The sequence below is a fragment of the Phragmites australis genome, chromosome 16 (assembly GCF_958298935.1).
Source record: "Phragmites australis chromosome 16, lpPhrAust1.1, whole genome shotgun sequence".
In the NCBI taxonomy this organism is placed as follows: Eukaryota; Viridiplantae; Streptophyta; class Magnoliopsida; order Poales; family Poaceae; genus Phragmites; species Phragmites australis.
The window spans coordinates 23523776-23595864 of NC_084936.1; the positions used below are offsets into that span (position 1 = coordinate 23523776).

Genomic DNA, 72089 nt, shown 5'->3' on the forward strand with positions numbered 1-72089 from the left:
CCACATTTCATGTAAACCTGCATAATGATCCTCAAATACTCCAAATTACAGCAACAAAAGTACCATAGTTCATATACAATGATCAGAGCATAGCATTGTCTAAAATAACAGTAGCGCTCCAAAATGCACACTCCATTGCTAAAACAAATCTTCAGTATAAAGCTCGTCAGTAATTGGTCCCTGTAAAGTTAAAAGCACAAGTTAGACCTCTTAGTAAAATTGTCGTAATAAAATCTATGCACTTAGAATATTAACAATTGTACCGTCAATAATTGAGTAAAGCTATTGATGGCCCCATATGCTACAAACTTTTTCTCTTTGTCTCTACAAGCATTATCCTTTGCCACTTGTGCTTATAGACCATCATTTGCATTGTCTTGTGGCTAACAAAAGAAGGAAATCAAAAGATTTAGAGAAATCTCTAGTCAGCCTTAAATTATTAGTAATGAAATTGTGATTGCTCTTTAACAACACACCATTGATTTTTTCCATCTAAAATTATTTTACTTGGACCTTTTTTTGTCGCCTTGCATGTCTTATCATGCCAGCTTCTTTTTCACTTTGAATTTCTTGTGGGAACCTCCTTTTTCTTTAGATGTGTATCACTTAGCAAATTATTTTGTGGGTGAACTTGAACTCTACATAGATCTGCATGATTACATCTACATGCATTCATTTGGTCTTCAACTTGCTTAGCAAGGAGGTTGAGTGTGTTGTCCACTAATAAGCAGCATTCAAGGGAGCTAGCTGCTTCATGTGCCAAACTAAGAAATTTATATGAGAGAAATTTGTAGCGAAGCATAGCATCCAACTTTGGGTTTTCAATTTATGTTCCTTCCATGGCGGTCTTGTATCGTTCGACGCCGTGCTTCTCGTGTCCACCGCTTCAATACATAATTTGTTGGCAGTGACTTAATGTTCATCACGTCAAGGATTTTCAGAGCATGACCACATAATATTCTAATCCTATTGAATTGCCAACAACTTCATACAATTGTTTGCTCCAAAAGATTACCAATAACATTGCACTCCTCCTCTAAGATTAAATATCCATCTCCATCCAAACTTCCAATTGTGATAGCATATTCATTGCTTTTGTCGAATATTCTTGTGTACGCTAACATGGATCTTTCATAATGAATTTGGAAAGCTTAAAATATAATAGGTGTGTACAACTTGCTTGCTTGATGTCATGTCCCAAATTTATAATCGTATGATTAAGTCTAATTATGCATCATTAGCATCATGATTAGTTTTGAGAAAATTTATTTTAGAACACTAGTGCAATTCGTTTAAAGTCAATCGAGAGAGAGAAAGAATTTTAGGAGAGAAAATAATGGAATTCGCAGTTAAAATGGATCCTTTTCTCTAACATGTGGGCCCTACATGTAGCCCCACCACCCATCTCTCCCTCTCTATGGGCATCAGCCCAACCACTCCCTCACTCTATCGGTGCTCTCTCTCTCTCTCTCTCTCTCTCTCTCTCTCTCTCTCTCTCTCTCTCTCTCCACACACACACACACACACACACACACACACACACACACTCCCGTGCTCCCCACCGGCCATAAGAGCTCTCCATCCCTCTCAAGCTCCCTCTCCCCTAATCCCACCTCAAAAGAAGGAATCGAGGTATGCATGTGATACTCACGCGATCATGAGCTCATGAGCTATCCATCCATCTAATTTATTTTTGTTTTTCCGAATGATTCGAGCCGGTTTTGATGTCTTTTGGTGTTCTTGGTTGAAGCACAAGGAGCACCAGCGTTGTTCCTCTTTCCGAGCTTTTCCTCCTTCAACCGACTGTTCCTAAGCTCAGCAAAGCATCTTGGGTGAGTCTCATAGACTCTCATGTCATAGATGCATGTTTTGTTTTGGTGAATCTCGAGTTTGAAGCTTCAGTTGCAAAGTTCTTGAGCTTTGAAGCTAAAATGAGGATTTGGGTGAGTTTTGCATTAGAAATCATGTTGCTAGGTTAGTGAATGAGTTCTAGACTCTATAAACTCTCTCAAACATGTTTCCCTTTGGTTTGGAGAAGCTCGCAAATCAAATCGGCCAAGATTTCCCCCTTGAAGCAGCCTCTCTGGGCAACCCGGATAATCCAGATTAACCCAGATACTCCGGGTAAACCTGAAGAAACTCCATTGAATTATCCTCAGGAATTATAGTGATTTAGGGTGTAATTTGAGTCTAGAACCCTTTGTATAGTGTATATTTATATTTTGGTGGAATAGATTTACCATGCGAGTTGAATCGACCAGGGAAAACACTTTAGAACTCAACTCAACCATAACGCAGATAGTCTGGATCAGCCCAGAGTGTCCAGCCCAATCCAGAGTATTCGGAATCGACCCGGAGGGTCTGGGTAAATAGTCAAGAGCTCCACTCGGAGCCTCACTTGGAGTGTCCGGCCCAATTCGAAGTATCTGGACTCACCCAAAGGTTTCGGGTTATTTCAAAGATGGCTAACCGAGATCCCTCATCCGGAGGTTCCAAAACCCGGATACTTCGAGTTCAACCCAGAGTCTCCGACCTACTGTTACTTTTCCCGTGTTGTTTAGATCGTAAGTTTCGTTATTCCTCCGTATGTCTTACATATTTAGCTTATTGTTATGCATATTTTAGCATACATTATGTACTTCATTCATGCTCATCAATGCACATGTTCTTCTTTAGTGAACGAAGAACCAGAGCGTGTCGCGATCGTGCTTGAAGGCGACGCCAATCTACCCGAGTTTTGTGAGTGCTGCGCGAGTAGCATAAGGCAAACACTTGAGCAGCAAGACAAGCATCTAAGCATATTTCTTTCAATATTTTGGATCATATGCGTCATATGTGATAAGTTACGCTTTATGTATGTTATGCATGAGTTCGAGTCGATGTCGGGTGTCTGAGGAGTATAACCTATGTTGATACATTAATCCTCCTATCTTGAATAATTGTTGATTTGTATCTTTTTAGCATAGATTTAATATGATGTTGTCTAACTTAATATGTTATTTGTGATGCTTAGCAAGTACTTAGGTCCTCGGTAGAAGTCGAGTGGTGAAATATTTCATCGTTCGTGAGCATATGCTTTAATTATTCGCACAATGATCATAATGATGGGTTGATGGTGATGGTTGGATGAGTGAAGTTGATGAGGTGAGATGTGGGTGGTGTCTGTCTTATCCGGATGTGGAGTCCCCTGGGTAGGTCGGGAGAGGAACTCGGACACCGTAGGCCGTTTGCGTCGTTTAAACATCGATTGTTGTTACAGTTGGCTTTAGCACTTTCCGTGCTTACTACATGTCGTATATGAGAACGATAAGCTGATTACCTTTGTAACTGTGGTTTTTTGGCGTGCGGGTCAATGGTGTCAGATATGAGGTTGGTTGGGGTATCCAATTTGCTCCAGAAGTAGTTCTGAATAACCCCCACACCTATCAGCGCATGATCGAACGATCGGGGCTTATTGAAAAAAGTTGATATGAGTATCCCTTGTATGGACCTGTGTGGTCATGCAAACCGTATAGTCCTCAAATCGTGTAGGTAAAGGAGTACCCCTACAGGATGTAAAAATATTTCAAAATGCCGCGCTCTTGATCATGAGTATACTTTTATCCATTTGCAGCAGTCGTAAAATTATGAATGTGGTTTGCTATGGTTGAGATGTTGAGATGGTTCGTTATAGATGTTACTACTGTGGTTCCTTTTACATTATGTTCAATTAATGTTTATGGGCTAGTTTATTACCTTTAGTCAAGTATAGATGCTCACACATGTTTATGCCAAATTTGCTTTCGCATATAAATTTACTTAACCATGTGGTCATATTCTTGCTAACATCCCAATGCACCATCCTTGGAGTCGGGCCATTTATAAGTACCTATTATAGATTAAGTCTTGCGAGTACCTTCATACTCAGCCACTCTATAGGTTTTGCAGGTGAGGAGAAGTTGGTTTTTGGCTACTTCACACCCGCCAATGCGAGTGGTAGGAATGAGTAGTGCATCCTACTCTTGGAGGTCGCGCGTTAGAGGTGAAATCTAAGGGTATATGGCTTCACCCATCTTTTGTTATCTTTAACTTTTGTTTCCTCTGCGTAGTTTCTTTTGTTGGTTAGGAGTTGAGCAAGTTTTAGTCTCCTTCTAACTCTCTTTTGTTGTAAACTGTATTAACTTGGTGCATGCTTAAGAATTTATAATATAATATTAATTACCCATTCTTTCTTAAGCTTTGTTATGATGTTTCATGTTGAAAAGGCATGTGCTCCGATCTTGAACATAAACACGTGCCGGGACTACTGGAGCGGTATTTTGACTAATCGTTGAAGTCGTAATTAAGAAAATGATCAACTTAAAGATTAATTAGAATACTGTTTGGATGGTTCTCCACACTTGCACTAGCATAGGTGTCCTCATTTTGATTCTAGGTTGTTTTTTTTCCTTGAATCGAATTCTGAATCCAGTTCCTTATTTCTTTTCCCTTCACTGCTCTTTGAAAATGCTTGAGAAACCGAATGATACGATTTCAAATAATTTTTTAGGTCATTGTTCATACTCTCACTTAATTGTGTACTTCTTATTCCCAATGTAAAAACACTTGTCATATAACATTCAACCCATTTTTCTTTAAACTTGTATATGCTACCTAACCAAGTTTACTTTTGCACCTTGCTCCTCATGGTTTCAAATTCTTCTTCAAAAGTTGACTTGTCCTCATACTCATACATACAAGCACTAAAATCAGAGAGAATATTTGAGTCTTCGTTCTTTTGATGGTTAGGTAAATGTTTGGTAGCATTCTGTAATATGTGAAAGGTGCACAATCCATGCCATACTTCTGAGAACACTTCCTAAACTGCTTTTCCCATTGCAAAGTCTTGATCTGTGTAGATTGTTCTAGGTTGCTTTCCATTATTTGCTTCTAGAAAGGTCTCAAAGAGCCACTTAAAGGACTTAAATGTTTCATCGTACAAAAGAGCTACACCAAAAATGATCGTTTCTCTAAAATGATTGAATCCAATAAAGACACCAAATGGCGTGTACTCCTTATTTGTTCCAAAAGTAGTATTGAAAGTGACAACATCGCCAAAATGTGCATAGTCAACAATTATTTTTGCATCAGCCCAAAATAAGTTTGCTATTTGTTCATCACAATTCACTTGCAAAGCATATTGGAATGAAGGGTTCTCGGCAATTTTTATCTTGAAAATACTTCAGCATACTTTCTGCTTCACCATATGCCATTTCTCGTTGGCGCTTGGTTCGCAAATAATTTTTGTGATCACGACGGGTGTAACTAAGATTAAGTGAACCACCAACTTGGTGAATGGCCAACTCATGTGTTGCCTTTGCTGCAATTCTAGAATCATCGACTATTTTAATTTCAAAAGCTTACAATTATGTAATTTTCCGTTGTGATACCATCAGGTGGCGGGTGTTTGGCAAGTGAAGTGCATGATTATGTACTAGAACTACATCGGACACTTCATAATTTCCTATCTTCCGATTTAGGGTGAGACCCATACGAACCTTACAACCAATTCTTGTTTCTGCTTGGGGACACCTTGTTAAATCATCTCTTTCGTCTTGTTTTCGCTGACCCTCATTTGAACAAACATATCTACAAGATGAGATCTTGCCATCCACCCTACTTTCATTTGCATATCTCTTTCTAACATAAAAGCCTATCTGACCTCCATAGAAAACCCAGAACTTCCAAGCCTCATCCAAATTTTTAAATTTTATGCTAATTTGAGGTACCCAGCTAGGTTCTACTCTTACACTGAAAAAAAAAACTAGAAGCGCAATTTAAGTGCAAAGGAAGATCATAATATCATCACAAAAAGGAAAGGGATAACAACTAGGCAATTAGGTTCTCCACTCTGAAAAATTGACATAGCATCAGGAAAGGGATAACAAGCATCGGATGTTCAAAATCTCTAGAAATGCGTATGATTTTGTAGACCAATACAAAGATTTATAGACAAAAGTTCATTGACTGCACCAAATCAAGGAAATATCAGTTTAGTATAACTTATTTGTTTGATCCATCTTGGACAACTCCGATCTCTTCGGCCATTTGGGTGTCCATCTCTACACGAGCATTAGTGCATTTGCCTCTTTGTGGTGCTGTGTCTGGCTTGTTTACCTTTGGGAAGTGCAAAGCGGAGAAAGAGATTGATCTAACTCTGTTTTGTCGCCAAAAGGTGCCGCCTATGCTGCTTTTCCCTCCAAAATGCCTCACTACGACAAGCCAAATAGGAGCCTTTGGATGAGCTGAATGGTAGATGCAAAGGCTATAGTCAAGCTGTGACTTTCCTAAGTAAAGTTAGAGGATCCCAGTCCGGTGGGGTGGGGTGCACGGCGAAATGGTTTGGAACGGGTGCGCACGGATTTTCTATGGGCAAACAGATTGTGGATATTTTTGTGTGGCTCCTTCACAATCTTATACAGGGTTAGGCAGGTTTGATCATCTTCAAATTTGGTCGATAGCTTCTAATTTCATCCACTTTAATCAGTTAATCGATGACTGTTTGAGTGGAGCATCAGATTTGAGAGCAGGTTTGTCAGTTTGGGTAGCAACAGACTAAGGTGCAGCAAGTTGTGTTAGAAAGCTATTTTGGGTTGGCCTTAATTTTTTTCATGGTGTTTGGATAAATGTGGTTTATTGTTATTTGGGGGATGGTACTGCATTGATCCTCTTGGACTTCAGCCGGCTTCAACCAACTCCAAAGATAGGAAGAGATTTGAAGGGTGGCCAAGGAGCGAGGAGCCCGAAGGTTAGACTACCAGGAGGTTAAAGAGCACTAAAGAAGTCAACCAGGCTCGAAGGTTCAGCCGATGTGGAGTGAGAAGCCCGAAGGAATGAATCATGCATCGGAGACCGAAGGAATGAAGCATGAAGAACATTCAAAGGCTCGACTGCCAAAGGCCCGAGGGTAGTGACGACCATGTGGACAAAGGCCCAGTGAACCGAAGGTCTCACTGGTCGAAGGTAGCTACAAGGACATGAGTGTAAACTCCCATGTTTCTATGGCATGTATTGGTACAATGCTGTAATACCCGTGGATATTCCAAAAATTTCCTGATAGACAGGAGGCACTCCTGTAATGTAGACCTGGGTGGTTGGAGTATGACTATAAGTTATAAACACCTAGCCCCTTTGGTTTAATAGGCCAATGAATTCCAGTTTCACTATATACTCATTTATTGTGTTGTGATCCCTATTCCCACAATCACAACAACTGTGTTACTCCCTCCAGTCCGAAATAAGTGTCGTTTTGGATATCGACACAATCCAAAAAATACAACTTTGACTACTATATTTTGTTGTAATGTATTGATAAGATATAGCAAAAATATATTATTATAAAAGTACTTTTTGAGATAAATCTACCTGTGTCATTTTTAAGTATCCAAACTTAATACATAAAAACCAATTTGTAGCTAATATTTGAAACAGTTGATTGCATGCAACCTAAAACAACACATATTTTGGATGGAGGGAGTATAAGCTAAAATTTGAAAAGGGCAAAACTCTGTGTTTTTTTACTCGCAAAAAAACCTGTCACATCTTTTTTTACTGATTTAGTTTCTTCTTATTATCTTTAGTAAGGTATTGTTATTGCTGGTACATCCATGATATCATGATGGCATGTTTTTTTGTGTTGATGTTATGTAATCCTCTATGCTCTAGGAGAGCAGGGAGGATTCATTATACTCATTTGTTCATAGCCATAGCAGAAGATTTGGGAGTTGACGCTATTTGGTTTCCTAGTCTCCTATCGTTAGTACTCATCTTAAAAAGGTTTTTTTTTTACGTAACGCAATGTGTTAGAGATCCATGCTTATTTATATTCTGTTGCATACTTGTTGGTTGAAGCTCTCTTCGTAATTTATCACAAGATGGGGAGCTAAGTTTATGCATTGTGCCGTTGACTCACACATCACCAATATCCTGGTTTGATGAGAAGCCTAAGCTGCATGGAATTCTTAATCCGGACCTTGGCGGCTGCACAGCTGCTTGAACATCAGCTACACCACGACAGTTGGTATATATGAGCATCGTCGACGCCATGGACATCGTTGCTGATAATGTTTTGTGATCCTGTGAGTGCCTCATCATGCTGACATGCTGCTGCCAGCAGTTTCATTCTCACTTCATACAACATGCTGGATGTTGGATGAGGTATCCATGAAAGCGTATGTTCAAGAACTGATATTTCTCAAAGGATTTCATTTGTACAAAGCAAACTCAAAAAACAAATTCCTCAAAGTTCCTTTATGTTCTCATCAGTTCAAGTTCCATATTTATTGTTAACACAACAGCGGAGCATTTGCAACAGAAATTGCATTCGAGGGACAATCAGATTGGCCCAAAAGGCTCTAAGTAACAGAGAACTTCCAAAAGAGTACACGCAGAATTACTTAGACGAACAGTCTGAACAGCTTAATTCCAAATGCTCAATAAATGAATGATGATCCTTAGTTCTTACAAAGCTCGTCTGCTCAAATAAGCAAAAGAATTGCGAGACAATGAAACAAGGTATTCTGCTTGTTCTCACAAAGCAAAAGAAGATGCACAACACAGCATCCCTGCTCAAGCTCACAGAGCAAAAGCACAAGCTATGGCAAAAAGAAGGGCTGCCACCAGCCTCGATGTACCCACATTGGTTGAAATGGCACCATTCTTGGCACCCATGCAGTCGTCATTGTTGCCACTGAAGCATCCCGGATGGGCGGTCTTGGGCACTTCGCCATCCACCTTAAAGCTGGTACTTGGCTTCCCATCGCTAAACAGAACACACCAGAAGTACGGCCCGCCGCCATCAGTGCCACTGACAGCTGCTCCCACTTCCGTGTGGTTCTTGCTATGCAATACCTGAAGGTCCTTCGCATCATTAATCAGGATGTCGAAGATCTCAGCTGGAGATGCGTAGTTGGACTGGCACGCCACAAGCCTCCCGGTAATCTTGGAAAGAGTTGTGGCTTGGACGCCACAGTTCGGGGCGAATGTGTCGGTGAAACTGGACTCCATAGGCTTCTTGACGCTCACCTGTTTGCATTGACCTTCATATGCTTTGATGTACTGCAGAGCAATGCATCCCAGACCTTGATTATCCGCAACAGAAGAAGCCTTGCTGGCAGTACGGTTGCTGTTGACCAATGCCACGAGCTGATCGGCAGGGTTGTCTAGAAAGGAGATAATTTGAGCATGATATAGGAGGGGAAAAAAATTCCCGGTTCCAGAGGAAGAGAAAATGTAAATGCATCCTAGATAACGAGGAAATCACAAATATATAGAAATCAGCAAATGCACTAAATGCTTGAGCTTACTTAAAACATAAAATAATCATAGCCAAGGTCTATGGAAGATTGGAGGCCTATTAATTCAACAAACCTTATGTAGCAGTCTAGCATATGGTAGGCACTGAACAAATAGGTCTCAGAGAATTGTAACATTATTGAGAAAGTTGCATGGACGAGAAGAAACTAATGCAGTAGACCACTAAAAACTAATCCTTAAGAGAAATAATTATTTTCACATGGATCAAACGAAAAAAATAGCCAACCGAAAAAACAAAGCTAACTAAAAAATGTTTATTCAAATAGGTACACGTTGGAAACTAAGGTTCTAGAGAGAAAAACACGAATAATCAGGATGAAAACATCCAGTTGTGCAGCAGGTTTGGACGTAATACTGGGTGAGGTAAAGAACCACACGGTCTGTTGCGTATGAGAGTTAAATGTAGTACAGCCAGACCCTTACATTCATTATGATAGATCAAAATTGATGGTGTCATGGTGATGTTGCCAAAAACACTTCCTGGCTATATATATTGTTCCTCGTAAAACAATAAGCAGATTATCACGAATTCTAGCTGCAATGACCCAGAATCCCAGATGTATGGAAGCTAGGAGCCTAGGACCATGACAATGCAAGTTGATTATTTTGATATCAAGCCTGTATTCTATGGCATATTCCACTTCTTGGTCATACTAGGCTATCGATTTATTTTGAGAAAGATAGCCGCAACTAATATCTTGGGCACAATATTAAACTATTTATTCTCATAAATATCCTAATGCTAAATATTCCATGCCTGCAACATAAGTAAACTATATAGATCTGTTATTGCCATCACATTAATCAAGCAGCATTTCCGCATGTCGAACTCCCCCCAAAAAAGTAACGGTTAGTCATGCGTAGATGAGTGAGAGTAGCCACCAAAGACCCCCCCCCCCCCAACACACACACTATCAATATAACCAATCAGGGTACTTCAAGATATCTCGAAACAGAAATTGGAAAAGTCACCAGCCTCTTCTGGCAGTCCTTGCAATTTGACTCATCACGACTCACCAAATACGCATATAATTTCATCTCCTGTTCCTACAACCTTACTTTTTTTTTGCGAATTTAACATATGAATTGGCCAAGGATGCCGAAGGAAGTAAACCATTTATCACGGTCTCATACAACATATGCCAAACTACACAAAATTCCCCAGGATTCAGCTCAATATTTGCTCATTCAGGGAAGCAATTAAGTCAGTTGTCCATATAAGGAAGCTATCCTCGATGACAAGACAAGAAGAGAGAACCATGGTTCGGTGAACACTATCACAGGCTCACAACGGTGATCTCCGTAACCCAATGGCGCAGAGCCCGCCGTCTCCCCCCATCAACCCACCCCGCCCCCGAGATTCCCATCCGAGCTACTCATCCGAAACACCCAGATCCAAAGATCCAAACACCAGCGCACAACACAGTGCACACCGGTCCCAAATTGGACCACAGCATACACGAGAACGAACGCACGAGGTGCAGCACGCGGCAGCGATAAGGAACGGGATAGTGAGAGCAGAAGCAGTACCCTTGCTGTCGGCGGCAGAGACGGCCGAGAGGAGGAGCGCCGGCAGCAGCAGCAGCAGGGCGGCCAGGAGCGGCCGCGCGGAGATCGCCATCCTTCCTCCGCCGCCGCGCGCGCGGGAGCAAATGCGTCGCGTTGCGCTCTTTGGGATCTGGGAGCTCGCGCGCGCGAGAGCTCGGCTTGGAGTGCCGGAGAAGGGTGGAACTGGCTATGCACAGTAGTGTGTCTCTTCTTCCGTTCAATCCGCTGCGAGCTCGCTTTCTTTAAAGGCTACTTTGCTCTCTCTCTCACACACTGCATGGGTGCCGCTGGGGTGGGTTGTCCAAAGTGCCCCTGCCGACTATTTTCGGTTAGAAGGCAGCCTTCCGTAGATTTTTTTAAAATATTAATTTATTGAAAATTGGGAAAAATATATAATTTAAAATTGAAAAATGCAAATATACGTGTCAATCGGTACTTCAATTGCCGACTAGTTCCTTATCAACAATCAAATAGCCTATTGACATTGATGTATCGACAAGTAATGCTGCAGGGATTTATTGACATAACAATCCCATAGATGATATTTAAAAAAAAAATCATAACTTTTTTATATCCTCACGGATGGGGATGATATTTATATAAAAATTATAACAATCGACGATGTCTATAATTCTACGGTTGGACACTCCTTCATTTGAATCCGTTTAAATACTCAAAAATACTAAAAAATTTTGTTCTAATTTTTAAAGATCTGCAATTTCTAGACATGACCAGGGTTGATAGCCCACAAGACAATATTTTGATTGAACAGGAGCGGCGTATCCCTACTGATTATATATAATAATAACTAAAATACAAAAAGGACGAAAGGGACAAAAAAATACAACGAATTATCTGGTAGAAGCTAGCCAGTTAATCATTTGTTATTTGTATACTTTGCTCCATGGATAACCATGACAAACTCTGCTTGTGTGTGAGAACAGGTGATTTTTTCACGATGACAACAGGTGATGTTTGATCAAATCACTATTTCGAAAGATTTGTCGGCTAAGGAAAAACTTCGGTAAATTATGCTATAGTTATGGTAGTATTTCAACTGTTTGTTCGAAAAAGGATACCGCCGCCCTTTTACTTTTTTTAATGGTGTGAAAATGTTTAAAAGACTGTAGACAAACATTACTGAAAGGATGGAGTATATCTGGAACGAAAATGCGCGAAGCAGTAAATTTCGGAGACATACAAAACAAACTGAGGTAGCCTCTAACAAAATCAAGAAATTTCAACATAGTGATTGCATGTTTTGGAGATATTAATGACTAACGTGAAATAAGTAGTACCGGTAGTAGTACTGCCAAAAAAGTTATAGTGGTACTATATCAACCTATACTAGCTCCTTCCGGTCACAAATAATTACTATTTTAAGTTGTGTAAAGCCAATTATTATAAACTTGATTATAAATTGTTTTTTATATTGAGTTTGAATATTTGAAAATGGTAAAGGTATATTTTTTTTGAAAAAATATTTTATAATAATATGTAATTTTGATTTATTTTATAAATATATTGTAATAAAAAATAATAGTTAAAGTGATGTTTTGAGATTGTGTCGGTGTGAAAACTGCCTTCCATGGCTGTCCAAACCGTGGAGGGAGTACAACAAATCTTGAACTGCCTTCCACAACTGTCGGTGCGGTCACTTATAATTACCTACAGTTTGTATTTAAATGGATAATTAAGTGCACTTTTCGGCAATCATGCCCTCACCGAACCTTCAGAGGTGGCCAGGCCAGCGATGATCTTTGACAAAACGGTCTTACTGGATCGCGCGAGCAATCAGCAAAATCTGAAGAGCATATTTCCCGACACGACGCTCCTAAAATTTGCAGATCAATTCATAGATAAAAGAAAAACTCAGTTGCAGCGATCACATACCTGCGACATATTACTACCTCAGAATAGATTATTACAGACGAATTTTAAATACTATCATAAATAATTATATGTTCCATCTCTGTAAAAGTACATGTAATATCGATCTTGTTACAGACAGTTTCAGAATCGTTTGTCATAGAGTTACACATAGATAATTTTTCTGTAAAACCGTTTGTGCGTAATAAGAATTATAGACGGGTTTTGTTTAAACCTGTCTGCGCAGCTACGAAAAAAATTAGCTTATATAGGAAAATAGTCACACAGATACATACTTCATGATTCACAAATTAAACAACACGATAATATATTATTCATAATATCGATCACACAATATTTAGAATACAATTTATTTAAATCCTGTTTACCAGAGCTCCAGCTGCGAGATACATGCAAGAGTTAGAGTTTATAGAACAAACTAAAACTAATATTTTTATTCCAAAATAAAAATAATATGACACAATCAAACACCATCAATCTACCCACAGCGTTAACTCTAAAAAAATTTAGAGCTAGAGATGATCAGCTAAAAAAAAAATAGAGCTAAAGTTTTGTCAAACAAGACCTTATATATGACAAATGTTAAGAATATTAAACAGATGTACATCACATATTGTTGAGAACATATAAATCTAGCTAGCTAAATACAAACCTAGCTATACATCATTGGTCCATCGAAGCCGTCTTTCAAAAAGATAAAATAGTTGACATCATGGTAACATTGTCTTCCAGATAGACGAAAAGTAATCGACAAACTTGGGTCAATCGGCGTCATCTTTCAAAAAGATGAGACGATAGACATCATCTCAGCCTTCTGTGTTTCAGCACAATATCAATCCAATCATCATCTTCAATGAGCAGCTCGCAATCATTCGGATTTGGCTGCACTTAATTGTCTCACACATGAGCTAAAACTAGACTATGTTGCTGCTAAACTGTCAATCATGGTTCAGCAAAAATAACCGTTCAAGCATATCTTGCAGTTGACGAAAAATATCTTCATTGTGACAAACAACAATGGAGAAATTTGCATTAAAAAAAACAGAATGGAGAACGCAGTTGACAGCATACGCAGGGTCGACTGCGAGGCCTTCACAACAGTGAAGAAGAAGTCCACTTGACCGAAGTTGATGCCAAGCATCTACGTTGTTGAAGCCGTCATAGGGACAACCCCATCATGTTATCTCCTGATTATTGTGAACTACACCATTATAGATCTACGATGGAAATAAGGCTCTACCTTCAGTTACACAGATCAAAGCAATGAAAACTTAACAAAATCTAACTAAACTGTGATGAGAATCATATGATAATCTCCTCGATACAGTGAAAAGGATTTAGCCCCCGCCGAGATTTTGCTTCTCCAATACTGATGGCGAGTGAGGATACTTCTCAGTGTAGTAGATCACTTAGATATGACGAGTGAGAAAGAAGAACACCTTATCGTCACTTTATATTGAGGGGAGATGAGAAGTTGTGTGTGGAAAGTTAAAGAGCCTGGGAAGATGAGCGAATTTTGTCAGTGTGAAGCTGAAAAAGGCAGGGAAGACGAACAATCAAATTTAAAATAGTTCACGTGTCTTTAAATAGAGATATTTTTTATAAAATCTGTCTGTATCTAATACATAGATACAGAAGGATCTAATAAGAAACCATCTATGACAATATCACAAATGGTATGTGTACGATACAAACAGATGGATTTATGAAAATCGTTAATTGAGTTCAGTCACACCGTGACCACTATCTTGTTATATATGCATTTTTTTCTTAACAACCGTCTAAGGATATTTTATCAATGATAGGTCAAAAAAAACTATCTGCGACACACCATTTGTTATCAATAATTCTATGATAGTATATTATATGCGGTAAAAATGGATCATTTGCAGAGCTAGAGGTGTTTATGGTATGCTGGACACTAAAAATCTTAGATATCACTAGTGAGTAGTTTAATATTAAATATAAATTTATATAGTATCATTCTAATTGTACATGATTAATTATGTTATTAAATTTGTGGACACCCACAGCTCGTTTTCTAGCTCCGCCGCTGAAATGGATCAACTGCTAATCGCATGTGCGGCGGGTCCCTAGCTACATAATGCAAGCACTGCAAAATGATTTCATGGACGTTCAAATATACGTTGTGATGTTTTTATTTATAAATAGAATAGAATAGAAATTAGTGTTCAAATATACGTTCTAATTTTTCGATAAAGGAAGTTTTTATTGAACTCAGACAATTAAATCAATGTGATATTATAATTACGTTCTGATGACCATGTTAATTCCAAAACGTAGTTATTTGCGACTATAGAGAGTAGTACTTAGCTTTTTTTAAGGAAAAGAGTAGTAGTTAGCTAGTAATTAGTTCTTCACACAATAAAAAAGAAGGAAACTTTTGCATTCAATCCACTCTTTTTAAGACTATCTCCGTCCCTTTGTTGGTTTGAACTTTGACATTTAAAGCCATTTACTACCCATCAATAAAAATCCATCAATTTTTTTAAGGTTAAAGAGGACTTACACTACTCACGCGCTCTATATTCACACCACATGCACATACTCTTACACGTCTATACACGTTGAAAGTGCATATATATATAGGAGTAAATCTCTGATGAGAGATCCGGATCAACAAGTGCATATATATATAGGAATAAATCTCTGATGAGAGATCCGGAACAACCCTAGAAATCGAACCCGCATAGATGAGACGAGCAATGTCGCACCTAACCACTAAACTATGTGCTCGTTCTCCAAGTCCGTCAACTGGACTGAAGAGAAATAACTGCTGGTCGGGTAAACCGAACACCCCCAGCCCATGTGACCACAAAGAGAAGAACAGCCTAGTTGCCTGCTGAGTAGCACCGCTCCTCTCTCTCCAACGATCCAGTATTGTACCAATCCCCTTCCAAAATCCTCAATTTCTGCCTGAACGTCTCTGCAAATCCCCCATCTTCCGGCATGCCAGCCAAGACTAGAACGTGAGACTTCACAGCTCTAATTACATATTAAGCTACATATACTATCCAGTTTATAAAAAACTAAACTGGTAAAAAAGACAAATAATTCATTTACATTTCAACACGAGTACTGCAATCGGCACTGCCATGGCAACTTGATGTCACCTAGGAGACCGTGCTCCTCTCAGGGTTTAACTTATCAACGATTACCGCACGAAAATTACGGTAACCGATCTTACCCCTCCATATTGATAATAGAAACCGACCAGTTTTCGAATTTGAATTTAAAAAATTCAAAAAATAAAAAAAATAAAAAAAGAATATCCTAAAAAACTAGAGATAATTCTAAGATCTTCTGCGAAAATATTTTTAAAAATAATGTCATATTTTATAGGAAGAAAGTTTAAAAAAAAGTTAAAATATGCAATTTATTTATTAACTTATATTAAAAAAATCTTAACATATAAATACATATTTTTTAAGTATCTTAAGAGGATTTTTAAAATTAGTTTCATTTCATTTAGACTTTTATTAATTTTTTCATAATTTTTACAAAGTTCACAAGTATAAAGTGAATATGTTAAGAAATAATACTGTAATTAATATTTTTATGTCTACCATTATTTTTCCTATATAAATTATAGTATAAGTAAATTAATAAAGGTGGTTTCACTAATGTTGAAGGTGTGATAGGTTAGTTATAAAATAATCTAGTATGATACTACAGTAAATAAATCGTACTACAAGTAAACTACAGTAAATTGTTACAATAAATAATTGTACGGTATTGTTTACCAAACTCATATTACTGTATGTTTTGGTGACTTTGTGAAGTAAAGACAGAGGATACGTGTCCGCGCCGCACGGCTCAACTTCCCGAGCGAGCCGCGTTACGGGGAAACACTGTTCCAACAAATACCAGACCCGGTATTTGAGGTGTGCTTGCAATCTCTCCGGTTTCCTTTAGTTTTTTTTTTATAAACCGGGAAGCATTTTATATATTCATAAACAGGATTACAAAGCTTTCCTTACAAAGACACCCCAGATGATAACAGAAATTACGAAATAAGGCTAAACTATACTCCGGCTACCAAGACCCGGTTCCCCTCCACCTCCCGGTGCCGGAGAGGATGCTAGAGAGGAGGGGAACCGAAGAAACATGGTGCCGGAGAGCTCCTTTGCCGACATCGCTGTCCGGTCGCTGCTCTGAACTGTCCGGTAGCAGGGGAAAGGAGAGGCTCTCGTCTTCTCAACGCCCCGGTTTCCTTTCGTGTTAGCCCGAACCTTTTGTACTTGTTCACTTTCATAAATGAAGCTGGGGTGATCCTCTCCGTTTCAGAAGAAGCTTCCAATAGAAATTGCGTGCATGAATTCCAAATGCAGAGGCCTAACTATATCAAAGAAGCACTACATACTGTTCGCTAATCTTACACTAAAGTTCGCACTTGCTCCTGCTAACTATATCAAAGAATCGGAACGGGACCTGCTTACAATGTTGCAGCAGGATAGGAGGTTTCAGATAGGCTTTGGATGGTTTGAGATGCTGGGATTCAGAGATCAAGCATATTTAACAAATTTCAGCAGTATTCCTGAAAGTTTCAGATTGTTGGGTTGGGCGTATGCAGAGAGTAGCAAGCAACTCGCAATTATTCTCAGTAAGTTTGAATTAAGCCTCAGCAGGTTTCTGATTCAGTTCAGAAGTTCAGAAGATACTTCAGACAACTTGCATTCGTCAGGGGGTGGAGACCATGCGACAAAGCGTCAGATACTCACATGGTGTACACGCATGCGGATCCGAAGGCAGACAGATGGTTTACCTTCAGATGTAGTATATCGTTATACAGTTTTTTCTCAGTTGCAACGTACAGCTCTCAGCAGAACAAGGTGTGATTGAGTTTGACACGCTCCAAAACCAGTGTTGGGGGAATGGGTATCACGCTAGCCCTCCTAATTGACTTTGGCCGGACTCAGCCAACCATAGATAGGAAGTAACTGATAGGGCTAACACAATAGTGAAGCTGTTTTGTAGATTTGAAACCAAAGGGGCAGTCGACACGAAGTGAGAGGCCCGAAGCATCAGAATCACCGTATATATCGGTGAGGCCTGAAGAGTAATCTAGGGTGAAGTGAATGGCCCGAAAGTCAACATCTTGACCACGAGGATGGAGACCGTAGAAGGCGTCGACTAGAAACGAAGGGCTCGAAGGGACGAGACTGGAGGGCTACTCGAGGTAGACATCCCATGTCCCGAATGACCGACCGACATGTGTACAATCCTGGAGGATAGAGATTGTAACAATGTAATGACTATAGTATCTCAGGATTATCCTTAAAATGTTTCTATGAATAGGAGTATTACTACAATGTGAATATAGATAGTTGGGGGATGACTACGAATATCTCACCTCTTTATGTGATTGGATGAACTGTTAGTATCAAGAAATACATATTCACTCAGTTTTCCAGTAAGAATGCAAATTCACATCACCTGCTACATACAGTATGTCATATGCCTCCAGAGTCCACAATATAAATACACGATTTGCAGTAGAGGTCGAATTGGCGGTTAGGTTTCGGCTTCACCATGCCCCCCGATCGCGGGCAAATGAGGCATCAAGTCGAAACCATATTGAGTTACCGACCACCCCCTATTGGCGCCCGTCGATCGTTCGTGGCTCTAGCAGCCAGCCATCGTCCAGTCGTCGTCTGGCTGCTCAGCGGCCAACGCCAGCCCGGCCCATATCCGCGGCGCGCTGCACGTAGAAGCGGGTGTGCATCCACACGCTGCGACGCCACCGCGCGTACTGCCTCACCGTCACCCTGCTGTCCCCGGCGGACATTGTGGGCACCAGGACCTCGCCGGGGCCGCCGACGAGTGGGACGTGGCCCTGCGCTTTGAGCATCCACGCCCGGTCCGCGGGCGCGTCCTGGTGCAGCGCGCAGAGGCCGCGGGGGTCGCCCGCCAGCGCGAGCTCGACGCACTGGCACCGCATGGCCGTCCGGCCGCGCGAGGGCTCGGGGGCGCGGAACTGCCGCCTCAAGACGCGCGTCGCGATCGACCTGTGCCAGGCTCGGAGCCGTCGCCGTTTCGCACCGGCATCTTGGCGCCCTCTCTTGCTCTTCGTTCTGGCTCTCTTGGCCGGAGGTGGGGGCGGCGGGGGCAACGACAACGGCTTGGCTTCCTCCTTGTCGTCATCGTCCTCTACTGAAGACGGCCCCGGTGGGGACTTCCTTTTCTTGCTGCCGTGGCTGTCGGAGCATGGTGTGCCGGAGTTCAGCGACGGCTGTGGCATTAGCGCCAGGATTTCTTCCTCGCAGAACAACGGCGCCAGGCGCTGGACGTCGTCCTCGGACAACGGCGCCTGGAGGTCGTCCAAGGAGAAAAGCGGCGCATGGATCTGTACGTTATTCTCGGAGAACAGCAGCACCTGGAGCTGGGTGCCGTCCTCGGAGAAGAGCGTCGGCTGGACATCCTCCTCGGCGAGGAGCGGCGGCGGTGGCAGCGGCATGGCACCAGCCGCTCGCGACAGGCGTGATGGGCCGTGGAGGAATGGTGGGCAACCCGGCGTCATCCGGGAGAATGCCACGTCCATGGGCCGGAAGGTGGTCGCGGCGGCAACGGTGGCGAGCGAAGGGCGATTTCACTGCGCAAGTGTCCGATGCGGTCGACCTCTGCAGCGGGTGGCCGGAAGCCCTGGGGCCTCAACACATATACCGCGGCCGATTCGAAGCCGACTCGGAATCGTTAACCCCGTCGGAGTCGTAGCTAGACGCGGCTTCGGACGGCGCTGCAATCTGACTCGACTAAGGTTGCGTCTCGGAGAATTTTTATATTTTTATATTTCTTGAATAGAAAAAATTATAGAAATATACGTTCATTTTTAAAATCACATATATATAGGCTCTTGCCGTCGGGTGACGTATTTAAAAATAAAAAATGCTATGTTCCATAACTATTTCAATTGTGTTATGAATTTTGATAGCATTGAAATATTGTATTTTTATTTTTTTAATATGTTGTTTGTCCGAAAGGCGACATGTTTATATTTTAAACTTGTCATCTGTTCCAATGGGCGGTCTAGATATGTAATTTTCAAAATGGATGTCTATTTTTTGTAAATTTTCAAAATATATATCTATTTTTGTAATTTTTTATATAAAAATATAAAAATAAAAAGTTAGTGTCTCAACGAGGCGATGAGGAGCTTATTGGGCCGGGCCACACAACCCACAAGACCAAGCCTAGAATTCCATATTGATGTGATTGCCTGTGCATTGCGATGGAGGCAATAATAAGAGGAAGCACATGAATGAATATCGACCAACATATTATCAAAACTGCCATTTCCAGAAAAGATCCTCATTGGAAATTAGAATTAGCTGAAACTTTTTTGGTGATTTTTTTATAGCATTAATACTTGTAGTAAACATTAAAAAGTGAATCCCAACACACAATCTTCCTTTTCTCAAAGCTATCAATTTTTTTTTTTACAATGCTGCTTCCTGAGAAAGAAAAGTATTTTAATGCCAATCGAGATTATTGTTCCTCCATGTCTAAGATATAGACAGGTGAAGAAAGGAATGCAAAGAGATATGTGAGAATACAATATTTAGGGTTGCCAAAATCGGAACCAGCAGATACATATTCTTGGAGCTCGGATGTTGTTGCGAATAATTCACACGTACAACTGAGCATCCACTCACGCGAGACCAAAAAGAGAGTGGGAACGATGGCAAGCAGACCCGTGTTTCACTATTTTTATTTTTTTTTAGATTTGGGTCTCTTTATCCGGTTTTTTTAAGATTCTTATCGGAGAATCGTGCAGGACGTAAGATTCAATCCTACGCCGGCTCGGCACTCACCTCAGAGCTTTGCCACCGGCTCCTACCCGTGTTTCACTATTTTGATATGATTACATTTCAAATTGCTTAACCAACTGCTTGTCGACCTCAGCAAGTCCGTGTTGAGTTCCTTTTTGTTTCTAATGGAAATAAGGATTATGCTTACCATTCGCAGATAGTCACCTAGTGATCGACAAAACTTTTGCAAAATCGCAAGCAACCCCAAAGTCAACCAGAATAACTTGCCTTGTATCCTCGTCGTATAGAAAATATTATTACTCCAGTTTGGATCACCCTGAGATTGTACCGGACCTCAAAGGGCAGTTTGCATCTGAAAGAAGTTTCAGAATTCACCATGTCCTCCAACAATGAAAAAATTGATGGAATTTTTGTGGATGCGCATTATTTTTCTAGTAAGCTCTAGCATACTTTTCAACTTAGGAATATAGCAGACAGTATGAGAAGCGATACATGAATTCATAAATCAAAAGACAAACAACTCCACTGAAACTCTCGGATGCACATAATTTATTTGGCAATTCCAGCTTTGTTATTTAGGATTTAACAGATGATATGAGGAGCACGTGCCCGCCTTGGAACATAAATAACTCCATTGCAAGCCCGAGCAGTTGGCAACCAACCAAGTTGTGGGTTTTCTAGCATAGGAACGCAATGTAACAAATGGGAAGGATTAGGAACTAGTATACACAACCAAAAGTAGACATGGTTCATGACAAAAACAAAGCAACAGAACACACAGATGATTGCCACGGCTTTATGACGATATAATAAAAGACAAAAGCATTATCAGGATTTAGTCCATGTCTTCATGAATAATGATTCATTACAGACCCATAGCAAACATAATCAAAATACAAACATAATCTAAAGGGAACAGGTGGAACCAAATATGCTTGCATCAACAATGCAATTTTGATACTACATCGTACGGTTGAAGCTAGCCAATCTACGGGATGGAACTGTTATCCAAACATAAGTTGAAGCGGCGCCGTGTGGAAATTAATTCCGGAGGATTTCAAGCCCATCCCGGCAATGTCAAATCTACTAATATTAGTAGATCTAGCAGCTACCCTTGCTCACCCATGCGACCCACATGCTGAAATCGACCCTCTTTGCGCACATGGACTTGATGCGCCTAACCAACCAAGACGATGGGTCAAGTGGGGCCGACCCTCGCCTGTCTCCAATGCGCCTTCCCCGTTCCCCTTCCCCATCTCTCCTGCGCTGCTATCGAGCTTTTTTATTTTTATATTTTGAAAATAAAATAATTGCAAATGTTATTTTTAGATGATAAAGTAAAAAAAATCAAACACTATTTTTTAAGATAAAGTAAGTTTTATTTCTAGATGAAATATTGTTTCAGCCTCTGCACCATGCTAAATGCAGATGCACCAATCAATTAAAAAAAGGAAAGGTAAAAAAAGAAAGAGAAAAAAAATACTAAAAGTATGTGTGCACAAAGCAACATTAGGTCCCAAACCCAGATCTACAGTTCAAAACCACCCCACTCAAATGCTTGCTTGATGCACTAACATCTACTACCTTACACCACGGATTGAGAGGATATCAAATAATCCTTAACAACTAAAGTAGTTCACAAGCATCCACAACCTAGCAAAGCCTCAAAGACTTGTCAGAAACTGGCTCTAAAGCTGCACACATTCAACTATCACCATCGAACAATAACAGGCAACCACTCAGCACAACCAACGACCCGACTGAGAAACCCTTGAGCTTTATTTGAGTATCTTCTCTCCAAGCGAACTCCAATGATAATGGTAGGAACTCCAAAGTGATGTCTCTAAGGAGAGCACGATATTAGGACGCCATAATCGCTCTATCCGACATGAGATATGGGTTTTCACTTAGAGAACCCACCAAGGGTGGGAGAAGCAAGGGCACCACATTGATACCTCTAAAGGAGGGGAAATACGCCCAAGAGCATCGCCGTCGCAAGGCTTTTGCCCGGAACCCCCACACTGTCCACTACACCCGTCACCACCTTAGAATTTGTGACATAGTGGCCACGAGCAACATGTAGGCGCCCATGGGATCGCCGAAGATATGGGTGGCATGAGCCACTGTACACCAACCACAAGCGTCGGGCTGCCGCCGTGCCAAACTTGGCCACAACGTGGATCAGGAAGGCGACACCTATGGAGGGAAGACCACTGTGATGGAGCTAACAACCATGGCAGAGGATCCACCACGTCACGTCAATTTGACTACCGCTGTATAGGTCCACCCGCCACTGCATAGGATTTGGTCATCTTTGGCTGTCACCACTTCGAGCTTCGTCGCAACCACCGTAAATCAGGGAGAAAGGGCGCAAAGGGAGGGGGATGTGGCCAGAACAAACGCCTTTGACACCACCACCGGCTGGCGACAGTGGTCGAGTCGGATGCAGGGTTTGAAAAATCGTCAAAAGCCGCTCAATATTCACGAAAACCGGTCAATTAGGTCCACACCGAATTCTAAATTCAATCGATTTTTAAATTTGAATTAAAAAATTATTTTTAAAAAAAATCACAAAAAATTCTAAAAATATTAGAGACAATTCTAAGACATTTGTGATTTTTTTTTTCAAAAATAGTATCATTTGCATCATATTTTATATGGAAGAAGTTTGAAAAAAAAAGAAAATATTGAAATGAGCCGTATGAATATGATAATTTGGCCCATCACGTTAAGGAAAAGTTTAACATGCAAAAACATATTTTTCCTTTTTAGAACGTATCTTAAGACTATCTTCAATTTTGTTTCACTTCATTTAGAGTTTTATTAATTTCTCCATGATTTTTACAAAGTTCAAAAGCATAAAGAAATTGCACTAAAATTATCTTTTTCATGTCTACCATTACTTTTCCTACATAAAGAATAGTATAAGTAAACTAATAAAAGTGGTTTCACTAATTTTGGAGGTGTAATGGGTTAGTTATGAATTAATCTAGTTACAACACATTTACACAATCCTGCATGTTTCAATAACTATTTCATGAGTTCATGTATATTTAAAAGACATAGGATCATGTAAGAAGACTAAAAAAATTGGTTTTATGATTTTTGGATTAGCAAAGAATTAACTATGTATTTAATTATGTTTAGTGAATATATTTTCTCACAGAAAATGTACAACCTTTTCATGAATATAAATACTTTTATCATGTAGATTATGTTACAAGAAAACCAAAAAAATATTGTTTCACTTGATTTGAAGCTCAAATGGATTAGTTATCAATTTTACAAAGTTGAGCTATATTTTGGTTTTTTCTTGAACTTCATTGAAATTCGATAAAATCGGATGGTTTTCGATAAAATTGAATAATTTTTTATGGAATTTGAGCGGTTTTCAATCACAAACAAAATATGGGAAATGCGGTAAGTTTTCGATGGAATTTAAGTGGTTACCAAATGGGCGGTTCACCCGAATTTTTCCTCCGATTGTAAATTTGAATGAGTGAATTTGTTTAAATTTTCATTGAATTTCCACCAATTTTCCGGTTTTCATGAATATCGGAAAATCACTGGGGTGGTTTTTAGGTCCCAAATGAATTTTTGAACCTTGGTCGGGTGAGGTAGCAGGGTTGTGGAGGAGGAAATTTGGTCACCCTTGGCAAGTCAACAGAGGAGATTCTAGGTTTAAATACTACAACAGGTAACAATACTAAAATTTTCTTTTACAGATATTCTGCAAAACTCCGTCCGAACTTAAAAGGGGATCAAAGTTGCAGCCGGGCTATGGCCTGTTTTTAGCGACGAATTCATTCAATCGTGTTCTAGTTTTATATAACAGGGAATAGTACTAATTTTTTTTTACAGATATTCTGCAAACTCCTTCAGAACTTAGCAAAACCTCACATTCAGGCTTTGTTTGGTCCACTATTGTAATTGCAAACATAATATAAAAGGGAACAGGCAAAACCAAACATGCTTGCTTCAACAATGTAATCTCGATACTACATCGTACGGTTGAAGCCAGTAGGGATGTAACGGTTATCCAAACATAAGCTGAAGCAGCGCCGTGTGGAAATTAATGCTGGAGGGCCCATCCTGTCAGCGTCAGATATACGAATATTAGTAGATCTAGCAGCCACCCTCCGTCACACATGCGACCCACATGCTGAAATGGACCCTCTTTGCGCACGTGGATTCGACCGGTCAATTGGGGCCGGCCCTGGCTAGAAAATAATATATGAGACTCGTCCCATGAATTTTAGTCATTACATATGATTTTTTATCTTTGTTATAAATCTTATGATAATTTTTACTATATATCACACTATAAATTAGTCTAAGTTTATAAGACCAAACCTCATAAGATTATTTCCTAATCTCACCTGTCTCTACTGCACCTTTCCGGTTCCCCTTCCCTTTCTCCCGCGCCACCATCGAGCTTTTTTATTTTTATATTTTAAAAATAATAAATTGCAAAAATAAGTGTTCATTTGAAAAAAATTACATAACTAAAAATTCCATCGTCCCGTTAATAGACTATTGTGTTCAATACGATTTATCTTTTTTATTTCTCATTATATAAGTAACTTTTTGAGTTAATTTTTTAAAGCTAGATTATAGCATCTTGAGAGTATCAAAATTTTGTATTTTCATTTTTTAACGAGTCGTCCATTGGAAAGATGATATATATATATATTAAATTTGTCGCACGGCAGTTTCTCAAACGAACATATATTTTTGCAATTATTTTCTATTTATAAAATATAAAAATAAAAAAATCCGCCACCATCATCCACCGTCCATCGCAGTCACAGCTCTGGTGCACCCACTCGCGTGATTCGCTTTCGAACCCCACCCACTCTCGATTCTTCCCTCCCTCCTATAATTGGCTTCTCGCCACCCCCTGCTTTTCCCACTCCCCCCCTCCCCCGCCCCCTCAGGATCCACCACACGGCCACCGGAATGGATCGCTCGCCGCCGCCGGACCAGAACCCGCGCCCGTCTCTCTTGTCGCCATACCAGACGCCCCGCTTCCGCCTTGCCCACCGGTGAGCGTCGCTTCCGCCCCGGCTCTCTCCGCCTCTTAATTTCTCGCCGGAGGCCCGGCCTGACGAGCCCCGCCTGCAGGGTGGTGCTGGCGCCGATGACCAGATGCAGGGCGCCCGGCGCGGTCCCGGGACCCGCGCTGGCGGAGTACTACGCGCAACGGTCCACGGAGGGCGGCCTGCTCATCTCCGAGGGCACCGTCGTCTCGCCCGCCGGCCCGGGGTAATCTCGTCACTTCGCCCTCTCCCTCTGGCTTTGCTGCTCTGCGCTTCTGTCTACTTTTCTACCATCTCCCGTGATCGATTTGTTCAACGCCTTCCGTGATCCGTGCTGGGGTCTTAGATTACTGCACACACCACACTCTATACTACTCTATAGTCTTTTATATGCTCCCGCCTTCGTGTGATCCATGTGCGATTCGTTCTGATGGCAAGATGCTCGCTAGATCTGGTGGTGCTCTTGCAAGGGGTGGTTGGGGTGGATAATCAATGGGTATTCGGTGGGAATTGTTCTAGGTTTCTAGCATTCGTCATGTGGCTTTGCTGTACTTGTATTAGTATGCTAGTGGGTGGTGGTTCAATGGCCTGCCCTGTTAGGTGTTAACTTATACTTCAACCACTGGAGATTCCTGCAAAACAGAAGGACAAACTCTGGAGCAGGGCTAGTAGAAAATTGGGGAATCGGATGCCTTCTCCCGACCCATCATTTATGTATTATTTTTTATGTCAAATGGTTTGGATATAATCTATGTGATTTTCTAGAGAAATTGAGCCTATTTTTTTTTTTCAATTTTGTCCGAAAATTTTTGCTCAACGCCGATAGAATTTCGATAAATCCAATAATCCTGTTTATCGCTAACCTTTGATAAATTTTTGTTGCCGATAAGATTTTTCTTGCCCCCAGCTGCTCAATCTAGGAAGCAAAGCAGTAACAAAAAAGAGCGGAGGGGGTCGGTATGATCCATTACCCTACACATTGTGTAACAGTAGCACTAAGCTATATGGTCATGTTATAGCTCCGTGTTATTCTGTAGAGATTCTAATGGCCACTTCAGATGAACTTTTAGCATGTTACTTTTATGTCGTGAGGTCAGAACACTAAGGGACAAAACATTGTTATATAAGGTTTCCTCGTGTCCCTGGGATATACAATCAAGAGCAGATTGATGCATGGAAAAAGGTGGTTGATGCTGTTCACGCCAAGGGAGGCATCTTTTTCTGCCAACTGTGGCATGTAGGCCGAGCTTCTCACCAAGGTATGCTTGCACTGAATCACTAGACATTTCTTGCAATAGGATTAAATAATTCTCCCACATGTTATGAATGAATTTTCAGTCCACCATTGTGAAATCATGTTACATTTGGAAAAGGTTGTCGTCTCATGTATTTGTCGTTTGCTGACAATTTGAGAATAGTCTAATTTGGGTCAGTGGGAAGAAGGGAAAGGTTTCGGACTTTCAATCTGGGTAGTAACATGATTATGAGTTTTTCATTAAGTTGTATCTCTTCTCTGAGAGAAGTCAAAGGAATGAAGGACGCATTTCTATGATCTTCAGTCTATGCACTACAGTCTACACACGCTACCTATAGTTGGATCGTAGTGTTTTCTGTAATATATGCAATTTCGGTATTTCACCTTGTTGGTCATATACTCCTTGCCCAACGGTCAACAAATACCATACATGTTCTTGGTTCACTTTATCAGGGTCATGCAGTAGCAGTACCCTATGTGACCATGAATAGTCTCGATTGTGGTCCCAACTTACTGATCCCACACATAGGAATCCAACACTTCAGACGCTGACAAATGTTTTTTCATCGATCAGTATACCAGCCAGGTGGTGCAGATCCAATATCCTCGACTGATAAGCCGATCTCATCGAGGTGGAGGATACTGATGCCTGATGGCTCCTATGGCAAGTATCCAACACCGAGGCGCCTAGCCACATTGGAGATACCTGAAATAGTTGAACAATACCGTCAAGCCGCCATAAACGCCATCGAAGCAGGTATCAGAATAAACATGCATAAATCCTCAAATTTTACTCATTGGACCCCAACCATAGACCATCAGAATATCCCCACTGTTTGCTATTTGCTCATCTGGAGATGAAATCGGTTCGCAGGTTTTGATGGCATTGAGATCCACGGTGCCCATGGCTACCTCATCGATCAGTTCCTCAAGGACGGCATCAATGACCGGACTGACGAATACGGTGGCTCACTCTCCAACCGTTGCCGGTTCCTACTGGAGGTTACCCGCGCCGTGGTCTCGGCGATCGGGGCAGACCGTGTCGCGGTCCGGGTGTCACCGGCCATCGACCACCTCGACGCCTACGACTCAGACCCCCTGCGACTGGGCCTGGCCGTGGTGGACCGTCTCAACGCCCTCCAGCAGGAGGCCGGGCGGCGGCTCGCCTACCTCCACGTCACGCAGCCGCGTTACACGGCGTACGGGCAGACGGAGTCGGGCCAGCACGGCAGCGCCGAGGAGGAGAGCCGCCTGATGCGCGCCCTGCGCGACGCGTACCGCGGCGTGTTCATGTGCAGCGGCGGGTACACGCGGGAGCTCGGGCAGGAGGCCGTGGAGAGCGGCAACGCCGACCTGGTGTCGTACGGGCGGCAGTTCATCGCGAACCCGGACCTGGTGGAGCGGTTCCGGCGCGGCGCGGCGCTGAACAGGTACGTGCGGAAGACCTTCTACACGCCGGACCCCGTCGTGGGGTACACGGACTACCCGTTCCTCGGTCAGCCAAAAGCGCGCATCTGATTGGTAAATACAAGAGACGCATGATCGGTTGTGTAATGTGACTGGAGAAAATAAGAAAACATGTCGTGGTATCGTGATTGTGACGTTGGTGTGTTGCCGATAGCCACTGAACAGATTGTCTCTTGATATCGAAAATAAGGGAAGCCGGAGCCGGTAAGCAATGGCGAATGCAGAGGAACTAGGAGAGCTCTTTCGTCTTTTTTTTTTCCTTTCTCTATTTCTTTTTTTAAAGTACAACATTAGTGATGCTGATATTATTATAAAAGTAGAAAGTTGGTCCTGTTTATTAAGAAAACTGGACATACAAACTTTAACAACTGCCAGGTTGATTTAGAACCAACCAGAAAGAAACACAACGACATGAGCACCCTGACAAATAAAACAACACACGCGGAGTTCGTCAAGGGTTCATCGTTGCCAAGCTCATCATACGTCGCGACCAAGTAGCTCTGACTTCTCGTAACAGATCTCAGCCTCTGACTTGATGACCTCGTGTCTCCGTTCATGGTCACCACGTGTCTTTGTTGCCAAGCTCGTTGGATGCCCTGACCCAGCAGCTCTGACTCCACACATTGTGGGATCTTTCAAAGCAATGCCTCTAGGGAAGACACAATGCCCCAAGCATCACCGTCGCCTATCCAGGCACAAACATGATTTTCACCTGAAAGATCCCATAGCGAAGAAGGAGGAGGAGCACTCTCGACAAATGCCTCCAAGGAGGAAGCGGTGCCCGAGGGCGTCGCCATTGTCAGCCTAGGCCAAATGCCGAGCAAGGCTTTTGTCCGGGGCACCCAACCCCTACCCAACATCAAAGTCACCACAAGCACATGTCACCCCAAAGCCACCCCATATTACGAGGCTCCCCGTGGGTCGGATCGGAGAGAATGAAGACGCAAATCTGATAGGGGGAGGAGTAGCTATGGCACTGGGGGACTAAGGGCAACATGAAATGCGGTGGGGGCAGAGGATGAACATATTAGCATGAGCTGGGTAGCAGAGCTACAACAACAACGACCTCAGGAGCATCACAGGCTAGAGCACGGCGGTGAACATGGGCAGTAGAGCAGCAGCATATTGGCGTCAAGGGCACGCAACATCACTTCAGTCGGCCAATACTAGGCGACGGAGATGACCTGCACTCAGCAGAACACAACGACGAGGGTTGGGGGCCTCAGAAACATCAACAACCACGGTGAGTGTAAGACCCCGAACCCGGGATCTTCTATATCTCTTATCTCAATCCCTAAATCAAGTAGCCGATACACATAGTATAACAGTTGTAGTATCACAGTTAATCTTCGTATATAAATACTAATGTTCAGAGTACAAAAGATTTACAAACCATACAATATATTACAAACCTGGCCGAACGGCCAACAAAACACAACGGAAAGCAAAGACCCAAGCCACAAGCAGCTAGGGTGCGAATGTGACTTCTAAGACTACTTCACCTCCAGCGAAGTCGGCATCAGCTTCCTCATCTGAATGACAGCAAGAGTGAGTAAGAAAGGTACTCAGCAAGCCCTATTGTCATGTCATGCCCCGAAATCCGTAATTGCATGTTTAGTATTAAACATGCATCATTAGCTTCATATTTGAATCTGGATCGCTTTTGATTTCCAGATTGAAATTTGCATTGCGAATTCGCGATTAGGATCTCCTAAGGATTTAAACCACGACATAAATTTTTGGAGTTTTTGGAGCTCTACCGCACCTCGATTTGGATTAATGAGATGGGAGAAAAGGAAATTGGAGAGAGAATTAAATTAGAAGCAAAATCGGACTTTTTCTTTAACTTGTGGGGCCCACATGAGGGAAATATCCCTCACTCTCTCTCTCAAATGGGTAACAGCCCCTCTCTCTCTCCCCACACGTGCTCACTCTCCCTCTCACTCACTCTCTCAAGCTCTCCCTTTCCCCCTTGGTTCCCGCCACTACAAGCGAAGCCGAGGTACGTGTGTGGTACCCACACGACCACACGCTCAAGAGCTACTTATCCATCAATTTGGTTTTCGCCGTTTCGAAAGATTCGAGACGGTATTCACCGTTTTCTTCCCCTAGGCACGCCCACCTTCCGGAAGCCGGATCCGGAGTTTGGAGCTTTCCGGTGGAGAAGTGATCCACTAGAAAGTTCGCCAATGACAAGGTGAACATCCCGATACCCTCTTTCCATATTTTCGTCGGTCGAATCGTCGGCATCTAGTTTTTCACCACGAAACCCCACTTTTCTAGTTATAGATATACTTTATGGGTTCTACATGTTTGGGCCACAGATTTCGTCCAAACGTCCGCGTGAAACGTTCATATATGTCCTAGAGTTATTTTAGTCTAGACCGTTTTCGAAGTTTTCGCAGGAATCATCGCCGGCGAGCTCGCCAAGTTTTCCTGGCTGTATGCAACGGTCTGACCGCCAGCTCAGGCCGTCAGGGGCCAAAACCCCCTGTACACAGGCGGTCTGATCACCCATATGCCTACGGTCTGACCGCTGTCAGTTGTTTCAGCACAATTTTCTGTTGGTTGAAACTTGTAAAATTCATAATAAATTCTTTATAACTCCAAAAATTATGAAACCAATTTTGTTGGTTTCATAATAAACTAATCTATCTATTAAAAGATATCCCCAGCCATTAAATGTTGAATTAAATTTCTAAGATTAATTAATTATGTTAAAGCTTCATTAATTCACCGATAATTCTTCACAAGTGGTGAATCCAATTTTGCTAGTTTTCTTATGACTTGTTATAGCTAGGAAAAATATTTTCATGCATTGTAAAACATATTTTTATGGCATTTCTTCTTGTGCATATTGAGGCATTCATTGTTGCACTTTATTCATACTCGTGGCATTGCACGCGTGTATGCCTTATATTGACCGCCGATTAGTTGATTCCGGAGGCCGAAGGTGATCCCGTCGCGCCGTATCTTTCTGATCCAGGGCAGCAAGGTAAGCATCTATCATATTGCACCGTATTAACTTGAAAGTCTAAAGTGTTATCTATGCTTATGTATGTATGCATGTGTTGGGTACCTTTGGGTAGAACCTATGCCGTTGCATTCTTCTACCTTGGTCACGAGTTCATGTATGTTTCTTGAAGCCTAGAGGTGATATTGATGTCTAAAGGTCTTCGCTATGCTTAGCAATGCTTAGGTATTTCGGTAGAAGTCGAACGACGGCGTTCTCCGTTGTTCGCGAGGATATGATCTACTACTGTTTACAATTACATGTTATTGGTGATGGTATAGTTGGTGAGTGGTGAGTATGAGACGAGATGTGGGCGGTGTTAGGGGTGTCGTCTGCCTCGGTGGAAAGTCCCAGGGGGCAGGTTGGGAGAGGAAACCCGAGCACCATAGACCGCTTGCATCGTTTAAGGCCGATCGTCGGAGTAGTCGGCTTTAGCACTTACCTTACTCACCACATGCCGATCTAATGGTAAGGTGAGCCGAATACCTTCGCAGCTACGGCTTTGTTGGAGTGAACATCGACGGTGTGAGCGGGCGGACTTGTAAGCGGTACTAGTTTACTCCAGGAGTAGTTCTAGTATCACCGCGCCGAGCGATGCATGCCCCACAAGGTTGGGGCTGGTTGGGAAAGGTTGTCATGGGTACCCCCTTGTGTGCACTTTAGCGGGTGGCACAACCCGTATGGTCCTCGTGTCGTGTGGGTCCAGGAGTATCCCCTGCAGGGTGTATAAATAGTTTGAACTGCCGTGCTCTCGGTTATGAGCATGTCTATCGCTTATCTGCACCCGGTCGTAGAGTTCTCATTATGGTTTGTGGATGATGGCATGAGGCTGATGGTTGGGCATGTGATTTTGGTCTGGGTATGATGGTTGGTGGTTCGAGTTGGCACTTGTTCACATTGATATACTTGTTATTACTTTTACATATGGTCAGTTGTTGGTTATGGCAGGGTAGTTTCATATAAGTTGGTTAAGTTAGTTGCTCACACTTATGTCTAGGATGCTTACCACTTAATTAACTTAACCATGTTTAATTCTTTCTACCAGCTTAATGGATGATTTTTAGAGTCGGGAATATATATACCCATACCGTGTAAGACTTGCGAGTACCTTCGTACTCAGGGTGCTGCCCTTAAGTTGTTGCAGTTTCACAGGTCGGTGAGGAAGAGGCAGTGTTCGGCTACTTTGTGCCTGCCGATCAGGATGGCGAGCAGAGTAGCACACTCTACTCCGAACTTGGTACTTTTGGGATGGTGCCTAATGGCATGTGGCGCCGTTTGCTTTTGTTGTATAGGTTTATCTTTCGCTGCGTAGTTGTTGTTTCGTTTTTGTTGTAAATTGTGGAAACAGCTGCATGTTTAAAGACTTGTAATATAAATGTTTAATTACCTTCTCTTTATTAAACTATGTTGTGATGAATATGTTGGAAGGCATGCGTTCCGATCCTTGGGCACAAAACATGTGTCGGGACTGCCGGAGCGGTATTTTGATTAATCATCGTGGTTGTGATTATGTCAATGATCCGCCTGATGATTAGTTCGAATATTGTTTGGTCGGGTCCTCACATGTCACGTCTCGAAACAGTAATCAAGTAATTGAGCATAATCATGCTTCTTAAGCATTATGTTTAATTTTGTGTAATTTTGTTTTGGAACGCTAGAGGATTTCATTTAGAGTCAATCAGTTGAGAGAAAGTAATTCGGGAGAGAGAATATAATTCACAGCTAAAACGGATTAGTTTCTCTAACACATGGGGCCCACCTAGCTAGCCCCATCGCCTCACCCACTCTCTCCGACTCCCACCAGCAGCCCTCTCTCTCACCCCACCCACCCACTCCCTCTCTCTCTCCCACCTGTGCTCTCTCTTTCTCTCTTGCTCTCCCAACCGGCCAAGAGAAAAAGGAGAGGGGGAGGAGAGGTTAAGACTTCATTAATTCACCATTAATTCTCACAATTCCAAAATTGGTGAAACTAATTTTGCTATTCTTCTTATGACTCGTTCTAACTAGGAAAAATGTTTTCATGCATTATAAAGCATATTTTATGGTATTTCATCATATGGTTATTCCGATACATTCTTTTCTTTAGTGATCATCGAACCGGAGTATAACGAGTTTTTGTGAAGGAGTTTGACGTTTGATTCCCGAATTGAAAAAAAAAGCAACAAGGCAAGCATCTAAGCATATTGCACCCTTTGGTTCAAACCAAATGAAGTCTAAATTGATAAATTACTGCTTAATATGGTTGCATGTTCAGTGACTCGATGTCGGGCTTATATAGGTAGAACCTATGTTGATTGCATTACCTCTACCTTGACTTATTGTTTATCCATATCCTTGTAGACTTGATAACATTGTTAATATATAATTACAAGTCTATTCGATATGCTTAGCCATGCATAGGTCATCGGTAGAAGTCGAGCAATGGTCCAACCATTGTTCGCGAGCTTAGAAATTATTTATTGTTCACAAATACAATGATGATATTGAGATGTGAGGATGATACTAGATGTAGGCGGTGCTAGGGGTAGTTCGGGAGAGGAGCCGGATGCCATAGACCACTTGCATGGGTTAAGCACCGTCTGTCGGTGTCGTTGACTTTAGCACTTTTTCGTACTTACCACATACCTGGATATGGGATGGGTAAGCCAAGTACCGTAAGTCACCGCATTCATTTGACCTATGCGTCGAGATGTGAGCGGGAATGCTGTTAGGGGTGCTTGAGATTGCCGGTAAGTCATGGTACGCACGAGATCTAGATGGCCTCCGCATTACTCGACATGGGAACAAAGGTTCGGGGTGTGTACCTGAACAGTTGATACATGAATCATCACTCGCAATTGACGGGTTGTCTGGTCGGTGGTCTCGTTTCATGTGGGTTTAGGAGTACTCTCCTGCAGGGTGTAAAATCAATTTGAATTGCTGTACTCTCGGTTATGAGCATGCTTCAGTCCATGCGCATCGGTCGTAGAGTCACGAATAAGGGGTAATGGTTTGGTACGTTGGGTTGTGGTTGAGATGGTTCTGTTTTCATATATATATATATATATATATATATATTATGTTTCCAGTTACATTTATGTTTCATTTGATGTTTACCGAAAAAGAAAGGGATTGTTTGGTTAAGTATAGGTGCTCACACATAGGTCTTAAGTTTGCTACCATATATGAAATTACTTAACCTTGTGGCCTATTCTTGCTAAATACCCAAATGCATAATCCTTGGAGTCGGGTTATTATATGTACCGTATATGGATTAAGTCTTGAGAGTACCTTCGTACTTATGCCACTCTTCCAGGTTGTAGGCGAGGAAAGGTTAGCTTTTGGCTACTTCATGTCTGCCGATGCCGGCGGTGGCAAAAGTAGTGCCGTCTACTTGTGTGGCGAGGTTCTGGGTGGAGCCAAAGGGCATATGGCTCCACTGGTCTTTTTGTAGTTATTAGGTTTTAATTCTTCCACTACGTAGCTTATCTCTTTTGATGTAAATTGTTGTAAATGATTGGATGCTTAAGAATTTGTAATATAATGTTAATTACTCGTCCTTTCTTAAGCTTTGTTGTGATGTTTTATGTTGAAAAGATATGTGTTCTGATCTTGACCATAAAACACATGTCAAGACTACTAGGACGGTATTCTGATTAATCATTATAGTCATGATTATGTAAATAATCAACTTAATGATTAATTAGAATATTGTTTGGATGGTTCCTCACAGTGTGATTTCAGATCTTGGTTTAATGAAGTAGCCAAAACATAATTAGGATGTTGTTTAGTAAGTGTGCCAACTTCATTGAAACAACTCACTACAATTATTTTGTACCTCCTATGCATATTGCGTGGGTACAGTGTATAACCTCTGAATCCAGAGGAGCGAATCATACCGAGACACTCTAATCACCTTTTCTTCCGGGTTTTTCTATGAGATACCCTAAGTAATCGAGTCCTTGGACTAAACACTAGATTGGTTATGCCATCTCTTGAAACATTCATATAGAGGGACAAATGGTCACTTGACTCCTCGCTGCTCCTCAACCTCCTAGTATAATGTCCAACTCAGTCCGGCGAAGGAGAAGTCAAGTCCTGCCCATTCAGTAAATATGATTGCACGGAGTGACTAGGCCAGATGACGCAATGACTCGGTCCTTAAACGACCGGACCAGACATCTTCATTGGCAATGAATACCACTAGGTAACTCTAGCCTCAAAGAGCATCCTCTCCGAATGACCACTCTACCTGCCCACGCCAAAACAGTTTTCACTCATTTTTACACATCACCCTCCATATCCTACACAACATCAAGGATTTCACAACCATAACGGAATTCACAATCATCCATAATTCGTGGTATATGAGTTAACATTGATACTAGTAAATTGTTATTTCCTAAGAGATGTATTTTAAAGATGACGTCTCCAAGGAGATGCATTCAATCCTATGCATGCTAGATGTCAATGCGTCATCCAACGTTAATATAGATAGCGATAGGTAATTCCTAGGGTGATATGTAATCTGGATCATAATATTTAAGGCATGGTAAGTGTTTGATAGGACTAACTAACACAAGTAGTTTGCAAAAGCGCGATACGTAACACATGCGATAATAAGTCAAATTTTAGTTGATCATGTGAATTATCTGAAAACATAGGTTCAAAACGATCAATGAGATAGAACTTGCTTTCTTTGAGGTTTTCTTCAAGATCTTGGTTGTAGTCAGGATTTTCCTCACTCGTGACGCTTCCTTCGCAGCACTCGCAGAATTCATGCGGTTCTGTAATTGTGACTACAATCATTAATGAGCTATACTTGAGAAGAATAAAATAACACCAAATTCCAAGCCAAATGAGCCCTAATGGATATCACACTATGATAGATAGATAGATCTAGAATTTAGATTAATTTCGGCCAAAGAATCACCGAAATTGGAGCCAGAACGACAAAGTTATGACTCCGAAAGATTAATCTAATTAAAATCAAGAAAATACAAAATGACACTATTTATGGGTGGGACCCACATGAAATGTAACCTGGGCCCACATGCATAGTGTCTGGGATTGGGTCGAAATGGGCTTGGACTGGGTTAGGCTTAGGCTTAGGCTATACAGTATTAGGCTGCACAATACTCGGTCCACTCGGGTCAGGCTGGCCAGTTTAGCGAGCTACAGAGCTGGGCCAACCCACTGGGGCACGACCTTTGGGGTGGTTGGGTTGGGTTGGCTGGCCGACCGCTACCGGGATGAGCAACAGCCTGCTCAGTCGGCTGCACAGCGCGTGACAGGCCCAGCCACACGCGTGCTTGCACAAAGGTGAGTTGGCGGATGACGAGTAATCGCAGTGGAGTTGTGACGCTGATCTCACCAGAATCGTGCTCTTGATGGGATTCACGAAGGTAAAAGGTCACCGGGCTTCTACACGTGATGGCAAACTTGGTTGGGGCTTATCGACGACGGGCCATGACTAAAAGGATGTCATATGGTAGCCGGAGTGGAGCTAGGCGGCTGAGCATAGTCGAGGCTATGGATAAGCACTAACCGCATGCGATTAATACCCATGACCTATGTCTATGGCTGCTACACAGCAACACGACATCGAGGCCGGCTCATTAGGGGGATAGGAGGTCACTGACAGCGAGCAATCGCACGGTGGCGTGGAAAACCTCGTGGCTGCATGGCACTAGGGGAAGGGAGGGCACTAGGATGACAACAAGCTAGCGAGGAGGGTGCGCGAGGGGATGGGGATGCTCACCGAGCTCAAAAATGCTGATGGGCAGAGCGGCGGGCGTCGATGCGTCAATGCGGCGGCGACGGAGTTGCTTGGTATCTGGCGTGGGCACGTTTCTATCGGGCTATTGGCAATGGAGGGCGGCATAGGGATGGTGGCGACCCCCTGGTACTCCTCAGTAGCACATGGGTGACAGATCAGCGACGACGAGCTGCAGTGGCGAGCAATGGCGATGGTGGTGGTACGATGGCAGCGGCGAAGTGGTGAAACACACACACACACACACACACACACACATAGAGAGAGAGAGAGAGAGAGAGAGAGAGAGAGAGAGAGAGAGAGAGAGAGAGAGAGAGACCAGGCTGCTCTATTTATAGAGGGAGGGGGATGAGCACAGAGGCGGTGCAGAATCCGTGATGTTGCATGGTCATCGGCGAGCAGTGCGGCGGTGAAGTGGCGGGGTGGCGCCCACCTTAATTCCCGTGGCATGGCCTCATTGCGCTGTTAGGCGGCTCGGCTGTGCACAGAGAGAGCAGAGACAGGGGAGAGAGAGCGAGGGCGTGGAGGGATGGCGAGAAAGTCGCCGGTGCATTGAATGTGCCGACCGCTGCAGTGGCGAGATGGACAACGCGGTGGTGTTGAGTTGGCGAGGGAGAATGTGTGGTGACGGGCCGTCAGATGGGCGACGCGTGGATGACACGACGCTCGCCCGGGCGCGAGCGAGTGGGTTGGCGCGCGCGGGCGAAGTTAGGCCGACGGTGCGTCTGCGACCCACACACGGGAGAGTGAAGATGGAAAAGAAGCTGGGCCGGCTAGGCCGCAGGTTGGGCTACGCAAAGAGGGAGATTTAGCCTAGGGAAGAAAAAGAAAAGGGAAAGGGGATTTTTTTTGGATAATTTAAAAGAGATATTTGAATTTAGATTTGACTTTATACATGATATACATGTAAATACGTATATATGAATTATGACTTCGATTGGACTTGCGATTTGAGAGAGGATTTGAATTCAAAGAATATGAATTTAACTCGATTTGAGCTGAATGGACTAAGAGTAGATTCAAACTTGAGAGACATTCAAATTCAAACCTCCACTCAAAGAACCATAAGAACAATAAACCAAGCACACCAATCAACTTAATGCAGGGACTACTTTTGTAAATAAATCTAGTACATTTTGGAATACCTAGTCAACTTAATATATTTGAATATGTATTTTTCCTTGATTTTTGTTGGCTTAATTAATCTCAAAAGTTTTAATTTGGAGTGAACTTTGCAATTAATTAGTATGCTAAAACTTAGGATGTTATAGTGAGGTTTGGAACACAGTGGGGTGCGGTGACAGCGTAGCAACAAGGGCGCCTCAGGGCCTTCTTCATTGGCGACGACGAGAATAGATGCCACCATTGAGGCCCCTCCGCCAAAGGAGCAGCGACCGATACAATGCACATGCGCCGCCCACCACCAGCAGCCATTGGGCTCCCCACAGGACGGATCTAGAGGTAGAAGACATATTGGCAAGGGGTGGAGCCCAATTAGCCTTGGGACGTCGTGACAAGTTGAGTGCCACGAGGCCAGGAGAATCTCATTAACGCCGTCAACAACAGCGACGAGCACTGGTGGCTGACGCACACACCCTGCAGACTGTGCACCACCATTCCATGCCAGTGTTGAGCCGGTACCTGACCGGACGAGCATGACATCGCCACAGAGATGGCCCTCGCCATGCTGCCCGTGCCATTGCTGTGCTGTTGCCGCCTCATTAGCCGCGCTGCACACGACTAAGTTCCTAGATCTGGCGTGAGAAGAGCACGAGGGTGACTACACAGGGCCGTAGGCTCCAGATCCATGCGAGGAGGCATCCGATTTGGCTGTCAGCAGTCCACCGACGTGTGAGGGCTTCGGAGCAGCCCACCGTACCCCTAGGAGCTTTGAGTGTCCTTCACGCCGTTGCTGACACCAAATCCAATTGGAACTGGCCATCACCTCACGGATCGAACCCGCAGCTTGTGGATCCTGCCATCACGCACGCAGATCCGATCGACTACCAACAGGGGACAAAGAGGAGAAAGTGGGGCGATCGAGAATGGAAAGGAACCACACGGACGCAGCCGCTTGACGCCAACCACTGGTCACCACCGCTTTTGCGGCCATCGTCGACCGATAGAGGCGGCAGTGGCCAAGCCAACCTTGATTATGGGGGTGTTTGACAACAGGGCTTGGTCACCCTCGTGTCGACGCGGGGGTGAAACGAGGAAGTGGGGAGAAAGGGAATTTTAGGAAACAAAAAAAAGTTGAACTCAACAGATTTTCCAAAAAGTTTAAAGAAAAAATTAAGAAAACAAATCTATACTGTCTCCCTCAACTATTGCTCGAGTCTATTTGCCCCTCCCCACGAACCGTAAAACCAGATATCCCACCTCCTCCAACTATTCAAAGTAGTGCAATTTACCATATTAACTAATTTTGATGGTGGTTTCATTCTACATCGCGACAACTCAGCCTTATTGGTCGTGTTTTGCTAACATGGCATAAAAATAAAAAAATCATAACAATTTCTAAAAATACTAGAAATAATTTTAAGGCCTTCTGTAAAAAAAAGAATAATATCATTTACATCATATCTCATGGAGAGGAAGCTTGGAAAAAAAAAAAAACATCCTTTAAAAAGGGTGCAACTCATTTATTTACTCACGTGAAGGAAAATATTAACATGTAAACACATATTTTTATATGTAAGGTGAACTTAAGAGGATCTATAAACTTAGTTTCATTTCATTTATAATTCTATTAATTTCTCCATGATTTTTACAAAGTTCACAAGCATAAATTGAACATGCTGGTTTTGTTGGTTTACTTATAAAATTGATAACTAGATCATCTGAGCTTCAAATTAAGTGAAATAAATTTTATTGATTTCCTTGTAACATAATCTACATGATAAAAATATTTATACTCACGAAAAAGTTGTATATTTTCTGTGAGAAAATTTATTTGCTAAACCTAGTTAAGTGCATAGTTAAATATTTGCTAATCCAAAAATCATGAAACCAAGTTTTTAGTCTTATTACATGACCCTCTTCTTATAAAGTGAACACGTTGGTTTTTTTGGTTTCCTTAAATTCATTTGCGCTTCAAATTAAGTGAAACAATTTTTTTTCTTTGTAACATGATCTACATGATAAAAGTATTTATACTCATGAAAAAGCTGTATATTTTCTATGTGAAAATTTATTTGCTAAATCTATTTAAATGCATAGTTAATTATTTTCTAAGCCAAAAAATCATGAAACCGATTTTTTAGTCTTATTACACGATCCTCTATCTTATAAAAATACATAATTATGAAATAGTTATTGTAACATGCATGATTTAGTAAATGTGTTGCAACAAGATTAATTTATAACTAATCCATGACACCCCAAAATTAATGAAAAAACTTTTATTAGTTTACTTAAACAATTATTTATGTAGGAAAAATAATGATAGACACGAAAAAGTTAATTACAGTGTTTTTTCTTAACATGTTCATTTTATGCTTGTGAACTTTGTAAAAATCATAGAGAAATTAATAAAACTCTAAATGAAGTGAAAATAATTTTATAGATCCTCTTAAGATACACCCTATATAAAAAAATACGTGTTTGCATGTTAATATTTTTCTTGATGTGAGTTAATAAATGAGCTGCACACTTTAAGCACACTTTTTCCTTTTTTTAAAGCTTCCTCGCTATGAAATATGATGCAAAGGACATTATTTTTGAATTTTTTTCACAGAAGATCTTATAATTGTCTCTAGTATTTTTAGAAATTTTTTGTGATTTTAATTTTTTTATGCCATATCAGCGAAACGCTGCTAACATGGCAGACTGAGTTGTCACCACGTAGGACGAAACGACCATTAAAACCAATTAAGAAGGTAAATTGTGCGATTTGAATAGTTAGCGGATGTAAGATATCTAATTTTGTAGTTTAGAGGGACAACAGACTCAAGCAATAGGAGGAAGGCAATACAAACTTTTTCCTATATAACAGGACCCCTCATGCGCTCGGCTCAAGGAACGAACGGCCGGCCGGCCCAGCCGCAGGCATGCAACGCCTAATGCCATGTACAACACACTTAGGCTATGGACAACGCCGTGAGTTGGCAGGGCGCTTACGTCCGTTACGTGTTTTGTTTGTCATGGTGGATCTCATCACGAGAGAGTGAGCGCTCGTGGGTAAAAACGCTACTTGATAAGGCGTCTGATGCTTGGAGCGTCCCTGTGGAGTCGGGCGCTACAGGCTAACTAAAAAAATGGTGTTTGACCGTGTGAGGAAGGCAATAGGAGCAGGCAAAAAAACTATCAAGAGTCTCTGCGTTGGGATACGAGGATGCTTAAGTGGGCACTTAGCCCTAAGAATTTAATTAAGCGCCGATAAATTAGTTATTCACATTATACATTGGAGCTCTTACACAGACAAGCATGATGACGTAGCATGCATTCTCTCTTTAGCATTTTTATAAGAGCACTTTTATTGTACATGACCTTACATGCCAAGGTGCTTATCAGTAGTTATGCATATTACTTGCCACCGTGGAGGCCAACACGTGCGAGTGCGGGCGCTCACTGGCGGGATCGTTGCTCCACCAGGCGTCCGATGCTTTTGACCCAATGCGATCGTGCAGAGCGAGCACCGTATCAAACTATTTAAACGTCTATAAAATAGTTGCTCCCGTTGGAGGTTAGAGCTCTAACACATGCTTCTGACGACGGGCCATTTATTCTCTCTTTAAGCGTCTCTATAAGAATCTTTGTATTGTACATACCCTAACAGTGTGCAGACTACCAACCCAGCATGTCGGCGCATCCGTCGTGTTGGTGGCCATATATAATGTACAAAGTCCTTCTTCCTCTAATCTAGAGGGAGTTCCACAGGTGGTGCATGGGCATGGCTATTGTCAGCTCGTGCCACAAGGTGTTGGTTATGTCTCGTGCACTGAAATCTTCGCAACCTGCTGCTCCACGCCACCAGCACGGTTTTTACATGTCGCGATCAAGGTGAAGTTTAGGACAGTAAGCAAAAGGATAAACTCTTCTGCACCATCCACGAGTTGTGATTGTTATTGTCATCCGATTATTTGGCTGATCGAGCAAGTTGCTGGCTGACCCTAGCCGATTGGACTTTAGGTATGCCAGTTTAGGACATGATGCCTCAAGTTATGTGTCGTCTTGCTCATAGATATGTCTAGGATATCCCAAGTAAGCACATTTATGCCAAGTCCTTTTGAACGAAAAGGCAATTCCTATTTGGGGTAGCACAAAGAATTACAGCGTGGTAAAAGGAGCTACGTTGGTACCACGTATCTATAAAAGGCTCATGTATCTCAAAACTGAACCCATAGCGGTCAATGGAGGCTAAGGGTGGGAGGAGCTGAGGAAGAAGGGGGGTGGGGCAGCCGACGATGAGATGGGAGGGTTCGTTTGGTCCAACAGAGTACAACGAACCTCTCCACAACTTCTATTTGAAGGATAATAGTGGTTTTCATCCTCCAAGTCACCTAAGGATTTATGGCCACCTAAATGAGGCATGACCGAAGTGCTTCCATGGCTACGACTGTGTCATCCAGATGCACGATGGGAGCATTCATGGAGAGCGTCAATTTTTTCGATGTCCTCTCAGGAGGGTGAAAACTATATCAGCTTGAACATCAATATCATATTTTTTAAACCAATGTAGAATGTGACCTCCACATTTCTGCAGGCCTCAGACGACGACCCCGACAACTATCAATACATGAGATGGATCAATCCTACTGTTCTGCAGCATATCCAAGATTACATTCACCACCTGTGAGACCACATCTTTGACTTACAGGGGGAGGTGGATGCTATGCCATGTCCTCCTGTAATACACCTTGAGGACTCTACTATATGCATCAATCCATGGTGCCCCTGCTCGTGCCACCAAACGACCGTACCTCCTACTCCTTTGCTAGTGCAATATGGTGGTGGAGCATATTGGGACTCAAGAGGCTCCTCACAGTTCACTCTATGTGAATACAATTAGAACAACCGTTAGGATGTTGTTGTGATTTGTGTAGCGTACCTTTGACGTGTTTACATTTCCTAAGGCATGGTAGGCAAAACTCCGGTACGCCATTAGGTGTATCGTACATGTCATTGTAACTTAGGTTGACATGTTTGTAATGTTTATTATGGAATGATCGGGGTATGACTCTATGGTCCAAACAACATCACAAATACAAACATAGTACATGGAAGATAATATAACACTGACAATAAGATAGTAGCATGAACATAGATCAATAAGGTACTACAAAGTCATAGAAAATACATCGCTACAATATCCTAAAATCAGCCACTCTTGGGGATGACCCCCTAGTCTCACTCAGCCATGGAACCCTGCGCCTTTGTGATCTAATGTGGTTAGCTGAGTACATCAGCGGTTCGGGTGGAATGATCAGTCGCGCAGGTCATCCAGCGGGCGATGGCATCATGTAGTCCTCCTAGCTAGGCTATGTACCTGTCACTGGAGCGTTAGGTAGATGCGAAGCACCAATCTTGTCCATGTGGCCGAAGATGTAGTTGTAGCTGGATCTGAGTACCATCCTTGATTAGCTGCTCCATGTAGCTGGCCTGTGCATCTATGTTCCTGAGATCCTCGATCTTTGCATATGGAAGAATGAAGAAAACAAGTTAACATCAATAAAGGCTGACATATGTAACAATTACTTAGTCATGAAGTGGTTGTTGTACCTGAGGTAGGGATGCAAGAAGAGGAAGGACTCGAGTCTGCGATGGAAGGCTACCTTGACCCACTATTGCCACAGTAGTGGTCACCAGCACTAGTGAACGCTGTCCTCAATGCTACGGTACCATAGTGGGGGTCAATGGTGCTGAAGAAAGAGTGTCTCACCGAGCCACCGTTGTAGTGCGGATCACCACCAACACTGAAGGACTGCCTTGTCAAACCAACGCTGCAATAGGGTTCAACATATGGGGTGAATGACGGCCTCAAGTGCTCGGCGGTGTACGTCGGATGTACCGGTGCATGCGATGAGGTGGTGAACGTAGCCGAGGGGCATGAAGGAAGAGGAGCCGTCGTTCGTGGTCCTGTCGAAACATCTATGGAGGACCTGTAGCTGGCGATCTTGATCACCTTTTAGACCTACTTGTAGATCCAACTGAACGCCACACTCAACTGACTCTTAGAGATGTCGAGGCCACTGTCCAACCGCTCATGGTTCATCTGTGCCTCAACCCCTATCTGGTTCATTATGTCCTTCTACAAATAGAAGTTAAATTGGATTAGATAAAAATTTTGTAACATAAAATTATAATAAAGACAAGTCGTGTAATGCTGTACGTACCTCTAGTGAATGCGCCTAGTTTGTGTGTACCGGGTACGTGTCGTGCACGGAGTCTCGATTGGTGTGTACATGACCTGGATCCATGTGCGAGTCACGAACCAAGCCAGAAACTCGGTGTGAGCATTGTCTAAGTGTCAGCGGTCCTTGTCCACGATGCCCTTGACATCATTGTCCCATTTCAAGACCCATGTTTGCACACGTGATGCGAACATGCTCTTGGTATGTGCCCCCTTGCGCATCAACCTGCATAAATATAAGCACATGACATATGGTTTGACAATGATGAAGTTGAAGAGGTAATTGAACCATACGCACCTATGGATGTTACTCAGCACCATCCTAGTGGGTGGGAGTGGGAACACTTTGAATCGCCCGAATTGCCGCATCACACGATGCGGGGAGTACTTCTCGATGTAGACGTCGAAGACAAGGGCGTTTCACGTCAGCCAGTACTTCTGGTCCCATGTACACATGACAGAAAGTCCAAGGGGGGGTGCATATCTGTACCTCCTCGTAGATGTATTATCTCCACTTGATGTCATTCACCGTTAGCTCGTCGAACTGGTGAATGAAGTCCAGGTACATGTGGTGGCTCTGCACACTTGACCAAGTCCGTTGTGCAATAAAACCGAGTTAGACGAACATACTAATAGAAGGATTTAATGAATAAGTGCAGACTCAGTAGTTCCTACCTGACGTCGGCACCACAAAGAGCCCGTGGTCAGCCCATTGATGTCGTATGCCAGAAATTGGTACGTGGTATGGTCGACAACGGGCCAGTTGATGGTGAACCTCTTGTACGACCACAACTGCAGCAATAGATGACACCCGGTGAAGATCGTGTTCAGATTGACCTTCGTGCCTGCGTCGCACAGCCCCCTGTAGCAACTAGCATAGCTAAACCCTAGCTGTACTTGGGGACCTCCTTAGGACCAACATTCGTAATCTCTCTGGCGTAGGGGATCATGCTCCACGAGATCGAGTTATCGTGGGTCTCGGTGAATATGATCCCACCGAATAACCACAACAAGTACACCTTCAAGTGATGGGAGACGTCATCATCGCCTGCATGTTGGTGGGTGTTGTCTGCATGTCATTTACGAAATCCCAAAAAATAAGTTCATCGGTTAGTAACATGAACGACATGAAAGAAGATTACACGAATGGCATACCACAAACTATACGAGGAAGGCCTCCGTCGAACCGTGCTTCTCTGACCCCAGAATTGGCCTGAAGGGGGCCAGGCTGTCCCTCCGGATAATGATGGAGAACCATGCAAGGAAGTCACCGCGCCACGTCATGTCCACGTTCCTCGTGCCAACTATGTCACCTATGCAAGTTAGGCCTAGCAACAGGGAGACGTCCTCAAGCGTGAGCACCATCTCGCCGCACGAGAGTTGAAGGTGTGCATCTTGGGATGCCACCTGTCCACAAGGGCTAAGAGGAGGGCCCTTTCGTAGCTGAAGGGCGTAACCAACTCGGCGCCCCTAGCAACGTGTTGGCTACTTATTTTTAGGAGCCAGTGAGCATCAACCCTCATGAGCTCATCCGGCACACGAGTTCATAGTAGCGGGAGCTTCTCAGCCTGCACAACGGTCAGGTAGAAATGGTGTCTGAGAACGAGCTGAGGGTCAAGCAGCTTCAGGTACACCATACCTTCAAGTTTGAAAATTATTTTGATTTTCTTAAGCAAAACAAATATAAAGTAACAAGTAAGAGTGCAACATATGACATGAATAAAAGATGTATTCAATGCGTACACAAATACATTAACATAGTCCCATACTTACATTCCACTAGACATAACATATTCGAGGAAAATAACAATAACAACTTAACACATTACAACATCGAATATAATAACAGTCACTCTAATACAATAGCAAACTACAATGTTGTGAACACGAATATTCATCATACCATGAATTATAACATGAATCAAACTCAATGAGTCGATGAAGCCGACAATTGACGAGCACATGGACATCTCCCATCTACAGCTGAGCTGGAAGGACCTGCTTCAATGAGTTGGTACCTGACACACCAATGATATATTTCTTGTAAGTGTGCCCTGTTCTGTTGCACTTGCTGCACCATTTCACGTGATGATCGACTTCTACTTCATCCATATCATTACATATCCTTGTTGTCCTACGTCGTTCCTTCTTCCGCTTCATCTTGTCCGGAGTAGGGATGAACACACAATCTAGCCCAGGGTCCTTCGTGAAAGAACCATAAATACTAAAACCATATACCTCAGGGTTCCATGTGCTGAAGAGATCTTCCTTCTTGAAGTAGTCCAAGACATACCTTCGAGTCCTCATGTCTGTCATAGCACACATGACAATCACATGTGAGCATAGCATGTACAGTAGCATTGACTTGTAGCAACTGCAAATGCACTTGTCATCGAAGAGGGTGCACTCCTGGATAACTCTCTCATACTTTCTCCACTCCTGCCTTTGTCCTTGTAAAGAAGTTTGTATCTGGGCTGTGCAGTACCCATGGGCTTCACCTAGTGTATCTTCACTTTTTCCATCTTGTCTTCCATGTACTTAGTGATTTTCGTCCCACAAATCAGATGAGCATCATTTAGTGCCAGCTGAGCTATTGCATAACGGTCCATGAAATACTTAAAGGTTCCTTGAAGAATGAACTCTACAATATTGACTAGCGGCAGGCCTCTCACACATTTCATCACCTAGTTGTACACCTCTACTAAATTTGTAGTCATGATGCCATACCTGACCTCATTTGTATTGTAGAGCAGAGCCCACTTCTCTTTTGGCTCAATCTCAATCCACTCGCTGAATGACCTGGTAGATGAATCGATCCTCCTTGTCATTTCTTCATTATCTGTTGGTAGGGAGTCAAGAGCTACTGGTTCATCCTTCAATCTCCTCACTGGCCTCTGTACATGCTCCTATGTTTGTTTTTTGGCCAACTCATCCAATGTCTTTCACACGGCATCAAACTTCCTTTGCTGGTTCTGGCGCACAACCTCTTGAACATGTTCATGATGTTCTTGCTCTTGAATTGCCAGAAGAAGTTAGCACCTAAATGCATCATGCACCACCTACTCTGCAAATCTGACCATACATGACCCATCATGCCATCCTCTGTACCATTCTAAGGATCCTAATAGCCTTTGGCATCCCTACATGCTGTTCATGTATAAGACACACGTTTGGATGACCACCCAGAATTATCATCCTCACATGGTACAAGAACCAATACCAACTGCTGGTGTTCTCATCTCCACTAATGCAAAGGCCAACGGTAATACTTAGTTGTTCCCATCAACGCCAATAGCAGTCATTATCTAACCCTTATACATGTCCATAAGGAAAGTGTCGTTGATGCAGAGGATAGTGCGACAATACTCGAAAGCTTTGATACATACTCCTAAGGCACAAAAGCTATGCTTCAGGACATACTTGCCAGGTTTAGACAACAATGGGTACTTATCGAAGTCGTAATAAGTCCCCAGGTTCCTTCGAGCAATGGTTTGAAGCAAGCGTAGATGGCTGTAATATGACGCTTCATAGGTCTCGAACCTTATCTCAATTGCCTTCCTCTTCGCCCTCCAGACCTTATTGTGGCTGATAGTGCACTGGTACTACCCCTCAATTGCCAGATTATGGACTCTGGTTCATAGTTCATGCTGTTCACAATCTGAGCATATATGACATTTGCAACAAAGCTGAGGTCAGGTTCCTGTTGCTCAGATCAAGTTCATCCAACATGCAGTTATGGTCCACCACAATTTCACGCCTCCCAATAGTCAACACACTTTCCCTTAAAGTTGTGCACCCGCTAAGGGCAACCCTTCTTCACGCATTTCACATCATACTTCTTCTTGCTTGACTTCACAACAGAAAACTATCATCGAAGCGATGCCACCCATTGAATCACATCATCTTTCATGTCCTGACTTATAAGGTATCTAGCCCCCTCGGTCACCTCATTCTAAGAATACTCCCACGACACTTGATTTCGTTCATTCACCATAAGGTTGTTAAAGTTCGGATTGTTCCAGTATGCAGGGACTGGATCATCATCCTCATCATCTTACATATCATACTTAGGAGTTTTGTTAGCCTCAAGATCACCCCGCTCAATCTGTTCAATTAGACTAAGGATGTGTTCCCCTGGTCTGCCTCACCAGTGGGTTCAATCGGAACAGTCGATGACTATCCAACATCTAGTTTTCCAGCCTCATCACCTTCCTCCTCCTCAACATTCCCCCACCCGGCATCTCCCCAACTCACTGCTTATTCTTTCATTGCACAAGTAACATAGGTGGTCATCCTCTTTCCACTACATGCATGATGCATATACCTCCTCCAAACATGGTTTTCCCTAAGTAGGTAAACCTCACAGTACACTCCATCACTCATATGGTCTTCCACAATGCTAATGATCATCTCTTGAACCTTGGGGTCTATTTTAAAGCCCCGTATCCACTATTTGTACAAGTACCCGACACTCTTTTGCATAGGTTTGGATATACCCTTATCCATTGACTCAACAGCCATCAGCACTACCCCTTCCATACCATAAATTATTCATCCGTCCCCATAAAAAAAATATAAACTATCACTTATCCGACATACCTGCCAATGATCGACACAAAACTCTACCATTATTCTGACTAAACATAAAAAAAAAACATATGTAAACCTGCATCTAACAGTGCAAATTTGATTAAAAACATGGTCCAACATTTACTCTACATAAAAAAGGTCCTAACGCGCTGCATCTACTATCTCTAAATCCTACATATATTAGCTAAGTTCTTTGTAAACCTACATCCCATTGCTAAACTATATTTAAATCACAGATCTAATTCTGAACCTATGTCTAAATGCTACATCTAATTGCTAACATATGTCTACATACTAGATCTAATTACTAAACTATGTCTAAACCTAGCTCTAAACCTAGATCTACCCTCTAACTTATATCTAAATCCTAGATCTAACCTCTAAACTATATCAAAACCTACCACTAGTGGCTATCCTACCATATTTGTAAAAAAACACGAAGTAAAAAAATTACCTTTTTTCGGCGGGGCTTCGCCTCTTCTTCCTCCATCCCCTCTAAGGATGGCAACAGGTCTGCCCCCGTTGGGTTTTGCTAGAATGGACCTGAACTGAAATCCAATTCTTCAAACCTGACCTGGCCTCAAAATCAATACCATGCACAAAATCACCCCCGCACCTGGCCCCGATTGGGATCCAAAACCTGACGGGGCAACCCAAAACCCGACCACATGGGAGGGTGGTGCGGGCGCGCGGCAGGGCTCACAAGGGAGGGCGGTGCGAGTGCCAGCGGAAGGGCGCGAAGTCGCGAACGGGCGTAGCTGGGAAGGGTGGCACCGTAGAGGGGGAAGGGCTCGGGTGCCGAGGAGGGCTTGACTTGGCTGGGCGGGCGGGTCACGACCGCGGACAGATGGGCTGACTGGGGAAGGGCACGTACGGATGGGTTTCAGGTTTTCGGTGACACCCCCAGGGGAAAAATAGACCTGGACCCGGATCCGGGTCGGGTTGGGTTCTGACCTGATGGCCTAATAGGGCAAACTACCATCCGTACTCCCCTCTCTCTCTCTCTCTCTCTCTCTCTCTCTCTCTCTCTCTCTCTCTCTCTCTCTCTCTCTCTCTCTCGGGATAAAGGAGCAAATGACCTGGCGAGTAGCTAGGCGGTCACACAACACGATTATATAATGAAAAGGTGCAGCCTGTTGAATGTGCGACATCTTTTCAGTGGGCCTACAGGCGGGCGCAGTGACACTCCTGTTGACAGCAAGGTGTCACCTAGACGTAGCGCCCTAGTCACTGGTCATATTAAATTCGGGCCCGTTTAACCACGGGGCTCATAAGGTGTCGTCTGTTGGATGGATGACACCTTGCTGTCGCTTATCCAACGGGCGACAGTAGGGTATTCATCCTATTTTTTTAAATGGCCGTGTAATTTTAAAATATTAAAAAATATATTAAAAAAATCCCAATTCCGGGCCCCAATCGCCCTTGCGCTGCCGCATAGCTGGACAGGGCCTTCGTGTTTCTTTTGCGTTGCAACCACAATTCGTTGGTTAATTGTGGGCCGACGTACACACAACGCAAATTTATCAACGCCCTGAGCTGTTCATGTCACGTACCCCGCCAAAATCCTGGCAGCGCGATGCATGCATGTACGTGCGTGAATGATTGCGGCGCATACATCGTCAAATCCACACTGCAAGTACACTGTTAATGCATGTCAAGACACATGTACACCCCTTCTCCTATATAAACACCTCAAGAATCACACATCCAAGCACACACATTGAGCTCTAGCTAGCCAACAATTAACCTTCACCGACGTAGTAAGCTCGCCCGGTAACATGGCCAAGGCCGTGTTCCTGATCCTAGTCGTCGTGCCCTTCCTCTCCCTGCTGCCCTTCTCCTCCCTCGCCCTGACCCAGGACTTCTGTGTTGCCGACTTGAACATGAGCGACACGCCGGCCGGCTACCCGTGCAAGCCCCAGACCGCCGTAATCGCCGATGACTTCTACTACGGCGGCCTGGCCAGGCCCGGCCCGAACATCAGTCCCTTCATGGTTCGCTTGGTCTCCGCCTCCGTTAATGAGTACCCCGCCGTGAACGGGCTTGGCATATCCGCCTCGCGTTTCGACGTCGCCCCGGGCGGCGTCGTGCCGCTGCTCACCCACCCGGAAGCCTCCGAGCTCCTCTTCGTCGTCGAGGGAACCATGGTCGCGGGCTTCATCAGCGCCGCGACAAACACCGTCTACATCAGGACGTTGAACAAGGGCGACACCTTCGTTTTCCCACAGGGCCTGCTGCACTTCCAGTATAACAACGGCACGACGACGGCGGTGGGGCTCTCTGCGTACAGCAGCTCCAACCCCGGTCTGCAGGTCGTCGATTGGGCGCTCTTCAAAAACAACCTGCCGTCGGCCGTCGTGGAAAAGGTCACATTCCTGGACCTCTTCGAGATCGAGAAGCTTAAGCGGCTGTTCGGTGGGAGCGGCTAGGTCACTCATTCTCCATCGGCCGGCAGGGTTAAGTTGCTCCTAGTTGTGGTGTGACAATAATTTGCGCGCGTGCGTTCATGCAGTACCTGTCATTTGATATGTCGTAGTCTTTCTCAAGTTATTCTGTCGACTGTCATGTTTCTATTGAAATGGTTCGATTAATATAATATATCTGTCGATATAATGTTGTCTACTATTACATTATAAAAGCTAAATTAACAAAGCACAACATGTTCACTCTCAAGTGTTCTAGATTGCCACATTTGTTGGAGTAAATAGAATCTCACATACTATTTTAGTGGGCCTATATTAATTATAACCGTTTATATTTCACCTGAAGTTTATATCGGATATATGGATTCTGGCCCGATATTCTTTCTTAAGAGTTCAAAATCACCGCATTAATAATATAGCAGAGAAGGAGAAAATTTACGCCATATTTAGAATGTTCTACATTATATATGACGGTGTAGATTTTTTTAGTAAATGGAAATTTGTTCCAGCCTCTTCATCCTGAGAAGCACATAGCCTAATTCATTACAACACAATCCTGAGAGTTTGACTAAAGCTAACAATAGACATCACGGTGTGTGACATATATCATCCAATACAAAGCCTATTGCCAAACCTCCGTCCATGTTGTAAAAAAATTCATGGCAAACATCTCCAATGCTTGGCATGCCTTGCTTATATCCTCTCTTTCTTCTAACTTTTTTAGCAATCTCTAGTAGTTGAGCCAATAAGTACCTCTAAAGACTACCTCTATGGATGATATAGTCGTCTTTCAATCAAAAATAATATCATTCCAATATAGCCATATAGCCCACAGAAGAGTGGCTACCCAACCAAAATATTTTTCTTGTTTGTAAGACCTACATCCCAAACCAACTGCCCATGGTATCAGGAATGTTCCTGCGTTTATTTATAATGGTGTAGATAGTCGCCAGCCCATGCAATTGTACACATGTTACAAACATTTGTGTAATGTTAAGCAGATTGTGTTAGCAATATTATGAATTGAAGACTCACATTAAACCTATTTTTTATGGTAGCAACCTGATTTGTATAAATTTAAACAAAATTAAGAAATATAATGCCATCATAAGAACTTGAGCTAGCTATATCTGTAAAGCTAAAACCTTTATTTGGCATAAATCCTAAACATACCTCTTAAATAATATTTATAATACTTACAATTCTAGTTTGCAATGAGTTTTTTTTTGTTAGTAGAGTACCTTCCATGGCTGCCCCCGAAATTAGTTGTCACCTAACTAATGCAACAAGCAGTTCGGATCGCATACGCTGATGAATTGAAACTTGGGGCATGTACGTACCTCACCTGCGGTCCAGCGTACGGCTAGCTTGTGGAGACGGATGTTATGTATTCACACGCCATTCCAGAAGTAGTCCCTAACTTATGGTCGGGAAGGTAGGCCCTTACGGCCGCCGCCTCCTTTGGGACCTCTACATCTGCTTCACGAGGCCGAGAGCTGAGATGTTGTTTGACAACTGGCTCGATGCCCTTCCAAATCTCCCCATCCTCACCGTCCTCATGATATGCAGCAATGCTCTTCGGGTTTGTGCCCTTACTCCAACGGATTTCACTTCGTTTTATGTGGTTTTGTAGTCACAATCTCACCAACTGATAAAGTTATGTTACTTTTTCTCTGCAGATTGTGTCTATCTTGTGTCAAACTCTAGAGTATTCTAGTCGAATATGACTCCAAAAAATACCTATAAATATAGGTCACCATTGTACTTGTAGTCTTGTATCTTCGTAATAAATAAATTTTTCCTGTGATTACGTAATAATATCGAAGGCAGTGTCCCTAGGAACTGAACTGGTTTTCATTTCGTCATGGATTTCTAAAGAAACCACTCCATGTAACAATGGCATGAGCGTTTATTATGTAGCTGTGACGATTGAGCTTGAATGTCGATGTCATTCAAGGCTGAGACTTTTGGTAGGAGATTCTTTATGTGTCCGGAGCATGATAGGATTTCATGGTGCGTCCCTCTTTGACCCTTCGTTCACACCTCCCAAAAATATATTACGTAGAGCACTTCTAACTATAGGTTTATTATCCTAAGCCATGTCATTTCAAGGAATATATTTCCTTATCAGTCCACCATACAATGGGAGCTACATCAGAAGGACTGAAACCAAATGTGAGTATGATATTAGGATGGAGGAAGAATGGCTGCGGTAGGAGGCACAACAAGAGCGCCAACAACAACGCCAACGCTGAGAACAAGAATGCAAGAGATATGCTGATGAACTTTAGAGGCAGAGGAGAAACACTGTCTCTGACAGGACATTCTAAGGAGTAGGAGGCCGAGCTTCAAAGGCATGAGGAAGAACTACAAAGGTGTGAAGTGCTCCTGAGTCGGTAAGAAGAGGCTCAGCATGAAGCGACACATCAAAGAAGGGGAAAACATCACCGGTCCACCCTGTAAGCCTTTCTCAATCCACATCAATGTAATATTATCATGAATTTTGTGTTACCCACAGACATCTAACAATGCTAATAAAATTACTGGCTTGTACTAAACTCATCAAATTAATAAACTTGTACTCAATTGAAGCCTTTTTAGAAGTAGTCTTTTCAGACTAAGCCTTTTAAAACCTAGACTTTTTAGAAGTAGGTTTTTCATAAGTAGCATTTTCAGAATTAGGCTTTTTAGAAGTAGCATTTTCAGAAGTAGTCTTTTCAGGATTAATCTTTTCAGAAGTAGCCTTTTCAGAAGTAGCATTTTCAGAAGTAGCCATTTCAGTTGATATGACCACTCCTTATAGCTGAATCAACTACTTTCCCAGGTTCAATTTCTGTGGACTTAGTCCATACACCAACACGATGCTCTAGTATAAATAGAAGATCTGATGGAAACATGTAGAACCATACCACTAGCCTCAATCTCCACAAATCGTACTAAAATGGCTTCGGATCCTTTCCCAAGAAATACTTGCCGGATACTACGCCTGCTGGGATCAAAGTGCTCATGTGCTGGTGTGGAAACCTTTGTAGGGTGATGAAGTCCTCCGAATTCTTCGACACCTATGGAAGGAGGTTCTTCATGTGCTGAAACTATGAGTACGATCCACCCTAGGGCAGCAACCATATTGGCCACCACCGCCAGTAAACACTTATGGACAAACTACTCCAAATACAACTAGGATTTAGCTCTGAACATTTTGGTCTCCGTCATAGTCTCCGCCACCACTATGTGACTTTATACAGTGGTTGGGTACTGAGTAGTCACAAGCAGATGTGTTCCTCTTACATACTCAACACTGGGCCACTTGGAGATGATTCCATGAAATAAAAATTGATGAGAGGAGGGAGGCTACGCACAAACACATTCATGAGGAGTAGCAGAAGATGAAGGAGGAGGCCCGTGAGGTGGAAAGGGGGAGGAAACACGAGAAAGCACATCGAGCGCGTGAGGCAAGGCTGGAAGCAGCGCGGAAGTTAAAGTACCCACGTTGCACTCAGTAGACTTGATGTTGTAATCATGTCATTTATATTCCCTAAGTCATGTTAGGTTTAGAGGTGATACATGAATATGTTAGAATGATCATGTACCGTACATGCCACAGTGTATGTCGCAGCTCCAATTAAAATCACCGTGTTCAACCATCCTTTTCCGTGAATTCCGTGTATACAAAATATCTCACAAATATCGAATTGCAATGGACTTCAAATACTTCAACAACAATGAATGCCGATGCACGGACAACGCTTATTCTGCCACAAACCAAAGAGATCACGAGTTGGAACCCTAATTCAGCAAGATGTCGCCCATTAGTTGGGCGACAGCAAGGTGTTGCCCATCCATTGAGCAACATCTTGCTAACGCCCTATGATTAGGCGACATCAAGGTGTCTCCCGCTAGTTGGGCGACAACAAGGTGTTGCTCATCCAACAGATGACACCTTCTGTGCCACATCAGCATGCTGCCAAACTGGCCTACCACGTCAAGTTGTCGCCCGTTGGATAGGTGATACCTTGTTGTCGTTCATAAGCCATCGTTGGACCGAGCATGGTAAAGCTGATATCGTATAAGAAGGGCAATACATTGGAAGAGAAGACGAAGACATATGCACCGATATGTCGGTCGACGAATACATCGGTATGCCACCTGCCGGAGATACGTTGGCTGATGATGATCTAGAGGAGATGTGGGCCGACATCGATGATCTGGAGCAAATGTTGCGTGATGGAGAGGGGAACTTCACCAATGAAAGAGGGTTTCAAAAGTTCCAACGTATGATAGAGGACTTTAAAACACCGTTGTTCCCGAGCTACGAGAAGGAGCACACAAAGTTGGGTACTATGCTTTCACTGCTCCAATTGAAGGTATGCAACGTGTGGTCTGATACAAGCTTCACAGAGTTGTTACTATTCTTGACAAAATTGCTTCCAAAGGAAAATGAGCTGCCAAAAAATACGTACCAGGCCAAGCAAGTTGTGTGCTCATTGGGGTTGGAAGTACAGAAAATACATACATGTCCAAACGATTGCATGTTGTATCACGGAGAGCATGTAGACTTGCAAGCATGTCTCATCTATGGTGCAGCACAGTACAAGCGTGGCGGTGATGATATGGATGGTGAAGGAAAAAAGAAAAGGCGTCCTGTGAAGGTGATGTGGTATTTTCCTATTCCTATAGTCCCCCTTTTGGAGCGTTTATTCGCGAACAAAAGGCATGCCGAACTGATGCGATGGCACGCCGATGAGCGCAAGGATGATGGAATGCTGAGACACCCCGTTGATTCTATGCAGTGGAGAAACATCGATAGAAAATAGTTGTGAGTTGCAGCACTTTTGTGGACCACGTATTCCCTATCGTGGCACTACACACTAGTGTTAATTTGCAAGCACCTGCATTTACTACTCTAGGGCGGATGACCTAGTACTGGATTTCTAAGAGGTTTTTTTATCTAACTCTAGTATTGAGCCATTATATGTAAGTAGTAGGCAGAGGCCTAGAAAGCAAGTGGTTCATCGACTCTGGTTATTCGCGCCATATGACCGAAGATGCATCATGGTTCTCCAGCCTCACCTCGACAAAACGACATGAGTATATCACTTTCGAGATTGATCGGAAGGGTAGAGTTAAGGCAAAAGGCATGGCAAGAGTGAGTGATAGTTTCACTCTCAAGGCTGTGGCTTTGGTGGAGCATCTGGGATACAACTTGTTTTCTGTATCTTAGTTACAGGATGAGGACTTAGAAGTGTGCTTCAAGCGCGATACTTCTAGAGTTCTTGGTCTCTCAGGTGCTTTGATTTGCCAGATTTCTCGAGTAGAGAGATTCGTCTTTGGAGTAGATTTTTTGAGTCTTTTGGTTCTTCTCGATGCTTAATTGCTGAACCATCTTCTGAGCTTTGGATGTAGTATAGGAGACTGGGGCACTTAAGTTTTGATTTGCTTTCTCGTTTGAGTGCCCTAGGCTTGATCCGAGAATTGCCCAAGCTCAAGTTTGAGAAGAACCTTGTTTGTGCTTCTTGTCGGTATGGCCAGATGGTTGCTACTTCTCACCCACCAGCCAATCTAGTGATGACCGAATGATCGGGAGAACTTCTCCATATGAACATTGTTGGTCCTTCTAAGGTTCATTCGACGGGTGTGAAGTAGCATGTACTTATCATTGTTGATGACTACTCTCTCTACTCTTGGGTGTTCTTTCTTGTGAACAAGGATAAAGTGTTCTCGCACTTTCAAAGCTTAGCTTTGAGATTATTCAAGAAACTCCCCGGTGCATTGAAAGAAATTTGCAGTGATAATATCACTAAGTTTAAGAACTATCTCATTGATGCCTTTTGCCTTGAATATGGCATTGAATTTTCTGCCCCACGCTTTCCTCAATAGAATGACTTGATTGAAAGGAAGAATCATACTTCAGTGGAGATTGCTAGGACGATGTTCGATGAGCATAGGACTCCTAGAAAGTTTTGGACTGAGGCCATTAGCATCGCTTGCTATATTTCCAATCAGATGTTCTTGCGCTCGATCTTAAATTTGACTTCTTACGAGTTGCGCTTTGAGAGGAAACCTAACACCAGCCCTTCCTCACCAGCAGCACCTGAAAACGCAGGCATGAGTACGAAGGTACTCACAAGACTTAAACCATATATAGAACATATACATAGCTCGACTCTAAGGATTATTCATTGAGCCATTAGCAAGGAAAAGCCATATGGTTAAGTTAAACATAAGCGGTAAGAAACCTAGACATATAGGCGTGAGCAACTAACTGAACCAACAAAACATAACTCTACCCTGCCATAACCAACTGAACATAAATAACTGGAACCATAAGAACATATGAGTAACAAAGACCAACTCAACATCGCCCACATATCCAACCATCAACCACAAGCGAAAACTCTACGACTGATGCAGATGGACAAAAGCATGCTCATGACCGAGAGCGCGATATTTTGAAATATTTTTACACCCTGCAAGGGGATACTCCAGGACCCACACAACACGAGGACCATACGGCTTGTGCCACCCGCTAAAGTGCACACAAGGGGGTACTCGTGTCAACCTTTTCCAATAAGCCCCGATCATTTGAAACATGCATTGCTCGGCGCGGCGGTACTAGAACTACTCCCGAAGAAAACTAGTACCACTACAAGCTCACCCGCTCACACTGTCGATATTCATGCCCCAAAAGACCACAGCTGCAAACGTATTCGGCTCGCCTTACCATTAGATCGGGATGTGGTGAGTACGGTAAGTGCTAAAGTTGACTACACCGACGATCGGTGCTTAAATGATGCAAGTGGTCTACGGTGTCCGGTTTCCTCTTCCAAACTGCCCCCAGGACTTTCCTCCAGAGCAGAAAACACCCCTAACACCGCCCACATCTCTCCTCATACTCACCACTCATCCAACCATCTCAACATCATTAAGCATTTGTATCCATAAGTGAGCCCTATGCTCGTGAACAACGGATGCGCCATCGTTTGACTTCTACCGTTGACCTATGCATTGCTAAGCATATCGAAAGACTCTTAGACATCGACCAAGCTACCAAGATTACAAGGATATAGATATGCAATTGTAACATCCCACCAACCCGACCCTGACTTACTAACCATGCAAACGTACATAAGGCATAGCTTATCAATTTTAGACTTCATTCAATTGAACAAAGGTGCAATATGCTTAGTTGCTTGCCTTGCTGCTCAGGTGGCTGCCTATAATTACCCACGCAACACTCGCAGAAATCCAGGAGGTGGTCGTCATCTTCAACCACGGTCGTCTCCTGCTCCAGCTCCTCGTTCACTAAAGAAGAGCGCATGCAATGATGAGCATGAGTGAAATGCAACAAGATATGCCACAATGCTTAACAACATGCTAGAAGTACAAGACATGCGAATCAATGCAATACTAAACGATCTAAACAAAATCTGAAAAATAACAGCCACCTGGAGTATCCAGGTCCGGACCCTCCGGGTGAACCTCCGAAAGAGGCACTCAGTTACTGCCTTTTTATTTGACTGGCCCGGAGTATCCGGGTTCTAGAGCCTCTAGGCCATCCTTTGGTGAAGGTGCTCGTTTAGCCATTTTTCTAACTTAACCCAGAACCTCCGGGCTGGTCCGGACTATCCGGGTTGTGCGGACACTCTGGTGAGGCTCCGAGAGAGACTCTCGGTTAATCGTTAACGCAATTGCCTGGAGTCTCGGGTTTACCCGGATTATCCGGGTGAGGCAGACTTAGGTTTTTCCACAAATTTTCCCTTGGTCGATTTGACTCACTTTACAAATCTGTGCTACACAAACATGTATATGCCCTATCCAAATGATTCTAAACCCATCTTTCACCCTAAAGCCTAACAAATTTTGAACACAATTCGACGGACGATTTCTGCTGAACCCGGAGTATCCGGGTGAGGCTGGAGTATCCGGGTCAGCCTAGAAAAGTTGTTCTTGAGTGGATTTTTGGTCGATTTGAGTTGCGATCTTATCCAAGCCTAAAGGGAACATGTTAGAGATAGTTCAAGGGTCCTAGAACTCAAACATCAACTAGCAACACGGCTCTATAGCTCAAAGTTGTCCAAAACTCTATTTTTGCTCCAAAAAGCTCAAGAACTTTAAGAACTACTTGATTCTTCCATGAAAACGAAAATGAATTGGATAGATGAGTAGCACATGAGCTATAGAATGCATAGATACCATATGCATACCTTGATCTTGCTCCTAGAGAGAGAAATCCAAAGGAGAGTGAGAGAGCTTGAGGGAGAGGGGGTTGAGTGAGCTGCAGCAGACGAATAGGATACGGGATGTTCATTTGCGAGATAATCGGCGTTCGAATTCTGTGAACATGGTGTGGATTTGGGAGGGATTTTAGCTACCCATTTTTGTTGCAATTGAGTTAAAACTAATACTCCACTATTAGCAATGCATTGAATAAAAAACATAAAAAAGAGTTGAATGAGCGCGAGGAGCATCCAACCTCTCTCTCCTTTATGATGTTGTACTATTAGCCAAACGATTTCCATATGTGATCCTGATTCACCAGAGAGACATTTTCCAGAGATAACTTGGAACTGAAACATTTCTAGGAGAATCTGAAAATCGTTTTTATGAGCCCTTAGATCAGACATGCTATTATGTATTTGTTCCCTTGGATGTGGATATTTGGCTTGGCTTTTTGAACAAACTAATCGAGCCTCCTCCCCTATTTTCTTAACTTGTCAGTATACTATGTGATGAACGGCCAGATATCCTTTGATTGCAAACGTCGTCTTTGAAGTGAACTGATTGTACCATGACGTATAATGACCTCTAACATCGGTATTACGAGTAAGGGTGATCATCATCTCTCTGAAGTGGTTATTTTTCCATATACTTTTCTCAGTCCATATGTCAACTACTAACTAAATCTACTGCTGGGTTTTTATTAGATGGCTCCGATGTTAATGGTCTGGATGGGTCTATATTGTCCTGTGCGTTGCCATCACTCACGAATGCTAAAGAATGTAAGAGGCAAAGGGAAAGGGACTAGTACGCACAAATGACTATAGATAGGAAAGAAGATATCCACGAAATAAATCATGAAAGGGTAACGGGCCGGTACATGCAAATGCCTCTAGATAAGAAAGAAGAGTTGCTCAAAATTAAACATGAGAGGGAAAGGGACTGGTATATGCAAATGAAGTGTGAAGCTTGTAAGCAACAAAACAATGATGTGACCACTACACAGCCAACGCTCACAAGTCCCAAAGAACGTAGGGGGCAGAGGGATAGGGCGCGGTACGTGCAAATGTCTACAGAAAAGAAAGAAGAATGTCTTAGAAAGAATCACAAGTGGCATAAGAATAGGATAGATGATTCGACAATTCATACTCCCGATTGTCATGAGACATCGAATCCACTCCCTATAACACCTAGTAATTTCGACAATTCATTATTGGGTTTTTCATCAACACCTTCATTTTTCTTGGGGGTCTAATGAAGCAGATCATGCTTTTTGTTGTGATGTGTCTGCAGGCATTCGAAGTGTATGATTGAGTGTATGTGGACAATCATGCACCGCATGGAACAAGGAGAATGGTGCTCCTGGTGACGATACTTGTTGGCTGCACCAAAATGATAACTACCAATGGTCAAAAATTAATAATTCACATGGTTCAATTGCGGCATTGGACATTGACCATGGTGGATCTGGAAAATCCACTATCACAATATTACATCACACGCCGTGTGTGGTACGTACTCCATTTGGAGACACGACAAACCTCTAATTAAAGGTACAATGACATTCCATATATTGAATGAACTAATTGAAGAACATGTGTTCACTCTCAATATGGTTACAATAGGTGATGAGTGCAGAAAAAAAACTAGATGCAAGTGACGTAGATCATGCTCAGTTGTCTCCTCATAATGGATGATGGTATGCCCGAATGCCTGCAGATAACAAGGTTGAATACATAGAGACCACCTGAAAAAGAAATATGAAATGTTCAGCCTCTGTCGGAGGGTGAACTCCTCAAGCGGGGATCCGGAGGGACCCCCTTTGAGATTCGGTCGGGGGGATGATTCTGAATCCGTTTTGTGGGTGAAATAAATGGGCGTAAATGCGATGCAGGTGGAGTGGAAGGATCGATGCTGGAAGTAGTAAATGCTCAGGGGATTTTTAGACAGGTTCAGGCCGCACTGAGCATAACACCCTACTCCTGTGTGTATGCTATAAATGCTCTGAGAATGTCTCTCTGAGTGTTTGCTGGGTTACAAGAATATTTGTCTAGTCTAGAGCTTCGTGCTCCTTGTTCTTCAATGCTCGTCCAGGCTCAGAGACTTGAACCAAACTCATACTAGAATGGACCTCTGTTCTTTACCATCTGTGCTTCACTTGGCTACAGTCCTCCCCGTTCTTCGGCAAGCCCGCCCGGCATATATACCCGCCGGGGCGATAGCGTGCCCAGAAAGGGATGGCGCGAGTTCCAAGGCACCATAAATGGAAAGCAACCATCATGGGCTACTGCGCGAGGTGACAGGGAGGGTTGAAAATGCGCCCCGTCCGGTCTTGTTCGTCATCATACCGTTTTTCAACGGGTGCCGCGGGGAGGGCCCACCGGGCAGCCACCGAGCAGCCCTGCGTGCCCGCCCGATCAGAGCAAGCTTGACACAGCAGGGCGGCATGCGGGGCACTTTGGGCTTTGCGATGTTATCCTAAGGTGCGCCGGATGTCCCGCGATGGGACCCGTGCATTAAATATCCCCACGCCTCCCTGCCAGATCGTGGCAGGGACTGGCAGCGAGTGTGGGGGGAGCAGTTGGAGGTGACAGGCCACGCGCCCTTTTAAATGCAGCATCGGGCCCCTCACCAGTTGACACCTCACCGCTGGACCTCTGTGGGGACCACCGGCGAAGGACTTCTCGGGCCCTCGGAGAACCGAGTGCTCAGGGGCCACTGTTCACAGCCCCGAGCACTCTCTCCTGGATATGCCCTTTCTTGGTCCTCGGGGAACCGAGTGCTCGGGGGCCACTGTTCATGGCCCCGAGCACTCTCTCCCGGAACTGGCTATTCGGGTCCTCGGGGAACCGAGTGCTCGGGGGTCACTGTTCACGGCCCCGAGCACTCTCTCCCGGAACTGACTGTTCGGGTCCTCGGGGAACCGAGTGCTCGGGGGGGGGGGCACTGTTCACGGCCCTGAGCACTCTCTCCCGGAACTGACTTCCCTTGGATCCTCGGGGGACTCGGGTGCTCGGGGGCCACTGTTCGCAGCCCCGAGCTCCCTCTCCCCGGTACTTGGCTTTTCTTGTCGTCGGGGGAATTGAGTGCTCGGGGGCCACTATTCGCAGCCTCGAGCACTCTCTTCCTGGCACTTGATCTTCTCGAATCTCGAGAAGATAATCCTCGAGGGAGGGTGTCACGTGGCACTCTGCTGTTCTGGCCTAGGGACTCGGGGACCCTCGGTTCCTGTGTCACCGACAGCCTCAATGATCAAGAACCTTCTTTATGTGAACCAGTGAATCCCACATGTATGGTGATGGTTTAATTAGTAGGTTTTATTTCACCACAAATCATCTATCATATATTTCAATAGGGAGCTAATGTGAGTGCATCATGTGATAGGTATAGCTGGCAGTTGCATTGATTGTTTTACAAGCATTGACCATCGGGGTTCTGGTCGTGAACCAGATCGTAAATGTCCAAAGGACCGACAGTGGTGTGTGCAAATATTAGTGAGCGTAGATCAAAATACTTACACAGCCTGCATATTAGCCACCAACAAGAGTACATCGATGCACTCGTGGAATCAAATACTACGCACATGACAATTGGAACACCTAATCCTTTGAATCATGCTGATATTTGTCCATATCCTGATAACGAACTTTGTGATTATGTTATAATTGAACCACCGGAGCTACATTCGTTGGAAGAAGGTAACACATTATCCATCATTGTGCTCTCACACTGCTTCTTTCGACCCATAAAGCAACTTGAGGTAGTCTAGGATGTTTCCAATGATTTCAACGATGACAAAGGGAGGTTATATCGTGGTCAAGGTAAAAACGTCAATCCAATTTGCAGACCTATAATATATGTTTGTCTATATGATTCATTAAGTAACCTATCCATATAAATATTTTGGTATATGTGCAGATGTTGTTTTTGAATCATACGTGGTGGAAGATCCTGATAGTGTGTGCATGCAAGGTTACGATCCGTCTGACCACATCTACCAAAATTTTCCAAAGAAGCATCATGTTTTAAGGGAAGCCAAAAATTTCCTCTAATGTGGAACCAAATGGTTCCAATACGATGGACATGCTTTTTGTTGTAGGAAAGGAAAGGTTAAAATCTTCATTCTAGATGTACCGGATGAGTTGTGGTTATTGTATATGAGCCTTGATGATGAAGACGGAAAATACTTTAGACAACACATATGATATTACAATTCTCATTTCTCCTTTACAAGTCTTGGTGTTACACTTGATCGTCATGTCAACACTATTGCAGGAACTGGTATATATACATTCCATGCACATGGTCAGCTATATCACTGTCTAGACCAGCTAGTACCTAGTGGGAAGGGTCCTCAACACCTATAGCGATATTTCTATGATACTGATGAGACAATAAAACATAGAGCTAAGAGGTCTCCTGGTCTTGATATCAATTTGATCTGGAACATTCAGAGGATACTAGATCACAACCCATATGTGCAGACCTTTCAGAGTGTTGGTTCTGCTCCAAACCTCCATGATTATAGGATTGAGCTGAACATAGATATTACACTCGACCAGCGAAGGTACAATGCCCCCACAGCTTAACAAGTCACTGCTATCTAGATGGAAGGGAATGATCCACAAAAATGTTTCAATAGAAGTGTTTTAGTGTATGGAAAAACCAACATCTGAGCATACCATGGGTGCTACGATCTATTGGCATATCATTTGTTTTTCCGTGGTGGCGAAAAAGGATGGCAATGTAAGATGCTTTATGAAGGCCCTGACCCGGTAGATTGGCCAAACAATTATGATGACAATGATGATCACAACTGTGACGAGGAAGGTTTATAGGCTATTTCCTATCTTCGGTTTGTAGTCATTACTCCATACCTGGCACCACCACTGTCGTACAACAGAGCCCATTTTTCATTCGGCTCATTGCGTATCCACTGTGAAAAGCTCCTAATAGATGAGCCCGATCTCCTTACAATCTGCGGAGTATCGGTTGGGAGAGGACCGAGAGCTATTGGTTCCTCACCGTTAGGTGCGGCCTCCGCAGTTTGTTTAAGAGTCAGTTCATCAAGTCTTGCCCATAATGCATTGAACTTACGTTGCTGGTTCTGACTGCACAACTTCTTGAAGAGCTTCATTAACTCTTTGTTTTTAAACTGTCTGTAGAAGTTCGCACCCATATGGCGCATGCACCACCTGCTTTTGAGATCTGGCCACTGTACTGGTACACCCCGTCGCACGCTACCGTGTTGCATATCCAGCAAAGCCTGCAACAATCCTGCATGTCTATCATGAATGAGACACACATCTGGTCGGTCAAGAACAATTGCATGCTTCACCCGCTCTAGGAACCAATACCAGCTGTCCCCATTCTCACTCTCCACGAACGCAAACCCTAGTGGCAGGACTTGGTTGTTACCATCGACCCCTATTGCAGACAATATCTGCCCTTTGTACTTCCCAGTTAGGAATGTTCCATCTAGGCATATGATGGGTCGGCAATATCTAAATGCTTTGATAGTTGCACCGAATGCAAAGAAAGCACGCTGCAACACTCTTTTTCCGCTGTACTCCACATCAGTAGAGGGGTAATGCTTGACATCATAGTAGCTGCCTGGATTTCTTGCACAAATTGTGGCTAATTGACGAGGTAGATTGTGATACGAATCTTCATATGTACCGAACCTCATCTCAATAACCTTTTGTTTCGCCCTCCATGCCTTCACATAATTTATTGTGTACTGGAACCTTTGTTCAATAGCACGGATTATTGATCGTGGCTCATACCTTAGGTTGTCCACAATCTCTCCGTACATAACATTTGCAATGAAAGCAGAAGACAGGTTCCGGTGGGCGAACTCTATTTCCTCAATATGACAATTATGTTCCTTAACTATTGAGCATTGCCAGTAGTCTGCCCATTTCCCTCTGAATGCGTGCACCCGCCAAGGGCACTGAGGAATCAAGCACTTCACATCGTACTCTCTTTTACTTGATTTAACAACCTTGAATTGCCGACGAAGAGACAACGACCAGAATTTCACTGCATCAATAACTGCCTCTTTTGTAGGGTACTTAGCACCCTGTGACACCTCATTCTCATGGTATTGCCACGGTGTCTGGTCAGCCTCGCTAACCACCAACTTCGAAAATTCTTGATCCCGCCACTCTGCAGGAACTGCAGCATTACCCTCCTCATCAGAAGAATCCCCATCGGCAAGGCCTTCCTCCAACTCTTCATCCTCCAAATCCATATCTTCAATGATGCTAGGGATGTGCTCCCCTTCATCAGCTACACCCATTGGCTGCAGCTCTGGAACATCACCAACCTCCTCTCTAGACCCTACATTAGCCGCCTCTGACTCATCTTCCACTGCCTCACTTGGTCCTGCTACTGCTTCTGCAGAGTTCACCTCATTTCGATCTTTCAAGTACGCCTCAGCTAATAAAACAAGCGGCAGGCTACGTTCACAGCATATATCTACATACTGCCTCCAAGTTGATGTGGCTTCGATGGGAACAAGCTCACCAAAGTATCCATGACTAGCACGGCTTAGAACAGCTTTCAACTTCAGCTCATATTACTGCGGATTCAGTTGGAAAAACCGTATGAGCCATTTGCACACACCCACAATAGTCCTCTCATTAGCCTTACTAAGCCCTTTCATAACATGACGAAATCCAGAGAGATCTACACTGTTGAGACCGTACATAATTTTACCCTCACCATAATATATCTGAAAAATTAATTTATCTGCCATTCCTGGAAACACCCGCAACCATAACACATGTTAAGACAACAAACTATATTTCTGATTATCGGATAAAATAGTTTTTAAATGCTACCCTAGGTTCGCAAATTAGCATCTACTGTTGACTCATACGTCCGCATGTACAAGTAATATACTATAAACTATATACTACAAATAACATACTGAAAATAATATACAAAAAATTATATACTACAGGTAACAAATTGAAAATAATAAACTAAAAATAATATTCTATATTGAACTATTATCGAACAATTTTCTAACTAAATTTGACAATTTTCTAAACCCTGGATCATAAATATCTAAAATCTATGTCATATACTACTACTGCACTAATTAACAACAATAAAAAGGATAAAAAGATTTACCTGAAATTTTTTTTTCAAATCCGCGGCCCAAATGCAGCAGGACTTCGCCGATCTCTCTTCCTCCCCTCTCCTCTCCTCTCCTCTCTTCTCCTCTCTCTTCTCAACTTTTCTTTTTTTCCGAATTTTATGGTTTTTCCCCATTTTTCGGGATTTTTATAGACTCCAGGGCGCGGGGGGCCGGCGCGAGGCGGCGGGCGGGAGGAGCCTTGAGAGGGCGGTAAGGAGCTCTACCTGCCCCCTCAGGGGGCGGTTAGCACCCATACCCGCCCTCCCAGAGGGCTGCAGCCTCCTAAGAGGACGGTGGGCGCCTACTTTTGCAAATATTTTCGTCGGGAATCTATTTATTTAAATTTTAACTAAAAAAATATAAAAATAAAAAAAGAGCGATGTTGAACCGGCCTCTTCAAACGGAACATGCGTTCAGAGGTTGTAGCCTGTAGTACGTTGGAGGGCTCTTTGAGCAACAGGAGGCCGAGATACATTTTGCAAATGGTGCTATTCTCACATGTCCATGCATAATTGTATATTTAGTTATGTACATGCATGATATAAACTCCGGGGATTTTTTTTTGCCGACCGCATATATTTTGGATTAATTCTAGCCAAGGGGTACTAAGACCCGGGATAATTCAACACGATGTAGTGGCTAGCATCAGCTTCATGAGTCAGTCCAGCAACTCACTAAGTACCCCTGTTCTTCCATTGCAGAATCAAGTAAATATTCTAACGAGTCTAGAATCGGTACGAGTCTAGAATCGGTGGCCTCCCAAGGCTTTCCTCACTGTAGTTACTGTTCTTGACATGTGGGCATATCGTTTCAGTCATTTTTTTACAGCCATCATCCAATACTAAACGGATGGTAAAAAACCGACATCCAAAGTTACAGCATACATTAAAAAAACTACTCCATAATCTTTCACAAGAGCGCAACCCTTTCCTCATCCACGCTGCCGCCACTGCTAATACTAGCCACCGTTGTTCACGGCTCGGGAAGCAGCACATAACTCGTCGTCAACACGATTGGCAGTTGAGGTGCAGGCAGCGAGGGTAGGGTGTCATAGGGAAAAGAGGGGGAAAAAGTTGGACGTCGCGGACACAGAACTCGCCGGCGGTGACAAAATGCACAGACACGTGGCACGTAGGCCGCACCGGCATGAAGGCCGGCATCACAGAAAACACACCATCAAAGAAGCCAGCACTCATTGTTATCGTCCCACAGCTCGCCGATGATCCATATCTACACCACCATGACCTCTCACAAACACGTTGTCCACTCGCGCCATCCACCCGCACCTCCATCTCGACCTACAGGCCTCGCCACTGCACGGCTGGGGAGACGCTTCCTTGAAGAGACCACCGGCGAGAGCCACCTAGATCCAGCGACCCTACGGATCTGCAGCTCTCTGCATCGTGCTGCACTGCATAGGCGTGGATGACCCTACCACGGTCGAGGTCACTGTACATCTGGGCTAGCTCCTCGGCGGCTACAGTGCAAGCTATCGGCGCTTGGATCCCGCCAAGATTCACGCGCAGGGGTCGCAGATTCTCCTCCCATGTCATCGTCACCCGCATTGCACACTGCGAGCTTGACGCCACGCCACCTCACTAGATCCTCCGACTAGAGAAAGAGAGGAAGGAGGGAGTGAAGGCAGCTACTACGGGAGGGGGAATGCGAAACCTTAACCCTTCTCCGACCCAAGCCCTTATACTACGTGGCCAAATCCCGAGTGGACTGAATGGGCCAAAAGGTCGACTGAGCCTGAACCTGAGCTCGAGTTTCCTTGGCCCATTTGGCCACTGGCATACACCATCATCCGTTTTAAAAGAAAAACCCCTATATTTCTTAAAAAATACATACCCAGACACCAAAATGAGGTAATAATGAGACTTCTTTTGTCAATTTTGCAACAAAGTCCCCTAATTCTCGAAAATTGTCTAATAAGCCACCAAAATATGAAAATGAGCAGCTTTGGGAACAAACCCCTGGAATTTCAAAAAATAAAAAATAAAGGCACCATGTTTGCATAACAAACCTCATATTATCTAAAAATTAAGCTAAATCCATATTATTAGGATTAAGTCCATCTCTTACATTACCAAAAAAGTCTACCTGACATTGTCTCCTTGGCTCTGATGAAACACTAAAGTCGCATGGGCGCATGTAGGCACGCCAATTAGCCTAGTGATGTACTAGACTTGCTACGACTCATAATTTTAGGGTTTAGTTCAAAGAGATTTTGATTCAAATCTCGCCATCCTAATTAAACAGGCCCCAGGGATTCCATATTTGTAATTCCGGCCTGTGAACATCTCAAATTTATAACTTTTCATATGGAGTTGGATGGAAACAAACTTTATATAAAAATTATAGCACTCAACGAAATGTACAATTTTGTAGTTGACAACATTTTCATTTGAATTAATCTAGATGCCTAAATAATCATCCAAAGATTTGAACAAGAAAAGTTAAAGAATAAATTACCTCATAGCCATCAGGTAAAACTGTGAGGTGAGATAGTAAATAAGCTTCGTACTAGAGGTGATATTGAGGGTTCGACTCCCACAAATTGCTCAGGCATGTAATTTGCTTGGACTCCCACATAAGCCAGGGGGTCGTTCGTCGAGTGAAAAAAAAATCAGTCTCAGAAATATCGAATTTGGAACCGAATATTACTGTTAGTTTGTAACATAAATCGGTAATGATAACTCTATTACGATCGGTTCTAAAATTAACAGTGATACTATCGAGTATCACTACCACTTACTCACTATCGGTTTTAATTGACGGTCATGATATTATCTATAGTAGTGTCGTCAGCATCAAGGGGGTGTTTGGGTTGAAGCCCTAGGATACCAAACCAATATTTGGGCATACCCAAGTAAATTGGATGATATTTGGTTGGAGTCCAAATTTTGACCGGCCCCAAAAAATTTTTTGGCATGCCCAAGCTTCTCCTTCACACAGCAAAGGCCATTTCCCGGCGCCCGAATTGCTCACCCGAGCTGTCTAGGCAGCCAAAGGCCTGCGATCGTGGCATAGTAGCTGATAGATGCTGCCAATAGCATTTAATGCTTGTTATCTAAGCCTTAATCGATAATACCGTGTGATTCTTATTTGTAATCCATCTTAACTATTATATTCCTTACATTTAAGTTAACAAATCAAGATTTATATTGGCTATGTTTTAGTGCTGAAATATTTATTGGCATGTGGGTCCACATGTCAGTGATATATGAAGCTGTTTTGGTAGTGTTTTTAGTATTTGTCATGGTAGCAATCCAAACATCTTAAACTTTACTAAAATTTGGTCATACCCATGTTTTGGTCACGGTTAAATTTTAGCTTTGCACACCTAAGACACAAACCAAATAAACTTCAAAAGGCAATTCAAAAGCAGCTTTTCAATAGCAGCCTTTAAAAGTAGTTTTTGAAAAAATCTCAATCCAAGCAAACAAGCCCTAATAACTGCAAGACTTTCCTCCAACGACTGTGAAAACTACTGCATGATGAAAGATTCACGTGCGGTTTGAACTTTTTTCTTCCTTTCTGGTAGGTTTGTATTGTAATGGTATCATCTTATCTTGTTTCTCTAGTGCCTGTGCCATTGGTTGAGTTGTGAACCATGTGTTTTGGAGAGTTTTAGAGGTGCGACTAAAGTCAGGATGTAAAGCTTAGCCCCAGCCAACTTTTACTATCGAAAATATCTGGGCCAATGTCTTTCACTATCTCAAAAAGTTTTGGGGTTACGTTCGTTTTTTTGGTAAGACTATTACTCCCTCCGGTTTTAGATATATGACATTTTGATTAAAATCCAGTTAAATTTTTAAAACTTTGATCATCAATAGCTTTAAAATATTTACTTTAAAAATATAAAAATCACGTGTGTAGATTTGTCTTGAAAAATACTTTTATAATATTATATTTTTAGGTTTTCAAAATAAATATTTTAAAAGCTATTGGCGGTTGAAGTTTTAAAAGTTTGATCGGATTTTGTTTAAAATGTCATATATTTAAAACTGGAGGAAGTATATTGCATCAATCTCTGTTTGCAAAGAAACAAATAAACATATGAATATCTACAAAGTGGTCTGTATATAAACCACTGCACATAGTCATAAATGTAGCCTTAATCAACGAAATGAACAGTCATGTAGCTTTACAAATACGGAGTAGCATCACAAGGCTAATTAAACCGATCAAATCTCATTTCAATCTTCCCTTACAAGATATTGAAATTATACTGAATACAACCTGAAATGAAAGTAACATGAACATGGATAACTTGAAAAGGACCACAGACTTTGATCAAAGGACAACAGGTGCACTCATGCATGCAGACACGACGACGTAGACCACGACCATTTAACCAGCTTGTCGAGAACAACTTAGCCGCTGCCGCCGAGCACACTCTTGAGCTTCTTCACCTGCGCATCGTCCAAGAAGGTCACCTTCTCCACGACGGCCGACGGGAGGTTGTTGGCGAAGAGCGCGTAGTCGGTGATCTGCAGGCCGGGGTTGGGGCCGCTGAAGGCGACGAGAGCCACCGCGGCGCCCGTGCCGGCGTTGTACTGGTAGTGGAGCAGGCCCTGAGGGAACACCATGATGTCGCCCGCGTACAGCGTCTTGGTGTAGACGGTGTTGGACGAGGAGGTGATGAAGCCGGCGGCGATGGTGCCCTGGGTGACGAAGAGGAGCTCGGAGGCGGCCGGGTGGGTGTGGAGAGGCACGACGCCGCTCACGGCGATGTCTAGCCTGGCCGCGGAGATGCCGAGCCCGTTGACGCCCGGGAACTGGCCGACGAAGGCCGGGGTCACGGCGGCCTTGATGAGGTTGCTGGTGTTGCCGGCGGCGGCCAGGCCGTGGTAGTAGAAGTCCCCGGCGCTGACGCTGGCCTTGCACGGGTACCCAGCGGGCGTGTCGCTGCAGCTCAGGTCGGCGACGCAGAAGTCCTGCGTCAGCGCGAGGGAAGCGAAGGGCAAGAGGAGGAAGGACAGGAGCACGGGGAGCAACACCATCTTGGCCATGGCAACGTCTTGATTAACTAGCTCGAGATAGTTCTCTCTGTGCAGTGTGTATGGTGTTGCGTTCTTCGCTTGTAGATAGGGCCTGTTTATATAGGAAGAGGGGGTGCACACGCATCATGCATGTACACGTAACAATGTACTACGTAAAAGCTGTTAACGTGGGTGAACTCGATCGGGATTCAGATGAGAGGCATGTGGCGTGTGTTCACGTGCATGGCTCTGTTAGGGTTTGGAGGCGAGGAGCCAGTGGACA

At 43.3% G+C, this 72089-nt stretch overlaps 4 protein-coding genes across 5 annotated transcripts; 2 read left to right on the top strand and 2 right to left on the bottom strand.

Moving 5' to 3' along the window:
• Positions 1-8428: 8428 nt before the first annotated feature.
• Positions 8429-11111, bottom strand: LOC133896361 (uncharacterized). The gene is made up of 2 exons (XM_062336950.1): positions 10864-11111; positions 8429-9179 (listed from the first exon to the last, which is right to left on the bottom strand). Exons 1-2 carry the CDS (start codon positions 10952-10954, stop codon positions 8593-8595), a joined length of 678 nt encoding a protein of 225 aa, XP_062192934.1. The 5' UTR covers positions 10955-11111; the 3' UTR covers positions 8429-8592.
• A 14342-nt stretch (positions 11112-25453) lies between these two features.
• Positions 25454-28589, top strand: LOC133895387 (12-oxophytodienoate reductase 7-like). Of its 2 annotated transcripts, XM_062335676.1 has the most exons (5): positions 25454-25606; positions 25686-25826; positions 26729-26859; positions 27430-27612; positions 27730-28589. In XM_062335676.1, the coding sequence occupies exons 1-5, from the start codon at positions 25521-25523 to the stop codon at positions 28371-28373; spliced, it is 1185 nt and encodes a 394-aa protein (XP_062191660.1). In that variant the 5' UTR covers positions 25454-25520; the 3' UTR covers positions 28374-28589. The 2 variants fall into 2 exon arrangements, with proteins under 2 accessions (XP_062191660.1, XP_062191661.1); XM_062335677.1 differs by lacking the exon at positions 25686-25826 and having other exon boundaries at positions 25467-25606.
• Positions 28590-50755: 22166 nt separating this feature from the next.
• Positions 50756-51557, top strand: LOC133896120 (germin-like protein 8-14). Its single transcript, XM_062336637.1, has one exon. The coding sequence runs from the start codon at positions 50810-50812 to the stop codon at positions 51458-51460; it is 651 nt and encodes a 216-aa protein (XP_062192621.1). The 5' UTR covers positions 50756-50809; the 3' UTR covers positions 51461-51557.
• A 19442-nt stretch (positions 51558-70999) lies between these two features.
• LOC133894765 (germin-like protein 8-14) lies at positions 71000-71918 on the bottom strand. The gene has a single exon (XM_062334927.1). The coding sequence runs from the start codon at positions 71834-71836 to the stop codon at positions 71198-71200; it is 639 nt and encodes a 212-aa protein (XP_062190911.1). The 5' UTR covers positions 71837-71918; the 3' UTR covers positions 71000-71197.
• Between the last annotated feature and the right edge of the window lie 171 nt (positions 71919-72089).

What these genes read in the sequence shown, in the direction of transcription:
- LOC133894765 (XM_062334927.1), bottom strand. Translation starts at nt 71,836, where the DNA reads ATGGCCAAGATGGTGTTGCTCCCCGTGCTCCTGTCCTTCCTCCTCTTG.
- LOC133896361 (XM_062336950.1), bottom strand. Translation starts at nt 10,954, where the DNA reads ATGGCGATCTCCGCGCGGCCGCTCCTGGCCGCCCTGCTGCTGCTGCTG. An exon ending in CTCTGCCGCCGACAGCAAGG is followed by an intron (nt 9,180 to 10,863) that starts GTACTGCTTCTG and finishes TCTCCTTTCTAG; the next exon opens with ACAACCCTGCCGATCAGCTC.
- LOC133896120 (XM_062336637.1), top strand. Translation starts at nt 50,810, where the DNA reads ATGGCCAAGGCCGTGTTCCTGATCCTAGTCGTCGTGCCCTTCCTCTCC.
- LOC133895387 (XM_062335676.1), top strand. Translation starts at nt 25,521, where the DNA reads ATGGATCGCTCGCCGCCGCCGGACCAGAACCCGCGCCCGTCTCTCTTG. An exon ending in CGCTTCCGCCTTGCCCACCG is followed by an intron (nt 25,607 to 25,685) that starts GTGAGCGTCGCT and finishes CCCCGCCTGCAG; the next exon opens with GGTGGTGCTGGCGCCGATGA. An exon ending in AGGCCGAGCTTCTCACCAAG is followed by an intron (nt 26,860 to 27,429) that starts GTATGCTTGCAC and finishes TTCATCGATCAG; the next exon opens with TATACCAGCCAGGTGGTGCA.